At 45.7% G+C, this 71,029-nt stretch overlaps 2 protein-coding genes and 1 long non-coding RNA gene across 6 annotated transcripts; all 3 read right to left on the reverse strand.

The window, feature by feature from the left end:
- Positions 1 to 18,997: 18,997 nt before the first annotated feature.
- On the reverse strand, positions 18,998 to 20,025 carry LOC140521723 (uncharacterized). Its single transcript, XR_011973036.1, has 2 exons — positions 19,936 to 20,025; positions 18,998 to 19,104 (listed from the first exon to the last, which is right to left on the reverse strand). It is a non-coding gene; the product is annotated as an uncharacterized lncRNA (long non-coding RNA).
- A 2,312-nt stretch (positions 20,026 to 22,337) lies between these two features.
- MAVS (mitochondrial antiviral signaling protein) lies at positions 22,338 to 35,044 on the reverse strand. 2 transcript variants are annotated; one of them, XM_072637033.1, is made up of 9 exons: positions 34,844 to 35,044; positions 34,299 to 34,347; positions 32,778 to 32,907; positions 32,308 to 32,482; positions 30,988 to 31,256; positions 30,836 to 30,877; positions 30,011 to 30,161; positions 26,578 to 26,810; positions 22,338 to 25,564 (listed from the first exon to the last, which is right to left on the reverse strand). In XM_072637033.1, the coding sequence occupies exons 3-9, from the start codon at positions 32,892 to 32,894 to the stop codon at positions 25,025 to 25,027; spliced, it is 1,527 nt and encodes a 508-aa protein (XP_072493134.1). In that variant the 5' UTR covers positions 32,895 to 32,907; positions 34,299 to 34,347; positions 34,844 to 35,044; the 3' UTR covers positions 22,338 to 25,024. The 2 variants fall into 2 exon arrangements, with proteins under 2 accessions (XP_072493134.1, XP_072493133.1); XM_072637032.1 differs by having other exon boundaries at positions 30,988 to 31,259; positions 34,844 to 34,974.
- Positions 35,045 to 37,275: 2,231 nt separating this feature from the next.
- On the reverse strand, positions 37,276 to 45,252 carry AP5S1 (adaptor related protein complex 5 subunit sigma 1). Of its 3 annotated transcripts, none has more exons than XM_072637036.1 (3): positions 45,140 to 45,252; positions 42,407 to 42,624; positions 37,276 to 41,228 (listed from the first exon to the last, which is right to left on the reverse strand). In XM_072637036.1, exons 2-3 carry the CDS (start codon positions 42,580 to 42,582, stop codon positions 40,802 to 40,804), a joined length of 603 nt encoding a protein of 200 aa, XP_072493137.1. In that variant the 5' UTR covers positions 42,583 to 42,624; positions 45,140 to 45,252; the 3' UTR covers positions 37,276 to 40,801. The 3 variants fall into 3 exon arrangements, with proteins under 3 accessions (XP_072493137.1, XP_072493135.1, XP_072493136.1); XM_072637034.1 differs by having other exon boundaries at positions 40,239 to 41,228; positions 42,407 to 42,656; positions 45,140 to 45,222; XM_072637035.1 differs by lacking the exon at positions 45,140 to 45,252 and adding an exon at positions 44,239 to 44,311 and having other exon boundaries at positions 40,239 to 41,228.
- Positions 45,253 to 71,029: the final 25,777 nt, after the last annotated feature.

The following is a 71,029-nucleotide window of genomic DNA, read 5'->3' on the forward strand; positions in this document are numbered from 1 at the left end:
TAACTAGAAGTCAACACTTTTGGGAAGGGACAAGGTCAAACAAGGGAATAGAAGAAAGGGGGGACAGGGTAGGATGGAGGGAAATATAGTTAGTCTTACACAACATGATTATTATGGATGTCTTTTGCAAAACGACACATATTTAGTCTGTATTGAATTGCTTACCTTCTCAGTGGGGATGGGTGAGGAGGGAGTAAGGGAGGGAGAGAAGTTGGAATTCAAAGTAGTAGAAAGGAATGTTGAGAATTATTATTGCATATAACCTGGAAATAAGAAACACAGGTATTGAAGTATAGAAATCTATCTTGCCCTACAAGAAAAGAGAGAACATGGGGATAAGGGAAGGGTGGGGTGTGATAGAAGGGAGGGCATATTGAGGGAAGGGGTAATCAGAATGCAAGGTGTTATGGAGTGGGGGGAGGTGAGAGATAGGGAGAAAATTGGAACTCAAAATTTGGTGGAAATGAATGTTGTAATCTAAAAATAAATAAATCCCCAAAAAACAAACAAAAAAAGATGGGTATGAAGAATTCAGAGAAAGTTGAGAAGATTTGCAGGAACTGAAGTGGAGCCCAGAGAACAATACACAGAGACCACTATAATAGACAGGACAATAACTCCGAACATCAGAAAGAAGATCAGTGCAAGGATGAGTCAATTCTGGAGGACTGATGATGAAACACATTGAACAATGGAGCACGTGCACAGGATGAGGGATGCACGTGCTGTCAGACATGAAAACTAGATCAGTTTGTTTTGCTGAGCTGGTCTTGTTTGTTACAGGGAGAGTTTGGCTGAGCATGGTTGGACAAGTCACTTCACTTCACTAGAACTCAGTTTCCCCATATGTAAAAAGAGATATATTAGACAATCCTGAGGAGCCCTGCCTTCAACTTCAGATGTCTCTATACCTGACTTTTGACAGTAGAGGAGTAGTGCTATCTACTCATTGATGAATGTTCTCACACTTGGTCATACTCTTCACGTCTTAGGGATGTTACATCTTGACGCTAGCCAGACCTTGCACTATTCATCTCCCATTCCCTCCTTCTACTAGCTCTTACTGAAACCAGACTGTCCTGATGACTCACCCTCCCTTCTGTCCTTTACAATACTGGTTGCACCTTCACTCCTTTTGGACTACCCCTTACTCCCCATTGCCACTTCCAGGTTCTCTCCCTTCATCACTCAGTAAACTCTCTTCCTTTGAGGTTCGTGTTATCCATATCTACCAGGAAACAAAATACTGGTAGCCATTGCTATAGACCCTCCAAGTCACTCCTCTTCCTTCCTTAATGTGTTTGATATCTGGCTTAAGATCTTTCTTTCTTCCCCAATTTCTGTCCTCACACTAGGGGACTTCAGCATGCAATTAATTCTCCCTCAAATACCCTAATTACACAGTTACTCAACCTACTCATCTCCCATGAGCTACTCCTCTAGCCCACCTTGGTCACACCTTTGATTTTGCCATAAATGTACTGCCTCCATGTTCAGTAATTCTAAAACTCTCTTATCCAACCATAATCTATTAGCATTTCACCTGGCCCTCCCTCCCTCCCTCCCTTCTCTCTCTCTCTCTCTCTCTCTCTCTCTCTCTCTCTCTCTCTCTCTCTCTCTCTCTCTCTCTCTCTCTCTCTCCTCTCTCTTCCTGTCTCTGTCTCTCTGTCTCTCTCTGTCTCTCTGTCTCTGTCTGTCTGTTTCTCTCTCTCTTTCTCTCCATCCCTCTCTGCCTTCCTTTATATAATACTATACTTTATCCCTTGACCCCTCAATTCTCTCCCAAACATTTTCTCCTACACTAACCCCTCCTCTTCATCTTGACTCCTTAATGGGTCAATTAAACTTTACACTACCTTCCTTTTTTGAATCCTTATCCACTTTATCATATCATTAATTATACCCAGCCAGGCCTCAACCTTGAATCACTCCCACCATTCACCTTCATACCTATGCATGTGCTGCTGAATAAAGGTGGAGAAAACCATGCAACAGTTCTGACTGGAGCCACTACAAATTTATGTTAAATAACCTCAGATTGGCCCTCGATGCTACTAGGCAATCCTACCATAATTCTCTTATCAACTCACTCTCCACAGTGGTTCTTCTAAACCTTTTCATCCCTCCTCAAACCTCCCATGGCTCGTCTTCCCCCACTCTCTCAGCAGAGACCCTGCCTTTTATTTTATAGAATAATGTTGAAACCATTCACCATGAGCTTCCTCATCTTTTATCACTCAGATGCTTTTGGCCACCTTCTCCTCATTCACTCCAGTCTCACATGAAGAGGTGACCTCGCTCCTGATCAAGGCTAATCCTTCTATTTGTCCAAGCTATCCCATTCCATCCTACCTCCTCCAACAGATAGCCCCCTCTGTCATCCCCATTCACTTATTTACAATCTCTCCCTGTCTACTGGATGGTTTTCTACTGCCTACAAACATGCCCAGGTCTTCCCTATCCTGAGAAAACCTTCCCTTGATCTCTCCATCCCTGCTATCCTTCTATGTCTCTTTTGCCCTTTGTAGCTCTCCAATAGGGAGATACCTTCCTCTCACTCTCTTCTTAACCCCCTATAACCTGGCTCCCAACCTTATTATTCCACCAAAGCTCCCCTCAAAATTACCAGTCATCTTTTAATTTCCAGATTCAATGAACTTTTCTCTATTCTCATTGTCCTCGACCCCACTGATCACTCTCTTCTCGACCTGCTTTTCTCTCATGCTCCCTTCTGGTTCTCCTCCAACTATCTGACCCTTCCTTCTGTCTCATTCATTGGATCCTCCTCCAACCTATGGTTATAGGTGGCCCTCAAGGATCTGGTCCTGCCCCCTCTTCCCTTCTCGTTATACATGGATTTAATTACTGTATCTATACTAATGTTTATCAACTCTACCTTTCCTCCCCCAATTCTCATGTTTCCCTGTAGAGTTTCATGTATTTCTATGTCAAACTTATGTGACTAACCTTTCTTTGGTCATTTTACATGAGAGCAAGATGCGTCTGATCCCTGCTCTCCCTACCCCTTTTTCCATGACTGAATACTCTTCTTACACAATTTAATTATGAAAAACAAGTTTCATCTCCTTCTTCCTCTTTTCTACGTGTATGTATTCTTTTTATCCTCCCTTTTCTTTTTTTCTTAAAACCCTCAGAATAACATCAACTAACCCCCAATACCTCTGTTTATCTTGTTTAACTCTCTCAGGGAGGTTCTGAAAGGATATTTGTTTCTCCTTCGCCTATTATCCTACCCTTTCCCCCACCAAGTATGCAGTCTACATATGTCTCTGGTCTATTTCTGGTCCCACTAAGAAACTGGGCTTAATCGCCTGAACCAGGGCTAGCTTGCTGGGGACTCCCTTTCTTTTACCTGTGGAGTTTGTTTTGCAGTTCTGGGATGGAGTAAGTTACTTACTGTAGTTTCTCATTGGATTTCCTTATCATTATTTAGTCTAGCACAAAATTCAGTATTTTTCTAGAGTACGTATGTGAAAACTGGGTAATCTGACCATCTATCAGCTTTTACAAAAGGTACCTGAGAAGGTACAGCAAACACGGTATTTACAAAACAGTCCCAACAATTCAGGGACATACTCTCCCCTTACTCTCAAGGACCTTGGGAAAAGTGAGCTCAAAATATAAAGTACAAAGGTAGTGAGACACACATGTAGTAAACATGTGGGTCCAATGGTTACTTTGTGACTCCTGGACTTGGGAATCCATTCCTCTCTTCACAGAGTCCCTACCAAGTTTGGTTTAGAGTGAAACTGTGGGGATGGGAGTCATTTCATTACTCTGCTAGGATGGCCTCTTGCTTGATATATCAACTCATGAGTTAAACTATTACTGAACTGGCCCCTCCCCAAACTTCTCTCCTTTTGCTACTAGATCCAGTATTCTGGTTGTCAGTGGGACCTGGAATGGCTTTGAAGCATCTCTCAGTCTCCCTAGTATCACCAATCCTTCTGGCTCTTCAGTCAACTACAAGACTCTTCATCACTCTACTGCACCCTTGCCTAAGGCTTAAATAAAGATTCCACATGTTGGACAGAAGCCAAGCAGAGGTTATTGCATATGCTCACTATACCCTATCAGGAAAGACAAATCAGAGCATGATCTAAGGACTGGACACTCACTAGCTCTTCCTTTCATTAAACCCCTTTTTAGTGTCTTTCACTGGTTCATCATCTTACTCCATCTGGGTCTAGGCAGAGGTCCCCTCTGGGTCTAGACAGTCTTGGCTACATGGTTTGACCCTATACGCCGTGGTCCCATTTGGCAGACTGGTGAAGCGTAGGGACCCCTTTTCAGAATAATCTCAGTTGCCTACTTTCGTAGTTGAAGGAAATACTCATTTCAGGTAGAGGTGAGTGAAAATTTTTTTAAAAATGTTATTTTCTTCTCATCCAAGTTCGTGGACTCCAGGTTAATAGCTAATAACTAGCATCAATATACTCAAAGGTTTGCAAAGAACGTTACAAATACTATCTCATTGCATCTTCACAACAACCCTTATCTTCTTCATGTGATTCCCTTCCTTCAAAGTCACTATCTAGCCCTGACAATGATTACTAGGATCTTTCAGAGCCATCTGGCTAACTTTCCACCCCTCTTTTCTTCCTAACCTTGGGTTCTGACCTTGGGTCACTTGGCTCCACTTGGTGAGTTTTTCTTTCATCTTTCTGATCACCAGGTCTTCCCAGGCTTCTCTACACCGTGTCATGCTGCCAACTGCAGATTCAACATGATCTTCAGGTCTCCTTTATGTTTTGTCATCCCTGATTAAAATATTGAGGGTAGGTACTATTTTGTTTGTTTGTATTTGTTGTTTTTTAATTCATATTTATTTTAGTTTTAGTTCCAGACTCTCTCTCTTTACCTAACAAGAAAGCAGGAAAAATAAAACCCATTATAAATATGTGTAGTCAAACAAAACAAATTGCTGCTTTTAGACACATCCACATGTATATGTATGTACCCATATGTGTGTATTTATGAATATGTATGTACCTACATATATGTTTACATAATACATACACATATATAATTCAATCTACTTCTGTGTCTATCAGTTCTCTATCATGAGGTGGACAGCATGTTTCATCATGGATCTTTTGGAACTGTGGTTGGTTCCATTATCTTAATCAGAGCTCCTAAATGTTCCGAAGTTGCTTGTCTTTTCAGTATTGTTGTTACTGCATAAATCATCCCCCTGGTTCTGTTTATTTCATGCTGTATCAGTTCATATAAGTCTTCCCGGGTTTTTCTGAAACTGTCCCTCTCATCGTTTCTTACAATACAATTCATCTACCATAACTTCTTCAGTCATTTTCCAACTGATGGGCATTCTGCTTGTCTTTATTTGTATTCCTAGCTTAACACAGTACCTGGCACATGATAAATGTTGGCCCAATTAATCTAGCTTATCTATCTGTCTCTCCATCCATCCGTCTATCTCTCTCAACAAGGAGTCCACCTAACTCCACACCAGGCAATGGGAGGTTCCACTATATTGACCAAACAAATTTTTGATCTTTCTCCAAGCCTATCTTATAGAATGGACAATATTTCCCCTACTTGGTATAGGATAGTTATCCATTATTCTATCCATGTGTTCCCTACTCACCAAGTTTTTTTAATTTTAAAATTTTATTTTAAATTTATTTTAATATTTTAAATATTTTACATTTATTTAAATTTATTTTAGAATTAAAATTTTATTCTGAATTTCAGAAATAAAACAAGCATTTCCATAACATAGTAAGATAGAAAAAAAGATGATTGCACATGAGCCTGCAAATCTGTTATGTATGACTTGCTATTCTTTTAAAATATATAAAAGAGTTATCAGGTAACTTTCTTTTTTCCCCTTTTTTTCTCCTTTCCCTAGAGATGGCTACCATTAGACACAAATGTGTACATTCTACACATACTTCTACTTATCAGTCCTTTTTCTGGATGCAGATAGCTTCTTCCTTCCTTGGCCAAAGTTCTTGGCAGTGAACTTGAGCATCATAAGTTTGTTCCTTCCTTTCTATTACAACCCCGATTGCCTTTTGGGAAGTTAGCTGGACTCCCTTGTGAACAGTAAGACAAGAAGGATGGAGAACTAGTCAATGGAGCTTAGAGATCTCATTGAGCATTTGTAGGGCTTATAACAACTCTGAAGAAGAGGATTCAGATTAAGAAACTAATTGTATCTTAGGGTAATGGGTCAAAGAACTCAGCCACAGCTGTCCCAACCCACTGTCTTGAGACAAAGTTAACCCTCAGATTGGGGAGGGGCAATTTTCTCTCAAGACAGTGATAGCCAACTTTGGCCATCCACAAGACAAGAATTTACATGAGCAGCACCAGGACTTTTTGGCCAACGATGATTGAGTTAATAACTTATGGTGCTTTGAGAACAGTGGAGGAAGTGGTGATGCATGGAGTCAGATGAAATCCATTACTAGAGGACATGAAATGGGCTTTATGTGTAACTGCAACATATGGTACACATTATAAAGTGTATCTGTGCTCTACATATACTCTTCTAGTTGAATTATTCTTTGTCATCATACATGCTAATATGTTATTGCTACACATGTGTGTTGTGTTTCTTCACATGTTCTATGGGTCTGATTCATATTGCTACCCTATAATGTCATTCTAAGTGTCATGTACTGTGTGAGATGTATATTTCTGGTCTACCATACACAACATTATCACACATACTATGTAATCCCAAAGCACAGGGTGAGACAGCTTTGGCTGGGTTTGTTGGCCCTGAACGCTAAGATGTGTGTACATGTTACACGCTTTTCTCTGTAGTTTGGATAATTTCCTATGACTGTTATATACTCATTTATGATGCTTATGTTGTACACTTAGGAAATTGATATCATGTTTTTTAGATGTATGTTTGTAGAAGCAATATGGTATAGTAGGTAGAAAGCCTGCCTCAGTCAGGAAAACCTAGGTTTGAGTCCAGCCTTTGACACCGACTGGCTGACTTTGGACAAGTTCCTAAACCTGTCTGGATGTGTTTCATAGTGTCGTAGATTTAGAACTGGAAAGGACCTTGGATGTTGTCAATTCCAACCCCCTTACTTTCCAAAGAAATCAGTCTAATCTAGAAATAAATAATATATGCTACAGAGGCACCAGTATTGTTCATTCAGTCGTATCCAACTCTTCATGGCTCTATGGACTGTCCATGGGGTTATCTTGCCAAAGATACTAGAATGGTTTGCCATTTCTGTCTCCAGTAGATTAAGATAAACAGAGGTTAAGTGTCTTGCCCAGGGTCACACAGCAAGTAAGTGTCTGAGGCCAAATTGAATTCAGGTCTTCTTGACTCCAGACCTAATGCTCTATCTGCTGGGCCACCTGGCTGCTTCCTGGTACTAGTGTACCCCAATATAATTTTCAGGGACTACAAATATTCACAAGGGGGAAGATATAAGAGGAGCCTTCTATCCCCTTTGTTAAGGGTCGGCCATAGCATCTTCTGCCTTTTTAGACTCTTGGGTTGATAATGGTTAGTGAAAAGAGGATGCTGACTGCAGACACATTGGCATCACTTGACAAGAGGACTTTGGCAACTAAACAGAAGGACTGAAAGACACAGTGGCATCTGAGTTCCTTCTGTCCTCCTGCCACTGTCCACAGCAGATTTGTAACAGACAGATGGACATGGTCATTAATTCCTGGCACATTGAATATGCCCGATTGTTGCAGACTGGGTATTGTGCAAACAGATGGGAACATGAGCAGACTTGGGTGAATGAAATGGCAGAGGAAAGAGCCTTGAACACTGTAGAAGACATTCTCTGTTCCCATTTGCCCAGTTGGCTGCAGCCATGTGAATCCCCAAAGTTTCTCCGGACCTCTCTGATCTAGTCATGGTCTTTGGAACAGAGAGGAGCAGATAGAAGGGTCTTAGAGATCACCTAGTCCAACTCACTTATTTGACAGAACTCAGAAAGATAAAGTGATTGAAGACTCTGATAATGCATGGGCCAACACATTCCAGAGGGCAGATGATGACCCATGCCACCCACATTCTGACAGAGGGGCGATGAACATAGGGTACAGAATAAGACATATGTTCAAATATAGCCAAAGTAGGAAATTTTGTTTGAATGTAAATTTGAGTTATAAAGGCTTTGTTTTCCTTTTTCTTTTCCAATGGAGATTAAGGGAAGATGAAATGAGCATCATCATAGAGGGGACCTTCTTAAACTTTTTCCACTGGAGACCCCTTTTCCCATTTCAGCAATGTTTGTTGGCATTGTGTGCCCTAAGGGCATACACAGTTTGTGGTTTGTGTTCAAAACCAATGCTGCAGTGAAGCTGCCCCATGCAACATGAGCAAGGCTGCCAGAAACACCTTGGAATATTTATGTGTTTGAGTTTTAATTAATTTCTGTTTGTTGCATGTTCAGACACCTTTTCCTATTGCCAGATTTCAGTTTAATGTGAAAATGTGTGTAATAAAAATGTATATGTTTTAGAACCCATATGAGATGGCATGCTGTCTTGAGGAAGGAGGAGGAAAAATTTTAAAATTTGTGGAAGTGATTGTTGAAAACTAAAAGCAAATAAATTAATTTTTAAAAAAAAGAAATTTCAGTTTAAGAAGCGCTGTATAGGATAGCAACACTCACACAAGAAAAGAGATTCACTCATCTCTCCCTGGTCAAACCTTGCACTTTCCTCTCTTTGAGGCTTTGCTTTTTCTTTACCCTCTGCCTGAAATTTTTTCTGTCTCTACCGAGAGAAATCTTAGTCAACCTTCAAGGTCCGTTTCAGTCGGCACTCCTTCTATAAAGCCTTCCATATCTATCCCTAGGCAGAAATTATTCCTCCCTCATCCAAGCTCCTAACTTGTTTATGCCAATTCAAGGCAAGACAGCATTGAGCCACATTCTGCCTCATGTCCCTTATTTCTGTAGCTTTCTCCAACCAGACTATTAGCTCCTTGAGGGCAGGTACTCTTTTCTATTAAAATCTTTGCATAGCACATGCTCTGGAGTGACTACTCCAATTCCCACTTGCACTAACAAGTTGGGTAACTTGTATCTACTACATTTCCCCTTATGGTTCTAGGAATAACCCCAAAGGGATTGGAGGTGTCTTTTCTAGTTTTATAGCTCAGCCCCCAGCACTATGGTGTTCCACCCATGATTATCAGTTGATATGAATTAGCCAGAATTAATTAGTTTTCAGAAAGGGCTATTTGCATAGGCAGTATAGTAAGAAAAATTATTAAGAACTTCCCCCACAAAAAAATCAAATCAAATCTGTGACACTCTCTTCCATGAGTACATATAGATTCCAAAGAGATAAGGTTTCAAATTAAAAATCATATGTGGCAAAGGAAAGAAAGGAAACAAGTGCTTATTAAGTACTTTACTATGTGCCAGGTTTTGAGGTAGATGTGAAATCATGATCCCCTCTCATAAAAAGAGGTGCCTTGGAAACAGAGAGAAATGGATATAGCCGAGGACATTCCTAAAGTCCCCATATTATATCTGAGTGTAGCTGCAAAGAATGTGCAATGGCCTTTTAAAGCCTTAGGTGTGGTCTTTTGACTGAATCCATTAAGACCACACTTAAGGATGTAGAAGGCTGTTGGTCATGCTTTGTTCTGTAAGATATGAATTCAGTTCAAAGGCCACACTTAAGGATTTAGCAGGCTACATGTGACCTTAAGGCCACAGGTTTCCTACCCCCCTCTAGACTTTCAAAGTTCACACAGTCTTCCAGTGGTTGTTCAATCTTTGCTCTTGAAAAGGCACAATGACATAATGATGTCTTGAGTTGCAAGTGACTTGGATTTAAGTGCGGCAGAGTTGCACAAAGTCATCATCAGCCTCACTCTTTACTCCAGAGTCATCTGAGTCCAGTGGCAAGACGTAAGCCAGGATGCCTGGTGATGGCCCCAGAACAGTCACCTGTGGTTTGAGAGTAAAGGGAACTGGGACAGAGGAGGGTGAGATGCTCCTTACTCCTCCCCCTCCCCCAAGTGGCTTCTTTAGAGGTTGGCTGGCCCAGTCTCCCTGACTTGGTCACTTTCTCTAATCCCCAGGAGCCTGCTGGTCTTATGCAGGCCCCAGCAGTAGTGACCAAGTCACCTAGTGAGGAAAAAAGACGTGTTCTCATCTGATAAATGGATGGGGCTAAGTGGATAGTTGGCCCCACTTACGTTCATATCATCTTCAGTGTTTTACGCAGGTCATCAATGTTAGCTGAATGAATCATTGATAACAATGATTGTCAAATTTGTTATGCTGGAAGAATTTGTATATATTCTTAGACAAAGTGGCTCTATCCGGTGTTTTTGTTTAACTTCTTTTCTTTGTTACACGGTAGAGTTCAGATCCAAGGTGGAAGCAAGGAAAGGAGAGGGTATTTCCAGAAATGAATGTTGTGCAAAAACAAAAGACATTTATCAGTTGATAAATGTTTATGAAATTCCTACTATGTGCCTTCTACCATGCCAAAGGCATAGAGAATCACTTCTGTGGATCAGCATGTGGCAATAGAGTATAATAGGACATGCATGGCACATGCCCAGATTGCCTACCACATCTATGGGAGTGGCCTCCTTCAATTGGCTATGGAGCTGTTTTTAAAAGTGGCTCCCTGGGACAGTCTTACCTTGTTTTCTGCTACATCCACAGCATAAAGATAGACTATAGTTCACCCACAGTGTAGGTTCCATGAATTGAATCGGGGAATACCTTCCTCTTCTTCTCTTCTTTTATCCTTTGGTTCTGAGAAATGGGTCTGTGGTATTTTTGTTTCTTTTCTGTTTCATTTTTCCTGTTTCATATGTAGGCAATAATCCCCACTACATCAGGAGCTCATGTTATAGCAACCTTGGAGCCAGGATTCTAGGCAGAATGTGACAGTCAGCCAGCCCAGCACTGAAGCCTTGAGAAGCCAGGGTGTCTGGGACTCAAACCCAAGGGGACTTTGGATGTAGAATCTGGGATTGTGTTATGTAAGAACTGAGTTAAGCTGGTTATTATAATATATCTTTGAAGTAAATATTTCTTCGTAAAAGCTAACCTATTAAAGGATTAAATGAATTGGAGCTCAGGGCTTGCTTATACCTGAGGGCACATCTTTGGATGTGGATGCTGGAACCAGACCTTAGATACCCCAGGGTCTTGGAGAACTCTGGGGAGGGATGAAATGTGACATACCTGTCCTTGGGACAGCGGGAGCCAGGGTAGGTAGTGTTATAATACTAACATTAGAAAATGCTAGAAAACAATAAAAAGCCCAAGTCGTTGTCTAGTGTTACCACTTCAAATGTTCTAAGGTGGGTTTTTGTCTTCTAAGGGAGGAGAGTGATTGGGATGGGAGCTGTGTCTTAGTTCAAATTGTGACATTCTAGTCAGAGACTCTTCTTTCTTTCGGCCTTGCCTGGAAATGAATGCACTGTTGCTGGCTGTCAATTCTCAAATTCTCCTTTAGAAAAGGATATTGGTCTGGACCCAGAATTCCCAATGAAATAGAATGCCACATGCATCTGAAGACTCACTTTAAAGAATCAGGGAGAACCACTGAGGCACATGAGAAGTGAAGTTACAAAATTTTAGAAAAGACTTGAATTTTTAAAAATCATTTTCAAGTATGTAGTCTTCAAATGAGTTGCTTCCAAAGGTTCACCAAATAGAGGCTGTTAGAGGACCTGCTTCAATGAATAGAGCTTTCGCCCACTTTTTGATGGTTCTAGGCTGATAGATGTTCAAGACCTTGGAAGAATCTCATCCTCATAGTTAATTGGTTTAAGAGAATTTTTACCTTGCTAGTGTGAAGGAAAAATAAGCTTAGTGCCCACATGAGTTATTTTTAATTTTCAGATATTCCAAAGTGGTTCATTTCAACAAATATTTATAAAATACCTACTATGTGCAAGGCACACCAACCCTGCTCTCAGGGCATTTATTGTTAGGGGAAAATAAGTCCATTCAGGACTATTATGTGATATTTGCTAGACATGGTCAACACGCAAATTTTGTTTGCCTGACAGTGCATATTTGTTCCAAGAATTTTCTTTTTCTTTTTCAATTAGAAGGTAGCAGGAGAAGAAATTTACAAGGAAATCAATAAGCATTTATTAAGCATATACTGTATGCCAGGCCCTGTGCCAAGTGCTGAGCATACAAAGAAAATAAAAAATAAAAACTAGGAACTTACAATCAAATGGGAGAGGCAACATGTAAACAGTTATGTACAATTAAGATATGGTCAGAATAAGTTGGAGATTATCAGTAGAGGGAAGGCACTAAAGATTTCTAGCAGAATGTGGGACTTTAGTTGAGATGTGAAAGGAACATGCTAGGAGACAAAGAAGAGGAGGGGGCGGTTCTAGGCATGGGGGACAATCAGTGAAAATGCCCCAAACTGAGAGACAGAGTTTCTTGTTTGAGGAACGTCAAGGGCACCCATTTCACTGGAGTACAGAGGATTTAGAAGGGAGAACGGTGTAAGAAGACCTGAAAAGTAAGAAGGGGTGAAGAAACTGATGGAGAGCATATGAAAAGAAGGCATGTTAATGCCCTGTTGGCTAGGAATTTGTCCACTTATTCTAGAAAGTTATTTAGAACTATACCCAAAAAGTTATTAAGTTATGTGTGTGTGTGTGTGTGTGTGTGTGTGTGTGTGTGTGTGTGTGTGTGTGTTGAGGAAAGTGCGAGTCAAGAATTCTTGCATTACTTCTGCAAGATGAAAGGGTTGGACGCTGACATTCTATAAGGGATGGACCTGCCTCCCCAAGCCAGGCAGTCAAGGAATCCCAACCCACCCCCCACATTCCCACGTCTCACAAGCTTGGAACCAAATGACCTTGAAGCAAGAATAGTCTCCTTAAAGAGGGGCCTATCACTGCATCCGACAGAAACGAGTAACCATTGGCCCCCAGGCTGATGACGTCTCAGACCAAAAGCCAGTAAAACTGGAGATTTTTAAAAGCCATGACTTCAGCAATTTACTGTAGTTTCTTTCTTCCTGGGTTTCTTCTTGTTAGGTCTCTGGGAAGATGCTTGATGGGAGGGAGGAATGTTTTTCCCCTTTTCCTTTTTTCTTTCTTTTTCTTATACTCAGTACAAGCAAATTGATTAAATAAAAGCCAGAGTGTGATTGCCAGGAAATTGACAATTCAGACTGCTGGGAGGTGACAGCTGGGGAGTGAATGCTGTTTGTCTGAGGTACCCCCTTCTCCAAAACACAGACTGAGAGCAGGATGCTGGGGGCTGGGGAGGGAAGAGGAGGAGGGAAGATCTCTCTATCCTCAAATAACTCACCCCCACCCCTGAGCTGAGCGCATCCCAAATCTAGAACAGTCCCAGTGTCCAAAGACCTTGGAGATGATTGTTTTCCCTCTGTGTTTTCCTTCACTCTCATCATCCTGAAATGGTGCCACCATTGTACCGATTTCATAAATGAAGAAACTGAGAAGTTAAGTAACTTTCTCAGGGTAACACAGCTCATAAAAGACAGCAGTGAGGTTTGAACTCAGGACCTCTAACTCCAAATTGGGCATTATCCCCTCTATGTTATGAGTCCAGCCCCCTCACTTTGCCCGTGAGGAGGCAGCTAGGTGGTGGATGGAGTGCTGCAGCTGTAATGGCGAAAACTCCAAATCCAGCCTCAGACATTTACTAGCTGTGTGACCCTGGAAAATTCGCTTGCCCTCTGTTTGCATTCCTTTCCTCAACTGTAAAATGGGAGTGATAACGACACCTACCTTCCAGCATTGTTGTGAAGATAATATTCTTAAAGCACTTTGCAAACCATAAAACATTTTAAATGCCATTTTGCTTTTCTGTACCTAGCATTTAGCACAATGTCCGGTGTGTTACTATTGAATTAAATTGAATTGAATCAAATCACATTCAGGGGTATTTTGATTGTAGTATTACACAGTCTTTTTTCCCCTCCATTTTGTAATGTGTATGAGTTTGTGTCACAAACAAGATTATAAACTCTTCAAGGATGAGGATTTTGTGTTCTTTCCTTTCCTGTTTTGGAAGCTCCAGGACAAGAACTATTTTATTTAATCTGTGTGTCTCCCCTCAGTCTGTCCTCAGCATATAACAAGGACTTAAGCACTTTGACTTCAGTTTGCAGATATGGAAACTGAGGCTCCAAAAGTTAAAACAATTTGTTCAAAGTCCCCCAGTGACTTAATGTTAAAGTCAGGATAAGAACCAGGACTCGCCCAATGCAAAGTTTCTCTCATCCCTTTCTGGTTGACCAATGTCCATCAGTGTTATTTAGGGAAAAGAGGACAGAACTCAGAGTGAGAACATGGGCTTGAGTCTGACACTTAGTAGGTGTGAGATCCACTGACCCCGAGGTTCCTTATTTGTAAGATGAAGATAGTAACGTTTGCATTTCTACATCCCTGGGCTACTGGAAGGAAAGGGCACTGAAAATCTTGAAGCAATTTATAACTTGTGAAGTGCTTTACATACAGCAATTCTACAGCATGATTATCTACAGGAATTATTATTTTACAGGAAGGAAACTGAGTCTCAGGGAGGTTAAGTGGCTCCCCCAGAGTTACATGGCTAGTGTTAGAGATGGGATTTAGATCTGTATCTTCCTGACTCTGGATCCAGTGGTCTATCCACTAAATCTTGTTTCTTATTGGTAGAAATCTGCTACATTATGGGATATGGAAGGAAGCTGAGAATGGGAAGGGAAGGTGGGGACAGGGGTGTGCTGGAGCCAGCTTGAACCAGGGATAGCGAATTATTACATTTTCAGTGTGAGTATATACATTTTGGATATCCAAACTGCAAATTAGGGTTTAATTTAATTTGTTGATTGTTGGGGGAAGAAAGCAATGGAAAAAACAGTGTGGATTAAACTTTAAAAATATGCTGCGCTTACACTAGTCTCCAAAACATTTGTCAGCACACCACTGTTTGGAACTCAGTCTTGCCATAAGAAGGTGAGGCAGAGGAGATCGTGACCTCCTCAAATTTTGTCGATTGTCTAGAGCAGTAAGGAGCAGGGCTGAGATGGTTCCTTGTAGGAGGGAATTAGCTGGGGGGTGCTGTGTAGATCTGTTCCCACTCAGTGCTAGGAAGATCACATGATTCAGATAACAGAAGGTTATTTTTCAAACCTCGTCCCAGGGGAAGTCACTCAGTCTGTCAGACTATCTGCCAGTGGACAACCTTTATGGAGAATGCTTTCCATGTAGGGCACTCTGAGGAAGGTAGGGAAAGAGAGGGCGGAGTCAAGGTTCCTCACTATTCTAATGAGAATCTTTGTCCTTAGGAAGTCCATTTTCTGAAGGGGAAGGAATCATTGAGGTAGAGGGTTTAGAGTTAGAAAGAAACTGAGAAACTCTAGCCTAGTCCTTCTCATTTTGCAGATAGGGAAACTGAGTCTCAGCTGGAGTATCATGTGAAAAAGGATGGATAGAAAGTCAGTGTTTTAATCCAGTCTGACATGAATTACCTGTTCAACCTTGGATAAGTTATTTCATGTCAAGAGATGTCCCAATGGATAGAGCACTGGACTTGGAGTCAGGAAGACTCATCTTTGTGAGCTCAAATCTGACCTCAGACACTTACAAGCTGTGTGATCCTGGGCAAGTCACTTAACCTCTGTCTGCCTTGGTTTCCTCAGCTGCAAAACAGGGAGTATAATAACACCTATGGGGAGGGAAGCTGTTGTGAGAATCATAGATAATATCTGTAAAGTGCAGCACTGCCTGACACATAGTAGGTGCTTATTAAACGTTTGCTCCCTTTCCCCTTCCCTTCACTGGGCCTGGGGTTACCTATCTGTAGAATGAGTAGACTGGAAGAAATCACTTGTAAAGTCACTTTGGGTTCTAAGCACGTTCACATCTTTGGGTCTTCTTCAAGGTCTGGATGGATTATGTTCTGCACCATAAGGACTCAGAGGATGCCCCAGAGCCATAGAAGTGCCAAAATACAAAATTATGTGATTGGACAAGGCAGGGAGCCAGGAGTGTAGCAAGAGAGAGGCGTGGACAGCCCTTGGGGCTTACAAAATGGGAGAAAACTTAAAGTCCTGCAGCACGTGGGGCACCCATCTATAGTAGAGCAATGATCAGAAGCTCCCTGGGTGAGAGGGCACGAATGGATTGCAATCTGCACCAGTGGAGGGAATGGTGGAAGAGGAGGGGAGGATTCCACAAGCTCTGAGCAGGTCTGGATAATCCGTTTCACCAGCATATGCCAATGAATATGGATTCAGATGGCTCTGGAGGAGAAGTGAGGCTGGTGACCTGCACAGCCCTCCCTCACTCAAAACAAAGTCAAGTGCAAGTCATGTCATTATTTCTCTGATGGCATGGTCTTCTTCGACAATGAAGGACGAACACACACACACACACACATGTCATGAGGCATAAAGGGATAGGACAGGAGAGGGTGGCTGGCTCAGTGTAGGCCATCTCCACTGCTGGAGAAATAAGTCTGACCCCACAGTCCAGGAATGGAGGGAGGAGGGCTTGGGAGAGGGAGGGTCAGAGGGGTCCAGAAAGATGACAGTAAGCAAGCTTATGTTAGGGATCCTTTGACTCTCACCCTGACCCATGTGACTGCCTCTATCCCTGGATTTCCACAGCCTTGTGGTTTGGAACTGTTATTTCTGTGCCAAATAAAATGAATCCTTCATCTTATAGAAGATGGGAGACCTGACATCAATCCCAACTCTGATACTTATTAGCTGTATACGTCTCACCCTTCAGAGCCTTGGTTTCCCGATCTCTAAACTGGGGTTTATGATATATCAACGGCCGTTTCTAGGATCAAACAAGTTGATAGAAGTAAACGTCACCTACTATCACCTCCACCATACAGTTTTGTAAAGAGCTGGTTGTACTGGATGATCCTTAAAGGGCCCTCTCAGTTTTGGTCTTCTATATTGCTCATCAATGATAAGGGTTGTAGATTCCCACATTAAGGAATATATAGGGTTGAGAGGTTTTTCAGAAAATTCAAGAGGTCATCTTATCCACCCATCTATCTCCCAAGTCAGGTTGAATCTAAACTATTCTTCTCCAACTCAACTCTCAGGGACAACTTGTTCCCCCAATCTTTCTCTGGCCTCTCCATTTCCTTTCCTTCTCCCCATCTCCAACTAACTCTGAGTTAGTAAGAGTAACAGATGACCTTGACGGAGTGTGTGTTCATCCTTTGCTGTCGAAGAAGACCATGCCATCAGAGAAATAATGACATGACTTGCACTTGACTTTGTTTTGAATGAGGGAGGGCTGTGCAGGTCACCAGTCTCACTTCTTCTCCAGGGCCATCTGAATCCAGTGACCAGATATTCTTCAGGATGATTGGAGATGACCCAGGATGAGACAATTGGGGTCAAGTGACTTGCCCAAGGTCACGCAGTTAGTGAGTGTCAAGTGTCTGAGGTGAGATTTGAACTCAGGTCTTCCTGACTCCTGCACTGGTGCTCTATCCACTGCACCACTTAGCTGCCCTCCTTGATGGAGTATGTTAAAGTTCATGAACTATCATCTCATTTGATTATCACACCAAACCTGTGAAGTAGGCACATAGATAAGTATTATTGGCCCATATCGCAGATAAAGAAACTGAGGTCAGAGAATGGGAAACCCAAGGCACCACAGTGTGGTAAACAGCAGAACCTGGACTGGTCCTTGACTCTAAACTCTGCATTCTTTCCTGGGGTTCACACTGACTTTGGGCGGGCTGGTTCTAGTCTAGACTTCCTCTCCCTGGCCTTCCTGGTTTCAAAGTCTTTTTATCATGAAGCTTTTGGATAATTATTATAAGCTTGCCATTATTATATTGTATAATTACTATATCTCATTACCTCTCATGTAGTCATACTGCGTTACACACAATTTACATTAGATCTTATATACTACATGGTAAAAAGGTACAGAACAGGTGGCCTCTCCTCATTCCCCCACCCCACTGCTAGTGCCTTCTGTCCATTTGTATGTAAATACATGTATACATAGGACCTAAAATGTACGTATCTGGCTTTTTTGCATGCCACGAACACATGGACCTCATATTTGCCTTTCTTTGAATCCCTAGTACTTGGCACAATTTCTGGCAAATAGTAAGGGCTTAATAGTTGCCTTTTGACTGACATGCATGTTAAATCACATGTCCAGTTAGTGACTGGGACAGAATTGTAACTACTATGTGCTTCACTAGCTGGTAGCACAGGAATGGGAACCACAGTCTGACTGGGTAAATGCATACGTACTAAGTATACTTTGGACCAACAAGATATGAAGGGGCAGGAGCAAACAGAGGTGAAGAGCCAGACAGGTTACTACTTATGCTCAAGCATGGGTTGGTGCTGAGCAGTACCCACACAAAGTGGGGATGGACAGTACTTGAGCCTTCTCAGCTGGGTCAGGCCCTGCCCATCCTACTCTCTAGCTGCTACAACTTTACTAATTCAACAAACACTTATTAAATGTCTCTCATATGCCAACTGGAGATAAGACAAAAAAAACAAAAATGAGTTATCTCTGTCCTTGAATTTACATTAGCCCAATAAAACATGCTCCCAGGAAAGTAGATATGAAGTAATGTGTGGAGAGGGGAAACACTGGTGCTTCAGTAGTTATCAGGGAGATGGCACCAGGGCTGGGCTTTGAAAGGAGATTTCTCTCAATTGGCAATAAGGGCAGTTTCTGACTACAAGGGGATCAGGAGCCACAGAATTCCAATGGCTGTTGGATGGTGGCGGCAGAGCACGATTGGGCCAGACTTCTTTCCTCTCCTGGCCCTCCTAGCTGAAACAAAGATGGGAAGCATGTATTATACAGGAGCTCTTTGCTAGGGTCAGTCCATGATGTGCTTCATGGTTTTGGAACATGGTGACCAAAGGGAGGGGGGGTTCTTTTAAAAAGGGAATTCCTGCCTCAAGTACCAATGGTTCTAGAAAAGTAAGGCGAAGAGGTGATATGTATGCTATTGTGGTGGGAGAAATAAGGCACAAGAAGTGACGTGTGTATAATATTTTATTGGGAGAAATAAGGCATTGAGTGGTTTACCTCAGGAACAATCTTTTTGGCCTAGACCGCTGAGAACAAGATGTTGTCAGGCCCTCCTGAAAAGATAACGACAGTGATAATATAATTATGTAAACTTTCCAAAGCACTTTGTATATGCATATTCTTACTTTAAAATCAGGCTTAGCAAGGCCAAACAACTTGCTCAGATCCACTCGGCTAGTAAAAAACAAAATTTAAAAATATTAAACATAAGAGGGTCTTAAGTTTTCCCAGCTCCAAAGCCAGCATGCTATCCACTACAGAGCCACTCCCCAAACCATTCCCTCCCCACCTAGCGTGAGGGGCAACACATCCAAGCTCCCCACCTGCATCTGGTCCCTGGGAATGAACACAGAATAAGAGAAGGGTCTTCGGGGACTGGCCAGGACATTCTAGGCAAGAGACTGGCCCCTCAGCTAGAGTTCCTCCAGCTCATCTGTGCACCAGTCAGGCAGCTGGGACCATCACCAGCTCACTCCTACCTGTCACATCACCTAAAGATTTCTTTCTCAACCAGGCTTCAGAGCAGGGGTTTTTAACATGGAGTCCATGGTTAGATTTCGGGGGTGGGGGCTATGAATTTTTTTCAACATTTTGGTAATTTCCTTTGTCCTCCTACAGATTTTACTTTAGCAGTTTCCAATATGATTATGAGAAGGGGTTCACAGGCTTCACCACAGTATGTCATACAGGTTAGGAACCCTTCTATCAGGGTCTCAAACCGAAACTGCAGGGAAGAGGTGGGGCGTATTCCTAACCCCCCTCCCCCCATCCAAAGGCTCGGTGGTGCCCGGAGGGAGGAGACCTGGCCTCAAACCCCACATCCCAGGATCTCAGAACTGGGCGGGCCACGAGGAGGCCACTTACTTGAGGTTTCCCCGGCTCACCTGCTTCAGGTTTCTCTCGCCCTGTCCGGAATTGGTGCGGCAGTCTGGCTTGAAGGCAGAGGGTTGGACCAAATGACCTCTGATCCCTTTCAAACCAGTCACAGAAACTCAGAGTTGGAAGGAACCTCAGAGGCCACCCCGTCCAGCCGGCACAGCGCCCTGGGCAGCGGCCGCCTGCCACTCGTGGGAGACCTGCTGGATGGCAGCTGCCAGCCCGGGCGCCTCTGGGAGCGGCTCTGGTCCTCTCGTGGCGCCCTCGCGCGTGGGAAGGGGGCCAAGGCGCCCCCACGCTTTCTGCGGACCAGGCTGAACCCTCCTGGCTCCTCCCGGATGAATGAACGCAGGCCCGCAGGCAGGCACCCAGGCCCTCTGTCCCCACGCCGCCTCACCCCCCAGGGGAACCCGCCCAACCACCCCCGGGGTACATCCAGCGCCTAGCGGGGGCCATCGGGCCGCCTCCCTCCCCCTACAGACGAAAAGCTGGGGGGGACGGAGAGCCCTGGGTTCGGATCCGGCTAGAGGGCACCCCTCCGGGGAACCCCTGCGAGTGGAGACGGGCCTGACGGGGAAACTGAGGCCCGGAGGCCATCCCGGTGCGGAGGGCCCTCCTCCCCGCCCCCAGCTCGGGTTACGTAAGGAAGCCCCCCCCTCCCCCGCGGGCCCACAAGGAGTTAACCGCGTGCGTCAGCGGTGGCGTCACTAGTTACCAAGGAGGCTTGGCAGCCCCCGGGACCCCGGGACCCCCACCCCGGGGAGCCCCAGAGGCCAAGGCCGAGGTCAGGAGGGCCCCTCCCCCCGGGAAGCTTCCAGAAGAGGGTGGGGGGCCCCGCGATTCCCGAGGCCTCCCCCCGGTCGGGGGCACTTACCGCCTGCAGGAGCCCCCCAGGAGGAAGCGGGGAGGGCAGCGGGGGCGGCGGGCGCGGGCCGCCCAGGCCGGCGGCCCCCGAGGCAGAGCCCGCGGCGGAGCGGAGGCAGCGAGATGCCGATGGAGAGGAAGCCGCGAGAGAAAGGGGAGGCGAAGGCAGGAGACTGGACCGAGGGGGCGGAGGCGGCGGGCCGGGGGCGGGCCGGGGGCGGGCCGCGCCCGTCACTCAGGCGGCCGGCCCCGCTCATTGGCCCCGGCCGGGCCCCGCCCCCAGCCCCGTCCCGGCCGGGCCCCGCCCCCAGGGAGCGCGCAGCCTCCCGCAGTGCGGGCCGGCCTCGCTTTCCGCAGAGCCCCCTGCAGCTCGTCCGAGCCTGCCTGGGGTGGGGGGAGCTCCTCTGTAATGCGAACCGCACCCAGTCCCCCCTCCCGCCTCCCAGCCTGGCCACCCACCAGCCCCAGGAATCCAGCCCCACCCCCCCACCTTCGGGCGACCTCCCTCGGCATGCCACAGGGGTGGGCTGGGCACTGCCCGCTCCTCGGGTCCTGGCTCGATCGCTACCAGAGCTCGGAAGCCACGGGCACGAAGGACTAGGCGGGAGGATGCGGCGGGGACCACGCAGCACCCCCCCATTCCTTGACGCAGGCCCGGGTCCGACTTGAGCCACAGCAGGGAGGCTGCGGCCGCCCTTCCCCCGTCCATGGGACATCGGGGCGTCCCTGGAGGCTTGAGTGGGGGGCTGGCAGTCTGGGGCCCGGCCCCGACCCCATCTTCTTCGGAAACATTCCCAGGGCGAAAAGTAGGGGCTTTTTCCTGAACTGGGTGGGCCGTGCATGGACATGGACATGGACACGGACACGAGGGGATGGCCAGGGATGAGGATGAGTGTGGAGGTGGAGAGACACAAGCATTCATAGAATGCTTGCAATGCCCTTTACAAATGGGGGGCGGGGCGGTTGAGCTGGGAGGCAGCTCCGGAGCCTTGGATCTGTCCAGACCCTGCGGCTAGAACGAGGGAACTGAGGCACAGACAACGTGCACAAGGTCGTACCAGGGCTAAGTAACAAGGGACTGGAGCCCAGACGGCCCCACTTCATCTCCCCTTGTGGTCCCCTAGTGGGAAGGGTTCTTTTTGTGACCTTAAGTCACTGCACTGCTGTACCTCAGTTTCTTTATTTGTAAAATGGGAAGGCTGAACCAGTTCATCTCTGACAACTCCAAATCTTGAGGATGATCAGTGCTACAGCCTGGGCCTTGACTCCTACCTGGGTCCAGAACCTGATTTCAGTGATCAGGGTCCACCCTTGCTGGTTTAAATGAAGGGCTGATGCAGTGAAGGCGTAGTCCCTGGGAGGGATTGAGGATGCTTGGAATAATGGGGTCTAATGTCTTCCTTCTAGAAAATGCTGCTCACCTTCTCCTCCTGTCCATGTCCTGACTCAGTAAGAGCTGTGCCTTCCCCCCCACCTCCCAGGCAACGTGGGGTCTCTCCAGGCGCTCCTGAAGTCCTGGCAGCCAGTGACACTGTTCCCCTTGCTGTTGATTTCTCCAAACAGCTTTATTGTAGATGCTGACAAGCAGTCATGGGGTTCCAGGGGGGTGATTGGGGGCACAAGACAACCCACTCTTTCCTGCCAACCTCTTCACTAAGTATAGGAAAATGGACCCTCAGCAGGGTCCTGGCATAAGGTGCTAGGTGTCTGCAGCACAAGACTAGGCTTCCAACGCTCTCACCTAAAGGTATTGGGTTGAAATGGGTTGTAAGGAAAGGAGCAGCGGACCTGTGGGGTTCTCCGTGCTTTGGGCAACCAACAGAGAACTTCTTGGGGATAAATGGCCTGAAAGAAGGCAGACTCAGGCCCTCAATGCTGGCCCCGGGGAGTCCCCTGTGGTGTATTAGAGCAACAGTACTAAATTCCAGGTTTGATCAACACTGCATAAAGTGGTGGGGAAAGATCTGTAGGTGTGGAGCCCAGGCTGGAAAGGATTTACAGACAACAGGAAGCCCTCCTCCCAAGGACAGGCTCTCCTCTCCCCCATGGAGACATATTCTTCTCAAGTCTCAAGATTGCAGTTTTTCACCCCCTTCACCTAGGATCATTGCTTCAATTCCCTACATACCAAGCATCTTCTCTACGTCCATTCAACACTGGACAGCGATACGGCCCCTCCTCTCACACTGGTACCATGAACACTATGAGGAGACATATGCAGGGGCTTCCTGGCTCAAGAGCTAGGGAGGGGAGGCCCAGGGCAGCTCAGCTCCAAACAGAATGTGTGCTAACAGAGGGCAGGACTAGCTTAGTCTGGAATCCCGCCTAACAGCAGACACAGTATGCAGCTTATTCTAGATCTGAATCTCAGCTCTATTCCTCACTACCAATATGGCCTTGGGTGTCATGGAACCTCACTGACTCTGGTCCCTCACCTGCGCTACATGGAGTTTGGACCAGGCCCTGGTCCAGGTGTGGGGGGCCTGCAGCCTCGAGGCTATCTGTGGCCTTCCAGGTTCTCGGGTGCGGCCTTGTGACTGAATCCAAATTTTACAGAACAAATCCTTTTATGAAGGGGATTTGTTCTGTGAAGTTTGGATTCAGTCAGAGGGCAGCACTTGAGGACCTGGAAGGCCACAGATGGCCTCGAGGCTACAGGTTCCCCACCCCTGGACCAGGGGATCCCTAAGATGTGAATGATGCAGTGACACCATGATGGGTCAAGAAGCAGGGCAGGTGAAGGGGGAGGCAGTTCAGTGGACTGAGCAGAAACCTCTTAGGAAGGGGTGCTGGCTCAGAATGCCAGATTAGCTAGGCTGGATCCCACAGGAGATGGGCTACAGCGATGTGAGGGAGGCAAATGCTGGAAGTGGGCAGAAATCACGTAGGGGGCAACAGCTGCCTTGCTGTGAGCTGAATCCAGAGTATTTAGAGCTGGAAGAGACCTTAGAGATCATCCAATCCCCTCATTTTACAGTTGAAGAAACTGAGGCTGAGAAAATGGCCTGTCCAAAGACACAGAAAAGTAGCTGAGCTAGGATTGGAACCCAACACTCCTCATTCCCTATCCAGCAGCCTTTCTACTATGTGCCAGTGGCAACGGGACTGGAAAAGGGATGGGAACGAACTAGTTACGAATGAATGGGATGGTGAGGGCTGGTAAGGACATGGAAGCACCTGGGAGGAGCCTGGCATCCTTCCTAGACCCAAGGGCAGCTGCAGAGAAGACTTCCTTTGCCTGTCTTGTGCCCATCACCCGATGACAGCTCCTGAGGCCTCCTTGGGAAAGCAGAGAGAGAGGGACTATACCCTCTCAGCTCTGCTAGCATGTGGGCATGGCGATGAGGCTTCATTTTCAGCTGGGTCCTTGGGCACAGGCTTGACAACTTGGTCAAGGCCTGACATGTTTCCCATGGGTCTCTTTTCTCTCCCCAACCTGTCTTAGCTCCCCAGGATCAGGGTCCAACCCCTCGTTTCCTTGGCAGGCCTGATGCAGGGGGTCTCAATGAAAGACTAGTATGAAAGTACTAGTGGGAAGTGGGGGGGGGAGCTAGGGTGGTCAGTCAGCATTAACAAAGGGCTTCACAGATCTGCCTGGTGGAGGGGCTCTCTCTCACTTTCCTAAAAGACAGTCATTCAGACCATGCCGGGACACCCTCAGTGCCAGAAAAGCTATTACTTCCCAACACAGCCCACAACTTGGAGGGTTGTAAAGTTCAGAAGAGCCCCAGTCCTGAGATGAATCTTGTCTGCCTCCTTCACCAGCCAGGGATCAAGCTGTATAAATGAATGTCAGGCCTCGACCATGACAGGCTTTCTAAAATCCCTACCCTGGGACCAAGTGCCTCACAAACACAGAAGAGAGCAGATGGCCACCAGCAGCCCATCCCCACCGCAGAAAGCAACAACACAAAGCATGTGAATGGGGACAAAGTATACAAAGACTACGTTCAGGGCTCTCTAAGCCTCGGGCTCTTAAATGGCATCGCATCTGACTCCCTCCTTTGTACAGAGGAGGAAGCAGCTTCATGGGCATGACCATCCCTGGCCCTAGGGGCCAACTCCACTGGCTATGGTCAGATAGCCCCATGAGCGCAGGGGGCATTCGGACTGCTCCCAGGGCCTCTCCCTCCAACCCAACTTGCAACAACTTCTCTTCCCAGCCCCCAGATGGGGGGCTAGCTACAGGCTCTGAGGCTTGAGAGGAAGGGAAGGAGGGGGCCATTAGACCCCTTATTTTTGGATGCGCTTGTAAACGACGGCCAAGGCCACAGAAAAGAGCACCATGGCCACTGCAGAACCCAGCCATACTCCCCAGGAGCCATCCCCACTGGGACCAACTCCAGGCTGGGCTGCAGTGCCAGGTGTCTGGCCCAAGCCAGGACTGCTCCCAAGGAGGGCTTCACTGGGCTTCTCATCAACACAAAGCTCAAAGGTTCCCAGGGAAGGGCTCTTTGAGCCCCCAAGTTGTTTGGGAGGACCACTGGCTTCTGGTTTCCCAGAGGAAGGCACACTGGTGACTGATAAGTAGTCATTCTCCTCAGGGAGATTCCTAGAACTGGTGCTGATGTGGAGGGACTCCATGCTCCCAGAGCCACTGCTGATCATCAGGCGCTCAGAGCCACCGGAGTAAGGCTGTTCATCACATGAGTGAAGCACCCCAGGCTTGCTCATCTCTGGCTCTCGCAGGGGAGGGGATGCCCGCCCTGAGGGGGCTGGCCCAGGGGACACAGGGTAGGGAGGGCTGGGGAACTTCGGGGCCAATGGCAGCACCTGCAGGGAAACAGAATCTGGGCTGTCACTGGGACGCCAGGGCTGGACATCACCAAATTAGGGGGAATGGGGGGGACCCTGGGGTTGTCAGGGCCAGAGGGAAAGGCAGAGACTGCAACAGCAGACCCCAAACCAGCCCAGCCCTTGGCCTTGATCATTGGATCCTCTTAGTGATTGTGAAAAAGCCACAGGGTGTTTGGGGAGGGCACAAGGACATGTGGATAGAACTAGGAAGAGGATCCAGAACAGGGTCCAATAGGGATCTCTTTAGTGTGCCCCCTGCAACCTTCCCTTTCCCCCCACTTCTGGCACTCTCCAGACATGGAAGTTACTGAAGATAAAGAATTTTGCTCACACTCTAAGATAAATTCTATCCTGAAAGTCAGGAACCTATAAGACCCACAGGAAAAAAGGACCTCCTGGTCCCTTCCTGTATGAGACTTACAGAGCTGGTGGGGCTAGACCCCCAAACTGTTCCTGGTATGGAGGCCAGCAAAGGAGCCTTTGACCCCAAAGCTCTGCACGCTCAAGGCAAGGATCAGTCCAGAGATCCAGAGGCTGTATGAGGTCAGAACAAAATAAGAAGTCCTCCAGGGTAGACAGCTGAAGTCCACAGAGGCCTTTAGAGGGAGCTGTTCTGGAGGTACCAGCCACCCTTGTTCCCCAAACCCCAGATCCAGAGGGACACTGTAGAGGACCAAGCCTCAGTCACCCCACTATCTCTGGCAGGGAATGACCACAAGGGATTCATTCCATGAGGACCTAGGCTAAGGGAATAAACAGGGTCAGGAAGGGCTCAGAGAAATGCCCAGAGAACAGAAGCTTCCCTCATGGGTCACTGAAGGGAGGCAAGGAAGCTTGGGGACCATCTCTGCTCTCCAAGGCCAGTGTCAAAGAAAGCAATCACAGGTGTCTCCAAGTGTGCACTAGGCCATTTGAGAGGGCTGAAGCCAGAACCACTAATCCTCAAAAGAACTTGGGACCTTCTTCCTGCTGGGGGAGAGAGAGCTTACCTTCTGTGACCCTTGGATCCTGGGATCAGGCTCTCTGGGGGCAGGCAGGCCTGTGCCTTGGAGGGCAGGGGGAGCTGGCAGCTGCTTCTCATTATCCTGTGAGGAAGCTGCAGCTTCAAGTGTTGAAGGCTGTGAATGGGGTCCAGGAGTTGGGCCTGCCTTCTTAGAATGGGGCACAAAGGCCACAGAGGGAGAAACAGGGCCTCTAGAAGATGGTGGCCGAGAGGCAGAAGCTGGGGGGGAACAAAGGTAAGGCACCTGTAATTGCTGACACTTCTCCCAGAAGACCAGGCTAGCCCAACCTGGGCCTCTAGGCCGTCCCCTCTAGATTTCACCACCATTCCCCAGCTGCCTTCTCACCCTGGAAGATCCCACTGGCCCTGGAACCCTGCTCACTGACTGGCTGACTAGGAAGAGAATAGGGGGCAACTCTCCACTGGAATGAGAAGCAGAGGCCTAACAACGAGCCCAGTCCAGATCTCTCTACAGGACTGAGCTACTTTGAGGCAGGGCCACAGGGAAAGCAGATGGTCACCACAAATGCCACCCATCCCACTGATACTTACCAAAGTCCACTGAATTTTAAAGTTGTAACAGAACTTTGTGACCTGCCTGTCCAACTCCCTGTGACATTCCCAAAGCATAGTCAGCTGGCCTCCCACTTACTTGGGGGGCCTCCCACTTACTTGGGGGCCTTCTCCCTGCTCCTGGCTCTGTCCTCTGGGGCCAGACTTCAGAATCAGCCTCATCTCTCTTCTATCTGCCCACCAGCCTGTCATCCACTCCAAGATGGTGGCCAACACCTCTAATCCCTCCTACTCTTGAGCTTGGGGGTTCTGAGCTACAGCGGGCCAAGCTGATGATGACTGGGAATCCAATATGGTGAGCCTATGGGGAGGCTGATCAGAATGGGATGGGGCCTCAAACAGGCTACTGTGCTCCCAGCTTAGGTGAGATAAGGGAGACCCAGTCTTGAAAAAACAAACAAAGCCAGCTAAGATATTCCCAAGTCTTTTCTTCTCCTAGTTCTTCACTGTCCTGGCCACCCTGCTAAACATCATGCACGCCCCATGGTCTGTGCAAAGCAGAGGGAAAAGCTCTGCCTCTTCATGAAGTCCAAGATGGCATGTACTTTCTTGCTGGCTTTCCCACTTTCCCACTGACTCCGGGTGAGTTTATAAGCCACTAAGACTTCCTAATTGTTTCTACTGTCTAACCATACCTCCCCCATCTTCTGTTTGTAGAGCTAGTTTTTGGAACCCATGTTCAAGTTGTTACCTTCATCTTATTAGTCAGATCGATTGACCCGCAACTATCTTTGGGGATCTCATCATCTGTTGTGTTAGCTTCGTGTCATCTTCAGACTGACAACTATGCTGTCTGTCCTGCCAACGACTGACCCGTCACTAATAAAAACCCTAGGGAACACTGGGCCCAACACAGATTCCCTGAGAACTTCATCAGAGAACTCTGACCACTAGTCTCACCATCCAACCATCTGTTCAACTCTCAATGCAGCTTCTAACTGTATTACCGTCTAGTCCACAGGGCAGCTGGGGGCTTCCTTACTATCTCCTTATTTGTCTTGAGTGGTCATAGCGGTGTGACTATGGGCGAATCACTTAATGTCTGCCTCAGTTTCCACATCTGTAAAATGAGGATGATGATAGCATCCACTTCCCGGGGCTGTTATGAGGATCAAATATTTGTAAAGCTCTTTGTCCAGTGCCTGGAACACAGTTGGCACTTAATAAATGCTTCTTCCTATTCTCATATACACATGTGCATCCTGACATACCAAAGCAGGTGCATAAATAAGTCATTGTTAGTCTCCTCCCGGGTGCCTTTGTAAGCATTGATGAAGTTTATCCATCCCTTCTCCTCTTCAGCGACCGGGTGAACCTGTCCATAAACTGCCCTCCCACCCCCTTCTCCAGGCTCAACTGGCTGAGTGCAGCTGCGGCCCCCATTGTTCCAGTGAGGTATTTCTGCTTCCTTTCCTGGTACATCTGAGCCTGTCACACACAAGTGTGAGGCTCCGGGTGGGGAGGGAAAATTTGCTAGAAATTCTTTTGCAGCTGTTTGGTCCTTCCATTTTTATCTGTAAAGGCCCATGGGATGACTTCGCTCAGCTGGACCTCTCCCAGGCCTTCTGTTGCTTTAGGGAGAGATACAGTTGCTATTCATCATCTTTTTAAAGATTTTTACAAGTTTTATGTTCTAAACCTGTTATGGGAATAAATAATTTAATAAGTTTACATTCTAAACCACTACTGCCTGTCTACTCTCTCTGCTCTGTAAGGAAATTGAGGGTCTGCTAATTAAGGCACTCACTTGGTCTCCTTGTTAAAACAACTGATTTACACTGGTTAAATTTCCACATGACATTATTATAACTGTTGTACATATCCTTTCTTTCATGTATCACCCATTCTTCAGTTTCAATAATTTTTTGAAGAAATCAGGATTGAATTGTTTCCATTACATATGCTTACATTTTTCTCATTTTTATTTTTTCACCTAGTTTTTTACTGTTTTGGATCTTTTCTCTAGCATGTCAGTGGTCTGGAATGACTCTCAAATCGTCAATAAACCATTAGCAAGTGCCAAGTACTGTGCTAAGCACTGTCTTACTAATCAGCATATCATCCTACCTAGAAGACCTAACTAGGTGGTTCTAATTATATATCTCTTTAATGGAGAGATAAAAATCCCCACATTGCAAGAAAAGGTCTCAAACTATGCCGGAGCTCTTGACCAATAAACTCTACTGGAACTGACCCATTATCACAGCCTGAATTGTTGCCCACAATCTCCTGGTCATCATTTAGCCAAAAAACCCTAGGAGCAGGTGGATAGAAGACCTGAACCCAAGACCCAAGACCCCCGACTTCTGTAGGATGTTCTCCAAGGGCCCAAAATCCAATAGAGAGCTACAGGCAAGACTGTGGCTTTCCTCAGTCCCGCCATGACAGTCACAACAAATGCTGCTCTCAACACGGAACAGACAACAACAGTGCAAAGTATGCTGGGGTTGCTGCCAGAGGACCTGGGTCCTGTGTCTCCACTGCCTCCTATCATGTGATGACCCTAAGCATATTCCTGCACTTGTCCTTTGGGGTGAGGGGGCTCCCTGCCTTACAGCCTCAAGTCTAGGATCCTAGGATACTGCACAGAGTAACACAGACAGCATTCCCACTAAGGTAATGGAGAAGATCATCACATCCTCAGGCCATTTCTAGCCTCTCTCTGAGCTAGGATCCCAGGCTAAGGAGATAGGGAAATCGTGGTGGGAATACTGACCATGAGATGATACATCCAAGTTTTCCAGGAAAGTCCCAGAGTTACTCCCTGCCTCCATCACTCAGTTTGGGGGAAGGAATGTGGTTGGCTCAATGTTGTCCCCACCTCCAGGACTAAAGAGCTGTCATACCTGGGAGGCTGTCACCTGGTCCTCCGCTCGCCTTGCGGTGTTTTCCAGTGACTGTAGGAGTAGGAGCTGACAAAGAAGAGTGTCCAGGGGAGCTTTGGGGGTTCTTGGATGTGTTCCCAGAATGGGCAGGATTCAGGGCCACCCCTGGGACCTAAGAAAGGAAACATATTAGTAATGAATCCAATCCTTTCAGAAGCCAACAATCTGAAACTGAAAAAATATACTGGATTTCAGAGGCAGAACCTGGGAGCCTCATCTCTGAAACTGGCAAGAAAGCCCTGGGCAAATAACTTTATCACAGTCAGTTTCCTCATCTGTAAAGTGGGGAAAGTAGTTGTAATCTTGACCTAGCAGTGTGGTGTGAACACTGAGAGGCCCCAGGCAGTGTGGTCATGAACACAGGTCTCCCTCAGCCCTGCATCCAAAGCAACCCTGACAGTAGCACAGAGCTGCTCCTCTAGTTCCCAGTTCTGTGTTCTCCACTCCAGGAAGTAACATTTATTTAATTATTCTACATCTCTTTAAATAAATATAAACTCAGAGTCTGGTCTAACAATTTTTATTCTAGGGGAACTGGCTTTCCACCTTTCCCAACCTTTCTGACCTTCAAGATGGGTTCAAATCGACCCCTGTGCTGATGCCTTTTCTGACCATTCCAAGGCATATCCATCTCTCCCTTCCTGGAATGCCCACAGTTCTCAGCTGAGTCTGGACCCCAAGTCTAGCATCTAAGTTGTTCTCTGTTTCAATCCTCAGCTCCTGATGATATAAGATTCTATTGTATCCTTAACCTTGCACAACACACATACTTCTAAAGACACTTACTGGCAGATTCCCAAGTGCTCCTCCAAAGTCTTCTGAGCCAGTCTGGAAAAGATGAAAGCACAGTAAAGACCTGTTGATCTCACTTCAGTGGTCTGGGATCCCACCCTGAAAACGAGAAACCATCATCCCAACTGGGGAAGGAAAAGGTGTACCTCATTCTTAGAGTCTGGTGGCTGTGTGTCCTGGATGGGGGCAGTATGGCTGCCCCGCTCTTCCTCTCTCTCCAGCTCTTCTGGATAACCATTGTAGGTGGTATCAGGCAAAGAAGCTGGCTGGGTAGCTTGACTCCCGCTGGCAGACGGAGGGGGCCCTTGGACCCCAGCAGAAGGTCGTGGTGGGGTGTTCAGGAACAATTGCTGTTCTCTGGCTGGGACACCGGGTGGAACAGGGGCAACAATGGCTCCGGGATGGATTTGGAACCCTGCTGGAGGGTGGGGGATGGGAGGAGAAGAACAAGGAGGCAGGTTGGGTTACAGGAAGGTCAGGCCTAGGTCCCAAAGGTCACATAGGCCATGCAGTAAAAAGCAGGCCATCTGAGTGGTCCCAACCTGCTCTACAAAATGTCCTTGATTCACCCTGAAAAAAGAAAGAAAACTGGGGGGTTGGATTAGCTCTCTGGGCTCTCCTGTGGCTTGCTGCTACCCCTCAGCTCACACACCCACTTTCCTACCTTCTGGCCAAGGGACTCCTGATGAGTTCTTTCCTATGATCTGTCATCTCTGGTCTCAGTACCTTTGCACAGCCTCTCCTTTCTGCCTGAAATGCCCTCCCTCCTCACCTCTGCCTTTGGAATCCCAAGCTTCCTACAGACAAGGTTCCTGATCTACCCAAGTCACTTTGTATCAATTTCTGTTTACTTATCTTTGCACTTTGTATCCCCAGTAGAATGAAAGCTCATTGCAGGCAGGGATTTTTAAAAAATGTTTCCAGATACTCGGAGCCTACTGCAATGTCTTGTACATCTTGTTCAGTCATTTTAGGCATGTTCAACTCTTCGTTACCCCATCTGGGGTTTTCTTGGCAAAGATCCTAGAGTGGTTTGCCATTTCTTTCTTCAACTCATTTTACAGATGAGGAAACTAAGGCAAGCAGGGTGAAGTGACTTGCCCAGGGTCACACAGTTTAGCAAGTGTCTGAGGCCAGATTTGAACTCAGGAAGATGATCCTGCCTGATTCCAGGCCCTGTGTTCTATCCACTGCACCACCCAGCTGCCAGGCCAGGCAGCTTAACAGACACTTGTGGAATGAATAGAAAGACAGACAGAAGGATGTAATAGACAAGATGTTCAATAGAAATGATAGAGAGGATAAACAGATAGAATAAACACATACACACACACACATGTGGAGGTGGAGAGAGAGCAGATGAGAGGGTGAGAAGGGAGGAAAGGTGCTGAGGCATAGACACACCAAGGCTGGGGGAGGTGCTCAGTGACCTCCCAGTGCAAGAAGACAAAAGGAAGGGCACTCACGGGCCTGGTTAGATGCATAGACATTAGCAATGACATCAGCGAGGTCCGTCAGCTCGCATTCCTTCAGGGCTGTGATGAGACAGGTCACCCAGCCATTGCGCTTACGAAGGTGATCAAAGAGCTTCCACACACTGTCACGGTTTCCATGACGGTCAATGTAGGCACGGAGCTGGTCCTGGAAGAGAAAGTTGTGACCATGGCTTCAGAGAGCTCACCTCCCAAGCTAGGACTGTGGCAGCCTCTGAGCCCCCAGAGAGGAGAAAGAAGGGATTGACACACTATGAAGAGCTTCTGTAGCTAGGGTACAAGTCTGGGATAGGCTAGGGCAGGGGCCTTGAGAGCAAGGGTAAGGGAGCAGGGGAGAGGATGCAGGTGTCCCAGAGGGTGTGAGTATCCTCTGCATCTAGCTGATAAGGGGAGAGGAGGAGAGGAAGCTTCAGGGTGAAAACTGCCTCTGCTATATCACCTACTTGGTCAGCAACGGTGAGGCAGGGCAGGTGGGACAGGATCTCCAAGACATCAATGCGGAAGAAGTCACTGAGGTGGAAGCGAATGTACTGCTCAGTTCGGTCCTCAGCCAGAGGCATGGTCACTCAGGGCCTGAAGGGGAAAGGAATGAGTCTGTGGTGTGAAGAATGTGGAGGCAGAAGGACTGGGGCTGACTCCTGGCCCTGCCACTCATTATCTGTGTGACCTTGGGGAAGTTCATTCTCTTTTCCCTCTCAGGGAGATGTGGTAGGGGTGGGAACCTGAATAACATGAGCTAAGTTCCTTTCAGTTTCTAAAGTGAGTGAGGACAGCGTACTGGCCCAGCAATGGCCATCAAGTAGAGCGCCAGCAGAGATGGAGAATTCTTCAGAAGATGGAGGAAAAATCAGTGGGGCCATAGAACCACGGAGGCTTCTTGCATTTGGAAAGATGGAGGGAGAAAGGAAGGCTTGCGACTGTCATCTGACAGACACCGGTGGGGCAGCCAAACCCAGGCTCCCCCTTTTCAATGAGCAAGGGTGATCAGGGAGACTGGTTTTCTCTTCTCCTGAGGACTTTCCATAATCCAATGCAGTCCAAGTTGGTTGGGAAGTCTGGTTTGGAGGCAGAGGGATGGACCAAATGACCTCTGATCCCTTTCAAACCAATTACAGAATGTCGGAGTTGGAAGGAACCTCAGAGGCCATCTAGTCCAACCAACACCTGAATAAGAATCTGGACAAGGTGTCACCCGGCCTTCCCTTGGAGACTCTCTGTAGAGGAGAACCCATGACAGCCTGAGGAGGCAGCTCTGTTAGCATGGTTTTCCTGACATCAGATCTAAAAACGCTTCTTGGTAACGTCTGCCCATCCTTCTGAGTTCTTCCTTCTGGGGTCCATAGACAGTGTCTGCCAAGTCTCCTCTTTACAGCACAGACCCTGTTCCTGTGCCATGATCTTGAGGCTATCACATCTTGGTCACCCTCCCTGTTCCACCCTCCTTCCTAAAGTACAGCCTGCAGCCCACACAATACTGCCCCAGTGCTCTCTTGGAGAACACAGCTTTCCTAGCTGATGTACCCCATATAGTTATCAATGAAACTTTTGCCCAGCCATTCCTCTTCTTGTCTCGGTGCTTTTTGAGCCCAGGTGTAAAACATCATTTATCCTTAGGAGGTCTAACGTTCCAGTCCATGCCCATCCCTTCCAGCATTGTGTCACCTGCAAGTCTGATGCAAAATCTATCCCTTCATCACAGCACAGGATCGAGCGAAGATCCGGTGGCCTGGAGCACTGGTGACCTCCCTCCCCTCTCCCACCGGGCCATTAATGACTATCCTTTGTGCCGGACCACTTCACTAGTTCTGAATTCACTTCACCCGACCATCATTTAATCCATGGCTCCCTTTCCAAGAATGGCATGAGAGAATTGGGCAAATGTTGTGATTCAGCGGCAGTACAATGCACCATTAGAGCTTCACTCCTTTGGGAGTAAAGTCTTATCTCCAGAAGGTCCTAGTTACCTCAGCACAGAAGGGCACTTCTGATGGCTCCAGCAGCGAGCACTGCCACCTAAGGACGGAGAGAAGGGGATATTGGGGAGGGGGCCCGGGGTGTCAGGGTTGGGAGAGCCCTTCTGGGGCCCCTCTGCTCCCGGCCTGACCCTGCCCCGGGGCGGAGGGGGGTGCCCTTCCCCCACGAGGTCTCGGCATCTGTGGGCACCTGGTCAGAGTCACCAGGCTACGGCCCCAAACAAACACTCCTGTCCTCGGCCCCTGCCCAGGTCACGGCTCGGACCGCGGGCAGGTGCCCGGTCTGGGCCACGTGGACCAGCCGCCCCCCTCCCCCCCCCCCCCCCCCCCGCCCTCCCTCCAGCCTCAGTCCCCTCCTCTCCCACCTGCTGCACTCCGAGGCTGCCCCTCCCCTCCCCCGCCCAAGGACCACGGTCAAGGGCAGACGAGCCGCGCACCGGCCCTACCCCCAAGGCCCGCTCCTCCCCCTCCTTTCTCCCCTGCCCTTGACCTCCAGGGCGGCCCGGAGGGGGTCCCCGAGACGCCGCCCCGCCTACCTGCGGGCAGAGCCCCGCTCAGCTCCGCTCCGGTCCGGTCCAGCCGAGGCTGGCGACGGCTCTGGCGCAGCGGCCCAGGCTCTGAGGCTGCCCCGGGAAAAGGCGGAGGCGCCCGCAGCGCCCGAGCGGAGCCGAGCACGGGGGCGGCAGGCGGGGGCAGGACCAGGCCCAGGCTCGCGCCCGCCCTCGCGGCGCCCGCCTATTGGCCGGCGGGGCGAGGGGGCGGGGCCTGGAGCGAGAGGGGGGAGGGGAGGGAGGGGAGGGGAAAGAGGGAGGAAAGGGTGGGAGGAGAGAGGGGAAGGAAGGAAGGAGGCCGGGGAAAGGAGGGAGAGGGTCGGGGGAAGGGGGGGTCGGGGGAAGGAGGGAGGGGGTCGGGGAAGGAGGGAGGGGGTCGGGGGAGAGGACTGCAATGATTTGACCAAATTTGACAGGAAAAGGAGTCAACAGGCCCTGCCAGGCGCCATCCGGCGCGTCTCGGGGCAACAAGTTACCCCAAAAACGGACAGAGGAGGAAGGCCAAGTACTGCGGGGGGAGCGGGGAGCCGTCGCCCAGGGAGGGGGGTCCTTGGCCACAGCACAGGCCATGGGGGGAGGGGAGTCGCTCTTCAGGGGCTGTCCCCGTGCTCCCGTCCTCCGACTGCTCTCTAACTGTCCCGGGGAGGAAGGCAGGCCAGGTCGCCTCTGCTCCTTCGGTGCGGAGGGCGTGTCCAGCCCTGGCTGGTGGGAGGAGGAGGAGAAGAGCCCGGGCCCCGCCAGCCGGGTCTGCACCCCGCTGTCCCCCTCCGAAGGCGGGCCGAGGCACAGGCAGGCGCCTTATTCCGCGTCCGTGGAATGAAGGAGTGAATCCCGCCCCAGCGCACGTTCTAAACCGACGAGCACTGGAGAACGCAGAGCCAGGGTCCGAGGTCGCCCGCGAAGGTGCCCCGGTGCTCCTAGGTGGCGCTAGAGGGCCTTGCGCTGGAGACGCGAGAGCACCTGGATCCTCAGACCCGGGGCAAGGCACCGGCCCTCGGCCTCGGTCCCCCTAAGCACCCCGGCCCCCACTTCCCAGGCTGATGTGAGGATCAAAGGAGACAGTATTCCTGAAAGCGCTTAGCAGTGCCGGGCACACGGAGGAGAAACGGGAAACGCTTGTTTCTTTTCCCTTCTTCCCTTACAAGTGGCCTAGGATCGAGCTCAGTTCTCAAATTTCTCGGTCTCAGGATATATTTACTTTTAAAAATTGCCGAGGACCCAAAAGTTTTGTTAAGGTGGGTTGTATCTATTGATATTGACCATACTGGAAAGCGAATACATTTTTGAAAGTCACTTAAAAGTAACATAGTAACTATTTTCCAAAACAGGACCTGTCTGGTGAGTATTGTTTTACCGATTGTTGTGAGGCTCTTGAACGTCTGGCTGAATAGTTGGGGTCTTGTTTCTGCATCATCTGATCTGCTGTGACATGTTGTAAGAAGAGAATCTAGCCTCACGCAGAGGCGTTGGGCAAGAAGTACAGTAGGCAAAGGAGGTTTAGGATAAAAATCCAAGGGCCACATGGACAACCAAATTCATTTTACAGATGAGGAAACTGAGGCAAACAAGGTGAGGTGACTTGCCCAGAGCCACACAGCTAGGGACTGGGTTTGAACTCAGGGGCATGAGTCTTCCTGACACCAGGTCGCTGACCAGTTACTCAAACCCAGATCCTCCATGTAAGTTATGGCTTTTTCACACTACATTATGCATTAGGAAAAGACTACTTGGAGTGATGAAGAATCCAGCTGGAGAAGGGAGGAAGAAGGCCTGCCTCTGGGCTCCATGCTGTGGAGCGTGGGGGAGGCCAATCTGGGGCCTCCCTCAGGTTATTTTGTACAATCTCTTTACTTTCTAGAAGAAACTGGAAACCAGGGTGGGAAAGTGCTGGGTAACCGCATAGCTTATTCCTTGGCCCACTGTCAGTGTCCTCCCTGGGCTTCCCTAGATGACAAGCCCAGGTACAAGCATGCTGCTCCCCTGCTCCAACACCAAGGGCTCTCCGTAATTGTGTGGCCCAAACACTGGCTCCCCTGTTTGGCACTACAGGCCCTTCACAATCTGGCTCTGGTCATTCACTGACCAAGAATGGACTTAGCAGTTAGTAATAATAGTAGATGACATTTCATCCACCACTAAGTTTGCACTGAGTTCTGTGCCAGTCACTGAGGATTCAGACAGACAGGCCTCAAGGGCAGTCTTCCTGCAATATTCTGGGGAAGGACCCAGGGACTTTCTGTAGAAGGTGTTGCATGAACTGTGCAAGGCTGAGGAGAGGGCAGAGGACATGCTGGGCCTGAAGGATGGAAAGCTAGTCCAAAGACAAGCAGATGTCATGCCATCAACCAAAAGAACCAGCAAGACAGTCTGGTTGAAAAGTAGAATCACGTTCAATAAATCTGGACAGCTAAAACACAAACAAGAAAAGCATTTTTTTATTCTCTATTAAGAGGAGACACTTGACTTTATTCAGCAGGACAACAACAGAGCCGGACCTTCGCCTTAGGAACACTGCTCCCCAAAGAGTATGGAGGCTAGGCTAGAGGGGAGGGAGGCTGGAAGACCAATTAGGAGGCTAGTGCAATAGTTCAGAGAAGAGTAATGAGGAACTAAATTGGGGAGTGGAATAGAAAGAAACATGCAAAAGATTTGGGACCAGATTTGATGTGGAGGTGGAGATGAGGAAACAGGTCACACAGCTAAGCACGTGTTTCAAATTCAGGTCTTTCTGAATCCCCATCCAGTGCTCCATCCACTCCCCACAAGATTTAGCTAAGTTAGGAAGAGGTGGGCCTTGAGATCTAATAAATGACTTTGTTTTGGACATTTTGTGCTGGAGCTATCTCAAGGCCACCTATGCACTTGGAGAAGTTCACAAAAGAGGTGATGTGGGGCTTGTGCAGCTGGGGCTGTACACAGAGGTGAGAGTTCAGTCTGGAGAGCCAAGGACATCAAGTAAAGAGAGGGCCTTGGGGTGGACACTGAGGAGTGACCGGGCTGAAAGCAGCCTTCCTTAGCTGGCACACACAATTCATCTACCCCCTCTGGACCTTTGTACAAACCACCCCTCATGCCTGGAATGCAATCTCTTCCTCCCCTCCACCTCTTGGGATCCCCAGCCCCCTTCAGAGCCCAGAATGGCATTTCAGGAAAAGCCCCAGCCTGGCTACACCTCACTTCCTCCTCTCACCATGAATATGTTCCTCCTTTGCTGAACCTCTGAAGTTCTGGAGCCATGAATTACCATCAAATCAATTCGGCCACCCTTCCAGACACTGCTTTGTTTCTGCATTTATAGCTCAGCTACTCACACAGTAAGTGCTTGCTTTGGGGCAGCTAGGTGGCACAGTGAATACAGTACCAGTCTCACCTCAGACACTTGACACTCACTAGCTGTGTGACCTTGGGTAAGTCACTTAACCCCAACTGCCTCATCCTGGGTCATCTCCAGTCATCCTGATGAATGGATTCACTGGATTCAGGTGGCTCTGGAGAAGAAGTGAGGCTGGTGACCTGCACAGCCCTCCCTCACTCAAAACAAAGTCAAGTGCAAGTCATGTCATTATTTCTCTGATAGCAAGGTCTTCTTCAGCAATGAAGGACAAACACACACAAGTGCTTGCTAAATAAATTCATTCCCACCTGCCAGAGGCTTTTCTGGGCTTCGTGCTAGTAAAGGCTCTCTTGCTTTACAGACTTATCGATGCATAGGTCATTCCTCCTCAGAGGAACCTGACATGGAACCTGACACAACCAAAAAGCACTTGTTAATCAATCTCCTAAAGATCCAAAGATCCAGGTGGCGAGCTGCATCGGAGCACTTTGGGACAAAATGCTGAGCAAACCCTGTGGTTCACTTCAATTACAAGGGCTTCTTGGGCCCCTGGCCCACTCTCCACAATCTCTTCTTGGGCCTGTTGGCAATGTGGAGTGGAGTGGACCCTGCATCCTAGGCCAGGCTGGCCAGTTGAGGCCAAATGCTGGCAGATCCTGACAGGCAGGAAAGCTTCCATCCAGAAGCTCAGCTCTGGACTGTCCCTGCCAGCTGAGGACCTGCTAGAGCTAAATCTGGAGATACTCCTCATCAGACTGGCTACACAGGCACATGCTTTGGCCACTGCCCCCAAACCCTTATACTAAATGTATAGAGAGCTATGACCTGGGAGGGTAGAGGATGCATCCCCACCAATGAAATCACAGGCCTTTATGTTTGAATAGATCCCACTACTAGGAAAGCTCCCAGTGCCCAAGGCTGTCCTTGTGGTCTAAGAACTATGAAGTCTACACCTGTCACAGGCTGGCAAGTGTGAGGCAATCAACCCAGGTCTTTGGCAGCGACCCCTTCCTGTTCGATTGCAGGGAGGGACTTTGTTCTTGCTGTCTCTCCAGGGGCTCTTTACTTCTCCTGTCTTTAGCCCTTCTCCCCCCTGGTCTTAAGGAATGCTCTCTGGGGAAGGCAGCCTGGCATACACTTAAAATCACATTTCTGCCAACTCAGCAGAGTTATGGAAGCTAAAACTGCTCCCTCCTTCCCTTCAGGAGTGCAGTAAGGCTTGTGATCACTACCAGAAAGTCCAGGTCACTGGCTTGGAAGAGGAGGTCATACAAGGGTCAGAAGGACCGTGGCACGGGGGGCTACAGCAGCTCATCTTGCATTCCATCTCTGCCAGTTACCAACTCTGAATTTGGGCAAGTCAATCCACCTGTGGAAGCATCATGTGTGAAACAAAGACATAAACTGTTGAGATTTTTTTCCTCTTTTCTATGTTCTAGATCCCCAGGCCAGTCAGTCTGGGGTAGCGTTCGACTCTTTCTCAGAATGATGTTTTTAAATATATAAAACCCCCAGGGGTCACAAAGGAAATCGATTATACTAAAGCCCAGTTATAAATGTTCACAGAGCCCAGGCTAAGAACACTTGGATTTGATGATAACTCAGGTCCTAGGATCCTACACAGGCAAGAGCTTCCAGGCCCTCGATGAAGACACCCAATCAATCCAGAACCTTATAAAGCGCCACTAAGGGTCAGGCACTAAGCTAGGCACTGGGACCAAATCAAGCATGAAATCATTCCCCTCCCTCAGGGAACTTAACGTTCTATCAGTGAATACAACATGTACACAAGTAAGGATAAACAAAATAGAATCGGTAAAAACTCCGGCCTTGCTTCTCTCACTGATCAGATCTTACAATCAGTCCGTGCTATGGCCTGAATGTGATAGGAGAAGGGCATGGGAAGTCACCTGTGCACACCCTTCCTGATGCACCTCTTCCACAGGTGCAATTTGGAAAATTAATAGGTGAACCCTCCCTAAAAGGAGTTCTGAGTGGCACAATACAGTTACCTCCTTCACACCAGTATTCTCCTGGCGATATGTACAGCTTCACATCAAACCCTAGAACCTGTATTGTCATAAAAACCACAATTAATGGTGACTCAAAGCAATGGAAAGATGTGCAGTGGACAGAAGACTGAAACATGTTACCATGAAGACCTGCTAAAAGGCATTGCTGATGCTGGGTCAGAAAAGGAGATGGCCTGGTCAATTTGCAACAGTATCTGCTTCTGTATCCACAAGACAGCAAAGGAACCATTTAGAGGCTCCGGTCTCTCCAATCGATTCCAAGCCCAAAGTGGAATGGCCTGAGTGAGAACACGCCAGCCAAGACCTGCATGGGGCTAGAAGCCATGGAGGGCCAGCGAGGAGAGCTTTTGTCAGGAGGCAGAGTGAGAGTGAGAACAAACTATGGGTCCTCAGTTACAGCGCTTCTTCTGACAAAGCAGACATGGCAGTCAATCCTTGGAGAGGCCCTTAGTGCAATGTCACCTTCTACACCCCAGATACCTTGCCTGTGGAGGGAGGGGCCAAACCCAGCAGAGTGGCCTGCCTTGGTGGGGGACCCCCCCACCTCGACCCAGCCTGGTTGGCCCTAGGAGGACCTCACCTGGACAAGCTGGCACTCAGCTCTTTCTCCAATCCCTGAACAAACTGGTCATTGAGGAAGAGCAGCTGGCCCTGTGGAAGGAAGTGGTTGAGGATGATCTCGATGCGGTCCCCTCTGAGGAGGATGTCACTGCCCGAGGAGAGCAGCTTCAGGTGATCCAAGAGGAGGCGGGTGAGCAGGCGCAGGGTGCTCTCAGCCAGCAGCAGATTCTCATGGGGTTCACAAACCAAGACACAACCTAGGGACAGGACCCCAAGCCACACGGCAACCTTGGCTTCCTGGAATGGGTCCCCAGGTTGAAGGCGGAATACTCCAGAGGGGGCATCGTGCAGGGGGATGGGCTCATCAGAGGACTGGGGGAGGAGATCCATGGGAGGCCGGCCCAATGCCTGCTGCAGCAGCTTACATGCTGACTCTGCCTGTCTGAGGAAGGAACAGAATTCAGGCCCACAGGAGGGGGACTGGAGAGAGTAAAAACCTGGTGATGGCTTCTGAATGGAGAAGGGCAAACATCCTGCTGCTTTCTTTCACAGCTACCCCCTTTGGAGAAGGCTCCTCTGACCAAGCAGTAAAACCACACCCCCTCTCACCCTTGTCTGAATGAGCACCTGAGTGTGGTGCCAAGAGCTCCCACCTGGGAGTCAGGAGGTTTGGGCTGGAGCCCAGCTCTGTGACTGGCCCAGTCCCTTGGATGACCTACATCTCAGTTTCATATCTGTAGCCCTATGTACTCGGAGGGCTCTCCTAAAGCTAAAATGGCCATCTTCATGGCCAAAGACAGGAGATGTTCTCCCACCACTTCTGCATCATACGTTTAGTGACTGTCCTGGTGTCCTGGGAGAGGCCACCTTTCCAAAACCTATGTGCCTGACTCTGAGAGGCCAGCAGGGGGCGACATCAGCCTAGCCCTGAGGAAGCTCAGCCGCCAGGCTCCAGGGGCTTTCAGGAGCTGCTCTCCCAAGAGAGCAGAAAGCTTCACCCCAAGTTCTGGGGCTGTGGCCGGGTGGCCATGTTCTGGTGACAGGGTGGAGGGGGCAAGGCAGGGCAGGGCAGGATGAGGCATACCTGCCTCCACGAAAGGTCCATTCATCCCACAAGGGGTGCTTTCCACACCTGGGTCTCCCTAAGATTTAGCTAGATTTAAGAACAGTTTGGCCCTGTTAAATTGGTTCAGACTAAAAAGAAATAAACATCAAACTGCCACTGGATAATCCCAAAGAATCTGTCTGACTCTGGAAAGCATCTTATTTTTCTTGAGGCAGGACTACTTTCCTAGTTGTCCTAAACAACAGAATTGTTGAGTGGGAAAAACTCAGAACTTGCAAGAGGCAGAACTGGCTTTGGATGCCTGCAAGTTACCTCACCACTCTGAGCCTCTGTTTCTGGATCTACAAAATGGGCATAATGATTCTTGTATTCCTACTTGCCAGGGTTATTGGGAGGAAAGTGGTGGACAAGCAAACCTGAGAGGGCTATGTCAGCATGAGGTGCTCCTCTCACAATGCCAAGAAGGCTTTTTGATGAAAATGGGGGAGGAGGGCCCAGAAATATGCCCTGGAACCCAAGGAGCCCACCCAGGCCGAGCTGGGCTTTCTATTTACCTTGCTACAGCCAACAGCTGTTCTTTCCTGAGCAGCCTGTCCCTCTCTGGACCGTGAGGCCTGGGGTCATCTGGCAATCTCTCTGACCCAAATACTCGAGAGTACAGCACTCGGCAGAAGACAGCATCACCAGTGGCCTGGCCACTCAGCGTGTGGATCAGGAATGCATGGACCATGGTGTCTGGAAGCCTTGTCCTAAAGGGGGAACCCAGAGCAAACTGGGGGAGAGAAGAGGAGGGTAGCAGCGAGACTGTGGAAGAAGCATGGGGTCAAAGAATATGGGATAAAAGAGATGGAATTAAAGCTGGTGCTAACTTTATATTTACTGCCACTTAGACGAACTAACAGAGCTTTTGGCTGCACAGGCTGATGGAAAAATCCTCATCTAAACTGATTGTGGTGTGGAGTGTCTATAAGCACAATTAAAGGACCTGGGCTGGTAAGCTAAGTGGTTAAGAGTCCAGTTCTTACGGGACCCAAACTACACACAAGAAGCCCTCCAAAACAGGACAAGATTCAGGGTGAAATCCTAATTTGGGACCATTCATTCATGCCATCCAATATTCAACAAGCCTCCATGAAGTATAACATAGCTCTGTGGAAGTCAGAGGCCCTGGGTTTGTATGCCACCCTGGATGCTAACTACTGGGCCTCCAAAATATATGACCCCCAAAGCCCCTTCCACTCTGCATCTATGATCTTACAAACTGTCTGTAGAGCCCTGGGGACATCCAAAGTTGGGACAAACTCTGCCCTCTGACCATGGAACTCACAGGTGAGCAGGCAGAGGAGACACAAGCTAGAATCTGGGGCCAGAATAGGCCATCTTTCCTGTTAAGGTCTTGCTGGGCTACAAAAGAAGTGAGGAGAAGCCCAGTTCCCTGGCTGCCAGCTGACTCCTCAAACCTCTAGCCAGGACACAGAGGACAAAATGCTCTGGAGGGGGTCCCTGGAGACTGTGGATGGGATGGGGCTCGCTTAGGCTCGATTCCCTTATCAGAGAAACAAGAGAGCTGGGAGGTCAATTTAAAAGGGAACCACAAGTTAGCCTGGTTATACTGAAAAACCAGTTCTGGATGACAGAGAGGGAACAACACTCATCCCTCTTTTTTCAGGCATTATGAGGATGGATGGGGCGTGTATCCTGACACAAAGTCACCCACTTATTTTGGCTAAATTGTTTCTTGGTTACAATGAGGGTTTGTTTCTGGGACACAGTCACTATATTGGCTATTTTTGTTGAACTGTTTTGTTTGTTACAAAGAAGAGTTCAATTTAGGGGCAAGTGAGGGAGAACAGAAAGGGGTGAGCAGCCTATCAAGAATGCTGTGATGTTTAAAAAGAAAGAGGGGTCAATGAGATGAAGGGTTTAACCTTTTTTCTGAATTATGAAACCCTTTGCTGTTGAGTGTAACCCACGGACTCATCAGAATTATTTTTTTAAATGGATAAAATATGGCATTACAAAGGAAACCAAATAAAGATGTAGCTTTTCTCCCTATACAAGTTCGCTGAACCCTCAGGTCTGTGAACCCCAGGGAAAGAATCCTTGAACTACACAAGAAGTAAAATGGACGATTTTCATTATATAAAATTAAAAAGGTTTTGCACAAATCAAATCAATTTAGCCAAAATTAGAAGCAAGCCAGGTACATGGGGGAAAACATCTTTACGGTGAATTCCTCTGCTAAATGTCTCCTATATAGGAATCTGATTCAAATTTACACAAATGAGGGAGAAGGAAAGGAGGAATCAAGAAAGGCTCCCCTTAAGCAGAGCTAAGCCTAAAGGGAAAGGGGCAGGAGGCGACGGACACAGCTAACATAAGCCACCTAAGCCACGAGCCAGCAGGTCCCTCCCTGCTTCGGACAAAGGAGAAAGGGGCAATGTGTTCATCTCCCGCCCAGGTCAAGGGCTTCATGCGATTCTGGAGAAGAAGATGGAGATGCGGGCTGGTGTGTTGGGAACCAGTCCGACGACTAAATCCAGAAAGCAGTCACTCAGGGTTCCCTGTCCTCTGGGGGATGGGGTCCGGGAGACCTGGCCTCATGCCCTAGCTGTGTGACCCTGGGCCAGTCACCGAACCTCCGCCTGCCACGCTAAGAGCGGGTGGTGGCAGCATCGCAGGCCAAATACGGCCACCTCTGCTACTTTTGTAATGATCGATTATGAGGCCTGAGCCCTCCCCAAAGTGGGGTGGGCTGCCCGCTCCCCGCTAGCGCTCCGGGCTCGGACTCGGGAACCTGAGGCCCTGGGTTCGAATCCCATCCGTCAGTTTCTGCCCACGTGCGCGCCTCGCCCTCGCTGGGCCTGTTTCTTCATCTGTACACTGCCAGGTGGAGGCCACATGGCCTCTGAGGGCCCTTCCAGCTCTGAAAACAGAATCCTGCGGCCTTGGCGATCAAAGACGCACGGCCGCAGGGGAACGGCCAGCAAGACTCGGGGTGGGGCTTCCCGGGTCAGCTGATCCTCATGGCCACCAGGCCCCGCCCTCCCCTGGCCTGCACTGGCTGGAGCCGCGGGCGCCTTCGGCGTCACTTCCGCGCATGCGCCGCTCGGCAACAAGTGCATGCTGGTCGCTGTGGTCCCTGTGGTCCCTGTCCTACAACGGGCCAGGCGCGGGGTGATCTTTCTCAGGACAGCCTCCTCCACCCGTTCCCCTCCTCATCAAACCGCTCCCCAAGGGTCCCCTATGCCATCTGGGAGAGGCTCTACCGCCCTCACCCCTCTTACCGGGCTGGGCAGGTTCGGGGGGGCCAAGCCCCTGACGCGGCAGAGCCGGGGCTCGACGGAGACGCTTACGTCAGCGCGTATGCACGGCTCGTCGTTGGCCTCGAGCACGAGCACGCACGACGATGCGGGGGCGGAGCCAGCGAGAACTTTAAAGGGACTGCGCGAGTGTGGGGGCGGGGCTGCAAAGGTAGGAGGGGAGGAGCTTAGAGCTAAGGCTTGGGCCACAGAGTGTCGTCCTAGTCCTGAATCTGACCACTTCCCTTCCAGTTCCCAGTCCTGCGTTGGCTCCCTAGTACCCTAGAATCAAAGCACACTCCGCAGGGCTCCACGTGGCTCCCCAAACCCCGAGCTCCTGTGCTCTCTGATCCCTCCCCAACCCCCATCTCTGGGCAGAGAGAGCCTCTGTTTATGTCCTGCCCCTGCCTCCCACTGTGGCGGGACCTTTCTTCTCCAGGTCTCAGTCCACGTGCAGCGTGGCAGCCTTGGCCTTCCAGACAGAAGTGCAGGGGTCTGGCGCCCTCCCGGACCCTGCTCCTCTTCCAAATGTCAGTGTTTCTGCCCCTGCCTTGTTCCATCTAAGCCCCCGGAGGGCAAGGACTCTGCCCACTTTGGGCACGGAAAATGTGGTCACACTTGGGTGAATTATCAGCCCTATCGTATTGCTTCTCAGTCATCCTGGACTTGGGTCTTTTTCTTGAATATCATTTGATTTTTTCCAGTGACAGGTAAAACCAGTAATTAGGAATTTTACAATTTTGAGCCCTGAATTCTCTCCCTTCTTCCTTCTCCCCCCCTTTCTGAGACGGTAAACAACGTGATCTGGGTCATACCTGTGCAGTCGTGCAAAACATTCCCATATTAGTCATGTTGTGAAAGAAAACAGAACCCCCACCAAAAAAAAAAAAAAAACCCGGAAAAAATACAATGAAAAACAGAATGCTTAGATCTGCATTCGGACCCCACCCGCTGTTTGTCTGGAGGTGGACTGCACTTTTCATACTGAGTCCTTTGGAATTGTCCCAGCTGATCTTGCTACAATGTTGCTGTTACTGCCTTCTGTGCTCTTCTGGTGGTTCTCCCTTCACTCTGCGATAATTCATGTAAATCTTTCCAGGTTTTGGGGGGGATCACCCTGCTAGTTAATGTGATTGACTGTTCCATCCCAGGGTACCTAGTTGGTGCAGTGGATAGAGCACCAGGCCTGGAACCAGCTTCCTGAGTTCTGTTCTAGCCCAGACACTTACTAGCTATGTGACCCTCAGCAAGTCACTTAACCCTGTTTGCTTCAGTTACCTCCTCTGTCAAATGAGCTGGAGAAGGAAATGACAAACCTCTCCCATATCTTTGCCAAGAAAATCCAAAAAAGGGTCATGAAGAGCACAGTTTGATTGCCAGAATGTTTGGATCAGTTCACAACTCTACCAGCAATGCATTAGTGTCTCAATTTTCCCACATCTTCACCAACATTTGTCATTTTCTTTTTGCCATATCAGCCAATCTGGTACCTCAGGGTTATTTTAATTTGCATTTCTCTAATCAGTAGTGATTTAAAGCATTTTTATATGACTATAGATAGTTTCTGTATTTGATTTTTTTAAAAATGTACAGAACTTCAGAAATTTAAGAATCTTACTAAATTTCTTCTTGTTAGATTTAGCCCACTGTTGCAGCCTGCTGGGATTCTGTTACCTAATGCATTAACTACCCTCTTTTGGATCAAATGAGATCCTTAGAGTACTACATAGAGATTAGCTATTATTATTATGACCTGAAAATCTGATAATCATGCTGTCTGTGCTTTTACCTAAGTCATTAATCAAAAATATTGAACAGGCCTGGAGCAGTTATGACACAGTGGATAGGGTACTGGACTAGAGACTCATCTTCCTGAGTTCAAATCTATCCTCAGACACTTATTAGCTGGGTGACCCTGGAGAAGTCACTTAGCCCTGTTTACTTCAGTTTCCTCCTCTGTCAAATGAGCTAGAGAAGGAAAAGGCAAACCACTCGAATATCATTGCCAAGAAAGCCCCAAATGGGGCCACTAAGAGTCAGACACAACTGAAATGACTGAACAAGGGTGAAGACTGAGTCACTCTCTTCTTCACTTCCTGCTTTCCCTGACTTTCTTCACATCTCAGCTGAAGACCCATCTCCTATAAGATGCCTTTCTCAGTACCCCCTGAGTGTTTTTTGATTGACTCTTTGTGACTTCATTTGGGATTTTCTTGGCAGAAATGCTGGAGTAGTTTGCCATTTCCTTCTCTAGCTCATTTGACAGATGAGGAAACTGAAACTAACAGGATTAAATGACTTGCCCAGGGTGATATAGCTAGTAAGTGTCTGAGACTTGATTTAAACTCAGATCCTTCTGACTCCAGGGCCAGAACTCTGCTTTGCACCACCTAGCTGAAACTCTCTGGAAGGAGTCTGTGAATCCATTTGGATTTTCTGCGCTCTTACATGAAAATATCAAAACCAAACAGCACTTCTAAGGTGGAAACTTCCTTTAGTTTAGCCAGACTTGAGACATTAGAAGCTGTAAAACAGGCCCAACCATCTCAGCCTGTTAGTCAAATAAACAAACACACCTTCTAGTTGCTAAATAAATACTCTGTCACCTACGCAGATGTTGGACTTTTTTTCAAAAGTATGTTAGCCAACAACATATCAGTTCATTTAAAAGTTTTACTGAATTCGTAGTAGTTGATGATGTGGCATGTTCTATATATTCTCAAGCAGCAGATACCACTCAATTCAGTTCAAGAGGAGACAGCTTCCTTCAAGGGACAGAGCTCTGGCTTAGGAGACAGATGACTTGTTATAAAGATGGGGTTAAAACTAACCCTTTTAGCCCTGGTGCACCTTTTGACTGATTTAGATGAGAGCAACTGAGTATAAACAGGGCCTGTATACCAACAGAATCAATCAAAGCCACTTTGTGAGAGACTGGATCATACCCTAAGCAATTTGCATAGGAGGGAGAAGTTATCTCAGAAGAAAGAGAATCGGGATGGAGAGGAGATTGTACGTATCTGGACTCCTGAGAGTGGACTGCACAGGGAGCAAGGGAATGTCTGGATTGTGCCAAACAGAACAGGATCACAACAAACAAACAAACAAACTTTGAGGAGAATCTTTAGTTCTACAAACATTTCAGAGGGAGGGAAATCTCAAGGAAAGATCAGCTTTCTCCAGCTTCCCCCCCAAAGCCTGTTTATTCCCAGACACCATAATAAAATTTGTTGTTTTGTTACCTAAACTTTTGCCTCAACCACAAAGAGATGAGGGTTTAACTAACGATAGATATAAATGAAAGGTTAGGCTGAGAACCCAAAGAAGTTTGCAAATAATGAGCTCACCTGGGGGACAATAAAATGTTCCCCTCATTCTCAAGAGGTTATCTCCTCTTCAACCTTAGGAATTTTAAATTTTATTTTAGATGAAAAATTCTGAAAAAATCATCTCAAGCCCTCAATGAGGAAAATTCCTAGCATGCTGGTAGAAATTGGATTCTCTGACTGACCTTACATTTATAACTATTTAAGCCCAGACTGAGGTAAAATTTAGTTTACTGGAAAACATTTGGGTAACAAAATTGCAGATCATATTGTAATGTTTGTGAATACACAGGTATTGGGGAAATGGGGAAAGAGCTGACCTTTCCCTGTATCCTCTCTGAGAGCATTACGGAATCAACGCCCGCTTCATACCTATCAGATTGGCTAAAATGACAGAAGGGGAAAATGACAAATGTCGGAGTGGATGTGGAAAAATTGGGACTTTTATTCATTGTTAGTGGAACTGTGAACTAACCCAACCATTCTGAAGAATAATCTGGAATTATGTCCAAGGAGTTATAAAACTGTGTACACCATTTGACCCAGCAATACTACTATTAGGTTTGTTTCTCCAGGTGATCAGGAAAAGGAAAAGATCTATATATTCTAAAATATTTCTAGCAGCTCTCCTTGTGATGGCAAAAACTGGAAATTGAGGGGAGACCCATCAACTGGGGAATGATAGAACAAATTGTGGTAGATGATTGTGATATAATACTACTGTGCTGTAAGAAATGATGAGCTGGTTGATTTTAGAAAAACCTGGAAAGACAGGCATGAAATAATGTAGATTGAAATGATCAGAATCAAGAGAATGTTGCATACAGACACAGCAATATTGTCCAAAGAATAACTGTGAGCAACTAAGTTACTCTGAGTATTATAAATACTCAAATGAGTTACAAAGGATTTATGAAGGAATATGCTATCCATCTCCAGAGAAAGAATTGATAAATAGAAGTATGTACAATATGGTATTACATGTACATACACACTTACATATGTGTGTGAGTGAAATGACCTCTGTGTGTGTGAGGTGTGAGGTGGGGAGGGAGGGAGACAGTTTGGAACTTAAAATGTAACAAAAATTAAATTAAATTAAAATAAAAAATAATTGACCTTCCTTAATATCTCCCACTTCCCTACTAACAGCATCTCTAATGCCTATTGGACATCTTGAACTATATGGTAGACACCTCAAACTCAACTTGTCCAGGACTGAATTTGTTCTCTCTCCCCCCAAATCCTTTCCTCTTCCCAATTCTTTTATTACTGTTGGGACTCCACTATCTTCCCAGGAACCCAGTCTCACAAAACCATGTGTCATTACCCGATCCAATCTGCTGCCAAGTTCTGTTGTTTCCACCTTTATAACTTCTGTAGTAAACTGCCTTTTCTCTCCTCTGACTGTCACCACCTTGGTCCATGCCTTTGTCACTTCAGATCTGGATTATTACTATAGCTTTCTGGTTGGTCTCTCTGCCTCAAGTCTTTCCCTGCTTCAATCTGCCTTCTCTCAACTGTCAAACTGATCTTTGTTAACACACAAATCTGACCATGTTACCTTTCTATTTAATAAACTCCCATAGCTCCTTATAACCCCTGGAATCAAATAGAAAATCCTACTTGGCTTTTAAAGACTTCATAAATCCACATCCTTCCTAATCTTACACCTTACTCCTCTCCATATACTCTGCAATCCAATAACACTGGCTTCCTGGCTTTCCTTCTCAAACAGGACACTCTTTTCCTCCAGCTCTGAGGATTTTCATTGACTATCTGCCATGCCGAGAACTCTCTCCCTCCTCTTTTCTGTCTCCTGCCTTCTCTAGGTTACTTCAAATCTTGGGTAAAACCCTACCTTCTTCAAGAAGTCTTTCTCAGATTCCCTAAATGCTGCTCAGTCAATAAATCATGTATTGAGCACTTACAGTGTGCCAGGCACTGATGCTACAAAGAAAGGCAAAAGGCAGTTTCTGTCCTCAAGGAGTTCCCTATCTAATAGGGAAGACAACATCTGGAAAGCAGCTGAAAACAGGGAGAGGGTAGGAAGGGAAGGTACCCCACCAAGGGCGTTATAAAGTTCTACTGCAGCCAGGGGAGAAATGATGAGGTGTCTGCCCTGGACCCTTTCCTCAAGCAGAGATTCAGGGAAGAGCTCCCCAATGTCCACTCTTCACCCTCTCCAACCACAGGGAGGGAGGGATGGACACTAAAGATGGGCTGCTGAGGAGGTGTGAATTTCAGAGTTGATCTTGCACAGCCCTCCCTCACTCAAAACAAAGTCAAGTGCAAGTCAAGTCATCATTTCTCTGATGGCATGGTCCTCTTCGGCACCGAAGGACGAACACAAACAATCAATCTTACAGGAAGTTGAGTTTCTGGAGAAAATGATGGAGACCAAGTGGGCAGCCACTGGGTAGTGATGAAAAGTGATGCTAATGCCTTTCCTCTGTGATAATTTCTGGTTTATCATATATGTGTGTAACATACACATATGTATATGATTTACAAAACATATATTAATATATTATAATATATAATTTATATATTAATACATATTATAATCATATAACAATATTTGCATATATTTTATATAATGTATGTTTTTATTTGTGAATAAATTTTTGCATGTTGCTTCTGTCCCTAGACTGTGAGTCCTTGAGAACAGGGAATGTTTTTGCCTTTCTTTGTATACCAGTGTTTAGCACAATGCTTGACACAGAAAGTGTTTAATAAATGCTTCTTGACTTGACTTGACTTGACTTTCTGAAGCTCAGATCTTCTTTGCTCCATGCTTTCTCCATCTTCTCCCTTTCAGACCCTCAAGTTCCCTTCCCCCTATTCGAAGAATGGTCTTCCCTTTTATACAAATTGTTTTAGTCCCTGTTCCGTCTTTCACACGGTGACTTTGATTTAAAGTAGACAGCTCCGTTGTCCCTTGGTTCTAATTATTTGACTCAATCAAAAAGAGTTTTATCCTATTAAAGCCCCAGAGACAAATGGCATGATTTCAATCCCCTTCTTACACTTGGGTTCAGATCTTGGCCCTGCCATTTATTAATCTATGTGATCTTGGGCAAGTCACTTAACCTCTAGATCTTAGTTTCCACAGCAGTAAAATGAATGTGTTGCACTATGGCCTCCCAGACCCTTTCCAGCCTTAAATATATGAGCCTATGATCTTAAGCTCCTGGAGATTCTATTTCTACATCTACAAAATGAACCCGTTGGATTAGCTCACCTCTAAGGTCCTTTCAAAAAGGGGTCACCATGACCTGAAAACCACAAGGCAACAACAAAGATCTTTTCAAACTCTGCATTGATCACATTAAATGCTTACCACTTGAAAGGCACCATGTATAGAAAAAGAAAAGTTTCTGTCATCAAAGAGCTCCCGTTGCTTTTGAGGCTCTAATGTGTGCACAGATAAGTAAAGTGATGTCACTGACAGAGGGAGAGTGTGAAGGGATCTGGGTGTGGGCACCAGGGAAAAGCTTCCCTGAGAAGGAGGCTGGAACTGGGACCAATGGGAGAATAAAGTGGAGGGGAGAGGGGAGGACACTCCAGGCATGGGGCAAAGCCCATACAAACACAGCCCTAAATGCATAGTCCAGGAAACTGTGCCGGGGAGTGCAACTATCCTCGTATGTGGGGGTTGCCAACATTTTTGCACCTTAAAAAGGGGTCTTTATAGTGGGGTAGGGAGGGGGGAACCACTGCTCCTTCCTCTAGGGAGAAGCCTCCATGCCAGTCTTTCTCCGGACACCAGGGGGAGCGCCTGCATTGGGCCAAGGGATGCTTTACCTCTGACAAAGTCCTCTCCAGCTTCTCAGCATGAACAATACCTAGTGCTACCACTAACAACTCACATCTCTTTAAGCCCAGTCAACAAGGATTATCATACTCATTGTACAGATGAGGAGAGTGAGGCCCAGGTATATTATACTAGCATATATCAAAGCAGGGATACAGACTCAGGTCTTCCGGTCTGCAGGAAGCTGCTCCCCAACAAAGCATCCCAAGTACCAGAGATTTCTATTTTGTACATGAGGCTACAACAAGGTGCTCGCTTATCGGCCTTCAAGCCTTGGTTTAAGCCTAAATTCGATTTTTGATTTATCTCCACACAACAAACATTTATTACAAACCCTTTGATGAGAAGGAAATGATTGCTCTCCTGAAAGATTATAGAAATGTAATTTTCTATAATGGCAGAAGCTGTACAGAGGCGAATATAGTCCTGATTTATGGAAAAGTTTCCTAACTAAAGTGGAATGAACCCCCTGCTGAGAGGAGGGATCCCAGAATCCTGGAACCAGAGATTCAGAGGTGGAAGGGACCATCAGGTCTTCTATTCCTATTCTCTTTTTTATGTGGATAAGGAAACTGAGACCCAGGGGATGTTGAGTGACATGTCCAAGGTCTCCGAGTAACAGAGGTGAAATCCAAACCCAGGCCATGGGAGGTTTTCCAACAAAAACTAGATGCCCATTTGTCAAGTGTAACATAAGGTAGATAGACTGCAATTTCCAGAAGGATTTCTATAACTAAGATTTTCAGAGGGCTTTACTGTGTCAAGCCCTGTGAGCAGATGCTATTATTATCCCCTTTTTACAGATGAAGAAACTGAGGCCAAGAGAGGTTATATGACATTTCCAGGGTCACAAAGTTAGTTGACAATCTGGCGTAGGATTCAAACTCAGGTCTTCCTGATTCTAATTTCTTCCCTCTATCCAACACACCCTCTAGCTGCCTCATAAAGCCTTCCACAGCTAACCATAGCCACAGCTAAATCAGCATTTGTGACCACAAACACCTACTCTGTGCAGAGAGTCCATGGTAGGTATTAGGCACGGAAGGTAAGTGTTAATTGAGGTGTTCACATATTAGGTTGCAGGAGAATTCAGCAGAGGGAGAGATCATTGTAGCCTGGAAAAGTAAGGAGAGAGTGACCACCATGATAGCTGTATGGCTCCATCACTGATGGCAATCCCCTGAGCCTGGAATACTCCTCCTCCTCATCACCTCCTGGCTTCCCTGGCTTCCTTCAAGTCTCAGCTAAAGTCTCACCTCCTGCTACAAGCCTTTCTCAGTCTCCCTTCTTAGTGCCTTCCCCCTATTGATTATGTGCGATGTTTCCTGTCTATACCTTGTTTGTACAGAGTTGTTTGCATGTGGCATAGACGAGAGTAGGTACTGGTTTTTGCTCTTTATATCCCTAAGGCTTAGCACAAGGCCTGTTTGTCCTTCATTCTCGAAGAGGACCATGACATCAGAAAGGTGATTCCATGGCTTGCAAGTGAATTGGATTTAAGTGAGATAGGACTGTGCAAAGTCATCAACCTCACTCTCCTCCGGAGCCATCTGGGTCCAGTGTCCAGATATAGATCAGGACGACTGGAGATAGCCCTCACTGGCACTAAATGCTTGCTGACTTTCCCCAGGAGACTTTGAAAGTAGGGTGATGGATAAAAGCTTCCCTAGAAAGTGATCTGAGTGCATTTGTGAGAACCAGGCCAAGGAGAATAAACAGAATTCAAAAGTTCAAACTCTCCAAGGCGCAAAGGAGTAATCCTTGCATGCTCCCGATGACAAGGCCAAGAGATTAAAATCTTAGGGGCACAACTATTCCATTTAATTATGAATTCTGATGACAGAAAGCATACCTTTGGATTAGATAAGAGCCCAGGAAAAAGCTAAAAGCTGGAAGATTCAGGGCCCATAAAGGTCCCAACCACACATGCCTAGAGGGATTGTCAAGGGTCTCAGAGTTAGAACTTGAACTCAACCACCCCCACTGACTGGACCACAGTCATGGGTGCTGTGGAGGCCAAATGTCTCAGGGGCCACAGGGAGAAATCAAGAAATCCACATTTCTTTCTTCATTTTTTTTTAAACATTTTTTAAAAAATATTTTTGATTTTAAATTTAAATTTTAAATATTTTTTTAAACATTTCCGTCTTATTCATGTTGGATAGAAGAATTAAAATGAATGGGAGAAACCATAAAACATAACAAAACAAAACATAATACAAAAGTAAATGGTCTGCTTCATTCTGTGATCCAATTCCATAGTTCTTTCTCTGGATGTGGAAGGCATTTTGCCTCAAAAGTCCATTGGGAGTTTTTTAGGTCCTGGCTTTGCTATGAAGGACTAAGTCTACCAGAAAAATTCCTCCCATACTGTGGTTGTTGCTGTGTACAAAGTTCTCCTGGTTCTGCTCCTTTCACTCAGCATCAGTTCATATCATAAGCATTTCTAAGATGTGCCATGTACTTGCTGGGTGCTAGGAGGATACAGAGGCAAAAGTGAGACTGTTCTTTCCCTCAAGGAGTTTATAGTTTCTGGAATTAGTCCCATAAACCCCAGATTTATTCAGGGAACCTAAACTTAAATCTAATCTCTGCTAGCCGAGGGACTTTGTGGCAGCTTAGTTAATGTCTATGCCCACTTCCTTATCTCTGTGAAGATAAAGGTTGGTTCTCTTCTCCTTTCCCCTGCAGCAGATCTGGGCACAGAATCAGGTCCACAAGGTAGTGTTGGTGGGATGATACATTGGACTTTGGGGTCAGGAAGACCTGGTTCCAATCCCAACTCAGATACTTAGCTACTAAATCCCTTAATTTCCCTGACCCTCAGTTTCCTCGTCTTTAAATGAAGAGTATGGCTTCAAACTCTCAGTCTCTTATTAGGAGAGTTTTGTAACCCAAATGAAGGGGCTATGCCTTCACTCAGGGACACTTAACCAGCAGACATGCACATATCTAAATACCCTCATCTACAGGGTCAGAGACGCAAAAGACTCTCAGAAGCCACTTCAGACACCTCCCTTTAGAGGAATTCCTGCTCCCACAAGCTACCATCCAGCCTCGGACTAGGGGGAAGGAGGAGATCCCTGGAAGGATAAAGGGCCCTTGGGACTGATCTAATTTCCTCAACTATAAAAGGTGTGGGTTGAATTCCAAAGTCCCTTCAGACTAAATTCCTGGCTCCTTCCAGCCCAAGCCAGCCCAGACCTGAGCAGCAGGGCCTGGGAGGGGGCCGGTGTGGGAGAGCACAGGGAAGGTTTTTTGGGAACCCTTCGTTTTAATTTTAAATGAAACTACCCCCCTCCCCATGCAAGCCTACGCAAATTTCATGCAAATGATCTCTGTACTTGGGGGGTTCCAGTTAAATAAATTTTGTTTTTTTTTTCCAGGGCCTCACCTGGTGGGAGGGGGAAGGAAGGCAGTGTTACTTAGTGGGAGCAGGGTGTCCTCCCCAGGTCTCCAAGCATCGGGGGTGTTCCCTAATATCTCTCAGAGCCAGAGCAAGTGGTGGGAGGCTGATAAAGAAGGGGAGAGAGCAGATGGGCCAAGTTTTCTCTGATGCCTCAAGGCAGATGGGGAGCCCCACCTTAGCATACCAGCTCTGAGATCAAAAGTTCAGGAGGGAAAGGGAGGGAACTGGCCTGCCCGAGGAAACTCCAGCAGGAAAGAAAATCATTAACCTGGGAGAACTTTCAGCAGATGGAGGAACCCATTGCCATGGAAGCCAGTGGTAATTAAACATGGAATTTCAGGCTGGAGGAGACCTTAGAGATCAGCTGGTACAGGCTCCCCATTTTACAGAGGAGGAATCTGTGGTTCAGTCATACAGTGTGGTGTGGTGAACTGGACCCTTGGGTTTGAATTCTGTCTCTGTTACTTAGAATCTGCATGAGCTTTGTCCTATCAGGGCCTCAGTTCCTTGTCTGAAAAAGGAAGGGCTTGGATGATCTCTAAAAACCCTTCCCATTCTTGGTCTATGATTGAAAGTTCTAGGTAATGAACAGCCAAGCTGGGATTCCAACCCAGATACTCTTATTCCACATCCTGGCTTCATCCCAACCTACCAACTGAAATAATGTCAGGCAAGGGAAACCTCTGGGTATGCTGAGTTGGAGAGCTGGGGGTAATGGAAGATGTACATCACAGGTTTAGAATTAAATACTCATCATCAAAGAGAATAACAGCCATGATGCAGCCAAAGCAATTCTTAGGGGGAAAATTTATATCTCTAAACACATCAATAAAATAGAGGAAGAGCAGATCAATGAATTAGGAATGCAATGGAAAAACTAGAAAAAGACATTAAAAATACCCAATTAAACACCAAATTGAAAATCCTGAAAATCAAAGGAGAAATTATTAAAATTGAAAGTACAAAAACTATTCAACTAATAAATAAAACTAGGAACTGGTTTCAGAAAAAAAAATCCACAGTAAAATAGATAAACCATTGGCTAATTTGATTTTAAAAAAAAGAAAGAAGAAAACCAAATTACCAGTATCAGAAATGAAAAGGGTGAATTTACCACCAGTGAAGATGAAATTAAAGCAATTATCAGGAGCAATTTCAATTGTTCAATTGTTTGCCGACAAATCTGAGAATCTAAGTGAAATGGATGAATATTTACAAAAATATAAATTGTTCAGATTAACAGAAGAGGAAATAGGATACTTAAATAACTCTATTTTAGAAAAAGAAATTGAACAAGCCATCAATGAAGTCCCTAAGAAAAAATCTCCAGTGCCAAATGGGTTCACAAACAAATTTTAGCAAACATTTAAAGAACAATTAGTCCCAATACTATATAAACTATTTCAAAATATAGGCCAAAAAGGAATCCTAGCATATCCCTTTTATACTACAACTATGATGCTGATACCTAAATCATGAAGAGCAAAAATAGAGAAAGAAAAATATAGACCAAAATTTTTTAAAAAATAAATAAAAATTTAAATAAAATTAAAAATAGGAAAACCATCAGCATAATTGACCACATCAATAATAAAACCAATAGAAATCATGATTATCTCAACAGATGGGGAAAAAGCCTTTAGCAAGATACAACACCCATTCCTACTGAAAATAGTAGAGAGCATAGGAATAAATGGAGTTCATCTTAGAATGATAAATACTATTTGTCTAAAACCATCAGCAATCATTATCTGTAATGGGGATAATCTCAAAGTCTTCCTAATACAATTAGGGGTGAAGCAAGGATGCCCATTGTCACCTCTGTTATTTAATATTGTACTAGAAATGTTAGCTTTAGCTATAAGAGAAGAAAAATAAATTGAATGAATTAGAATCGGTAATGAGGAAACAAAATCATTGCTCTTTGCATATGATATGATGGTACACTTAGAGAATCCTAGAGAATCAACTAAAAAACTAGTTGAAAGAATGAATAACTTTACCAAAGTTGCAGGATACAAAATAAACCCAGACAAATCATCAGCATTTCTATATATTACCAAAAAGTCCAGTAGGACGAAATAGAAAGAGAAATTCCATTTAAAACAACTGTCAACAATATAAAATACCAAGACAAACCTAGGAACTATATGAACACAATTACAAAACACGCAAAAATAAAATCTTTTTTCACAAAAATAAAATCAGATCTAAACAATTGGGAAAATATCAATTGCTTATGGGTAGGTCAAGACAATATAATAAGAATGACAATTCTACCAAAATTAATCTTCTTATTCAATGTCATACCAATTGAACTATCAAAAAATTATTTTTAGAGCTAGAAAAAAATAGAATCCAATACTCAAACAAAGGTACACAGAAGCAACAGGGTGGTGCAGTGGATATAGAGCCAGATAGATATGGATCTGGAATCATCAGTATCTGCTATCAAGTCAAGCCTGAAACTAGTCACTTCACCTCTGCCTGTCTCAATTTCTTCAACTGTAAAATGGAAATGATGAAAATAGTACCTGTCTCGAAGATCAAATGAGATAATATTTGTAAAAGTATAAATAATAAGTGCTTATTTCCTTTTTTTAATATTCTCCTTGTATGATCTCCATATTCACTAACCATCTAAAAATTTCAAAGCATCTTTTTCACCAAACCAATCAACCCACAAGCACTTACTAAGAATTTGCAATGCCTAGTCTAGCTCTACACTGGGAACCATAGGGACAAAGAGAAATATAAGACAGGATGCTAGTTCTTAAGAATGAAGTCATTTTTAGAGGTCATCTGGTCTGGTAGGAAATATTTGGATCCAGCGGTCTTGTGTTTGACTCTGAGATCTACTACTTACCTGTATGATCTCAAAAAAATGACTTATCCTCTCCGGGCCTAGAGTTCTTTGTCTCCCCTCTAAGGTCCTTTCTAGCTCTAAATCTGGGAAGTGCAGGGCCTGGGGAAAAATCTATATGCTTTGTTTCATACATGATTTAATTCAACCAACATTTATGAAGTACCTACTCTTGTGTAATTCACTGTGTCCAGAGTTGGGGAAATAGTGCTAGGGTCTCCCGATATGGTAACTCCCTCTACCAATGCACATCTGGCACTTTATCTCTAACTTATCTGTGCCCAGGGCACTGAGAGGTTGTTACCTGGCATGGTCACACAGTCAATATGTGTTAGAAGAAGGACGGGGCATCTCTCCATCATGCCAAGATGCTTCTCAACCCTCCCTGCAACCCCCCCCCCCACCTTATTTTATAGATGAAGAAAATACAGGATGGGTGAAATTAAGTAATTTTCCCAAAGTTGCAAAGTCGTTAAGTACCAGAGGCAGAGTGTGGCATCAGTTCTTCTGGTTCCTCATTCAGGGCACATATCCTCCAGTCAAGATGGCAACCTGAATGGAGACAGATTACCCAGATCCCACATACTTGCTCCAGCAAACCTCTGAAGTTCCAGTTAGACCAAACAATGATCAAGAAATTCAATGAGAAACTACAGTAAGTTACTTTCATCCCAAAACTGCACAAGAGATCAGTCAAAAAGCCAGAGACTTAGTTCCTAGTGCCCTAGTTCCATTTAATCCCTTAACATCAATTAGCTTTTTTTTTTTTTTTTCACAAAGGAATATATCCTTCAAAGATACAGGAAGACCAAATGTATCACCTAAACTGAGTCAGGCCTTTGTGCATGCTTACAATGTCCCTCAAAGGGAGCCCTCTGCGCCAAAGTTGTCCAACTGGTACTTGCCACAGAAGGTCCATGCATGCTCCAGTTTCTCCAACGCACGTCCTTTACAATTGCCAGGATTCTCCCGGAAGGATCTCCCTCCTCGTGGAGCAAGCATGATCTTTGTGTGATTACATACAACACTACCCTTCTCACAGGATTGCTGTTATCCCTATGGTGGGGACAATAGAAGAAAAAGGAAGAATTAGCCTGCGAGATGATAGAATGGACAATACTCAGAATGTTTGGATGTAGGAGTTGAGAGAGATGTGTGGAGGGGTCAGAGGTACTTCGAAGAGAAACAGCCTGGTCTAGTGGACAGAGTCCAGGACTTGGGGTCAAGAAGACATAGGTTTGAATCCTGCTGCAGTCCATCCCAGTTGGGTGGCTCTAGGAAGGAACCTCATTTCTCAACCTCAATTTCCTCACCTGTAAAATGGGATAGTAATAGAACCTAGCTCATAGGACTGTTATGGGGTTTGAAAGAGGTGTACATAAAGAGCTTCACAAATCATAAAGCTCTAATTAAATGTCAGCTATTAAGATTATTCTTATGATCTTGGTTTTTTCCATCTTTTCCAGTGGTGTTAAGTAGAAACTGTTCTGGGATAAATTGATATTTTGCTAGTATTCTTTAATATTTAATGTCCTACCTATTGTCCAGACCATTTTCACCTCATGTTTTTGAAATTTTTTTTTGTCCTATTTCTTCTTTTACAACATGACTCATATAGAAATATGTTTTGCATGATTGCACGTCTAGCCTATATCAAATTGCTTACTGTCTTAGGAAGGAAGGGAAGGAGAAAATTTGGAACTCAAAATTTTATGAAGAAAGAAAGAATGTTAAAAATTATCTTTACATGTAATTGGAAAAAAATGTCATTTGAAAGGGGGAAAAACAATTTAAAAAGTGATAGATTTGGACTAAGAGAGCCTGTTTTCAAATTCTGACTCTGTTAGGAAGGAAGGAAGAAAGAAAGAAAGGAAGGTGGGAGGGAGAGAGGAAGGAAGGAAACATTTATTAAGTGCCTACTATGTACCTTCAGGCACTTTGTGAATATGATCTCCTTTGATCCTCACAGGAACCTTAGGAAGTAGGTACTATTATTATCCCCATTTTACTGTTGAGGACTGTTGACTTATCCAGGGTCACACAGTGTCTGAGGCTGTATTTGAACTTAGATTTTTTTGATCCTAGACCCTTGCTCTATCCACTGCACTATCCAGGTGCCAGGGTTGCTACTTGCTACCTGGGTAACTTTGGGCAGGTCGTTTCATCTGTTTCCCTGGGATCTCGGTTTCTTCACTTGTAAAATAAGGCAGTTGAACTAGATGAGCACTAATGTCCCTTCCAGGGCAGCTGGATGGCTCAGTGGATAGAGCCCTGGGCTTGAAATCAGGAAGGTTCATCTTCCTGAATTCACATCTGGCCTCAGACTCTCACTAGACCCTTGGCAAGTCACTTCATCCTGTTTGCCTCAGTTTCCTATCTGTAAAATGAACTGGAGAAGGAAATGACAAACTATATCAGTGTGATGGACACTACTTAACAACAGTATTGTCAACAATGCACCTTCCAACTATAAATCTGCGGTCCTATGATTTCCTTCCTTTTAAATCTACTACAAAATCATCTTCAACCAATCTTCCTTGATGAACCACACTTACTTTCATTTCTCCTTGACATCTCTACTTTGCTGATGAATATTATCAATACTAAAATCATTTACAGCCATTGCAGCCATTGTGTTAGCACACAGCTGTAATCCCTGCTAGGTAGAGCCTTGAGTTTCCCTGATGGATCGCTTAAGCTCAGTTGTGAGCCGCAGTAGAATTGATGCCAATTGGAGGACCACACTAACTCTGGTGACAATGAGGTGAGCCCCTGGAAGGGGAAAGGAGAAGACACAAGGCAACCTAGATCAGACCAGGTCAAAGATCCTGTGCCCATCAGAAGTGGGGCTGGGGCTATAAGGGGTCATTGCATTTCCAAGGTGGACAAGATAGGGGGACTCAGTCTTCAAAAAATAAAACCATAAATTGTTGATGTTTTTCACATTTGATCAATGTTTGTAGGTCTACATATATCATATATACACATATGTGTATAAATGTATGTGCATATGTGTATATTATAAATGTGTGTGAGTATATTTGCATTATATGTGTATGTATACATATATAATGCATATGTACATATATGTGTATTATAAATGTATGTGTATATATGTATTGTGCATGTGTGTTTATACACCCATATATAAACTCACACACACATATATATATATATATATACAATGCACTACCTCCTTAGCTATTTCCACAATCAGTACTGTTTTGTACCAAATAGCAATAATTATTCGACCCATCACCTAAGCTCACATCTAATGTTATTCTTTTGCTGAAAACACATAAATCCAGGATCCTATAACCAATCAAAACAGCTCCCATCCTTTGGGGGAAAAAGCGGTCCTCGTCACTATGGCAACTCTGCAGTGTCTGCTGTATTAAATAAAACCCATCCTGTTCCATGGCCTCGAAGGTCCCTTCCACTTCTAAATCAGTAATCTTATCATCAGTTCTATGACGCCGTGACCCCAGCCTTTTAAAGCTTTTTAGTAAAGAACACTCCAGAGAGATCACCTCTGCTAAAGCTTGCGTTGCAGACCTTAAAATACTGTTATTAGCATTTTCACAAAATCTTGTATGCCGTTATTAAAGTTTTAGATAAAACTGTTGAAAAATAGTAATTACTTTCCCTTAAAGAATAAAATAAAATAAAACAAATCCTACCTTTTAGCATCTTGTTAGCCTGAATGCTTCTATGGGAACTGTGCACTTTTTCCTTTTTTTGTGGACTTGATTTCAGATGTTCCCAAAGAAGGACCAGGTGTGGAGGCATGCACCAAAAAGATTTGTGTGAGAAAGTCCCAAGATGGAGCCCTGCTATGGGAGACCACACCTAAAGACATACCTGGAGTCTAGAAGGGATGATTGGACCCAGGCAGATGCCCTCTTAATTCTAGTGCCATCCCTCTATTGATACTTTCCACTTTCTCTTGTAATAGATCTTGTTTATACATCGTTGTTTGCATGTCCTCCCATGAGATGATGAACAGCTTGAGAACAGGGACTGTCTTCTGCCTTATTTGTATTCTCAGGGTTAGCATAGTACCCAGCACATAGTAGGTACCTAATATATATTTACTGAGTCTGAGAGAATGGGTATAAGAGAGATACAAAATGCTTTCTCAGCGTAGAGCTGGGAACGATCAGAGACCCTTCATGAAGAAGATGGGGTTTGACCCAGACCTTGAAGGATGGGTAGAATTTTGAAAGGGGAAGATGGGGAAAGAAGGGTAGGTAGGGGGACTTGTGGGACCAAAGGCATGGAAGGAGGAAACCTATCTAATTCAGCTGGAGAGTCAAATATGAGAAGACTAATTAGAGGCATGGTTGGAAAAGTAGAATCATGAATAAAATGAGAATTGTAACTCCTGGGAGGTCAGTTAGTTCAAGCCCCTCCTCCTACAAAGAAGAAACCTTGGCAAAATAAATAGTCACTGAACTGGGAGAGAGTGAGACCTGGGTTTAAATCCTGCCTCAGATACTTCCTTCATGTGTCAATCATCCCCTCTCATAGTTTTCCCTGCTCCAAAATGAGTAGTCTCAAAGAACAGTCCCCACTCAAAACCTGTGATCTATGATTCCAAGTGATTTCTCAGAGATAGTAGTAAAGGAAGTGGGATTTGAACTCAGATCCTCTGTGCTTACATTTAATTACACTGATTGCTGGTATTTGAAAAGAAAACCAAACAGCATCTGAATGGAAATGAGAACCGGAGTGGATGGAATTAGGATTACCATGAAGTTCAAATCTTCCCTAGGTGGGAAGGCCACCCATGACAGGAGCCTGAATCTCCAGTCTGGTAGGTAGCTCCTGATCTGGAGGCTGGGGGATGGACAAGAGCCAAAGACCAGGGTTCGGATCTTGGATGTGCTATGTACACAAGTCACTCCCTTGGCCTGAGGTCCTTGTTTGTAAATGGGGGGAAGGGATTGGTCAAGATCATAGGAACATAGGCTCATAACTTTAGAGGTGGAAGGGACCTTAGAGGAGGTCAAGTCTAACCTCTTCATTTTACAGGTGGGGAAACCGAGGCACAGAGATGTGAACAATGTGCCCAGAATCACACAGCTAGTGAGTATATGTGGATCTGTAACTTCCCCTTCAGTCCTAAGTATATACTCCTTCGATTCCAAGATGACTTCCCAAATTCCCTTCTGAGTCCTAAATCCTGAAGGAAAAAAAAAACCTCTGGATAAATTGGGGTAAAAAAGAAAAATAATAACATTATTTGGTTGTGCAAGTGTGATAGTGAAAAAAGGAGGGAAACAGAGACCAAAAATAAATAAATAAAAATAAGAAGTTCTATCAGTGCAAAGCAGTTCAGTGAGTTTGCAGACAGTCCCTGCTATCTCCCTGGGCTTGGTTCGTCCCTCCACTCCCCTCCGCTCTCTGGCTGGGTGGCTGCCAGCCTGTGTGTGTGGCCAAAGCCCCTGCTGAGCTAAGCCAGCCAGTTGGTTTTCTAAACCTTCTCCTTTCTTCTTCCCTTCAGGGAGCTGGTCCTGGGAAAATCCAGAGACCAAGGGGGCTGGTGGGTGGAGGCTGGTCAAAATGACATTCTTTCCCAAATAAACAAGGGAAGACCCTCCCCTTTTCCTAGCATGGGAGCGTATAGAGGAGAACTGGATTGCAGGGTCAAGAGATTAGACTCAAATCCCACCTTGGATGCCTCACAGTGGAGTGACCCTAGACAAGTCACTTCCCCTTTCTGGGTCTCAGTTTTCTCCTCTGTAAAAATGAAGGAGTTGGACACAATGATGTCTAAGGTCTCTTCAGACAGCAGTAACAACAGTAATGATAGCATTTATAGAGAACTATAAGGTTTGTGATGCATTTTACAAGTGCCATCTCACAGCCCTGTGAGGGAGGTGCTGCTCTCATTCCCATTTTACAGCTGAGGAAACTGAGGTAAAGAGAGGATACATGACTTGCACAGGGATACACAGCTAAGCAAGGGTCTAGGGTGGGATTCGAACTCAGGTGTTCTAGATTCCACATCCATCACAGTCAGATGATGTTGCAGGGGACAGCACATGATGAGGATCCAATGAGATAATATTTGTAAAGTGCTTAGCATAGTGCCTGGCACATAGTAGGGACTTGATAAACACTTATTTCCTTTCTTCCTTCTATCCACTGCCCCACCTAACTGCCACTAGATGCCTGTTCTTAGGATGCTCCAAAAAAAAACCCCTCCAAAAAGCATCTGCTGAGCTGTTCCACCCTCACCAAATCCCTGTAATGTTTTAGAATTCCCCCTGCTCCAGCCCTGAATGATACATACACTGCCTTCTGCTGTTCTCCCATTGTCCCATGGGTGAGGGCTGTGACTCCCCCCATCTTGACTCTGAACTCCCCAAGGGGAACTAAAGCATCCAGGCTTGAACAGATTCCACTGCATCCAGAGCCACCTCCGGTTGTCCTGATGTGTGTCCAGACCCAGATGGCTCCAGAGGAGAAAATGAGGCTGGTGACCTTGTGCAGCCCTGCCTCGCTGTAATCCAAGTCACCTGTATGTCATGGCATCACCTCCATGGTGTCATGCTCCTCTTCAAGAATGAAGGACAAACCACCGCAACAGCAGCAGATCCCACCAAGTTGCCATAGCAATGAGGATCACTTATTTCCCAGAGGGTTTTAGTTTTCTCTTAAAGTAAGGGAACTGGATTAGATCATCTTTCAGCTCCTGTATACCTCTAACTCATTATGAGATGGCATGGAATGAAAAAAACCAAAATACATTTGTAGGGATGACTCCTATTTGCAAGCACTATGCTAAGCCCTGGGAATCCTAATCACAAATCAAGACCCTCTAATTATGAACGGCAGCACCTACAGGAGGGCTCATGGTCACATTCAGTCCATGGCAGATGGAAAGACCAGATAGTGCTTGGGCTCTACCTGGGAAACTAGAAGGATAGGTGGCAAAGCTCTGAGGAATTCAGAGAACAGTGGAAGGGCGGGTAGTTGACAGCTCAGAGTCCATGGGTCCATGAGTCAGAGTGGAGTAGGGCTCTGGAATTCCTCCATCAGAGAGAAGGATATGAGGGTTAGCATCCATCTGACAGTGGGCATTCTGTGCAAGGGGAGAACTGGGCTATGGGCCATGAGTGGTAAATTGGTGAAGAGAAAGATCGCTGGTTCTCTTTGGTAACTGATTGGTCCTGATATGTGATTATTAGTTGGCGCTCTTTAACCAGGGAAAGGAAGGTCCTTCTCATCTTTTCTCTGCTAAAACAAGGGAGAATTCCTATCCTGGGACTGGATCAAACTGAATTAAATCTCAACAAAAAGGCCTATTTGTGGAATCAGTCCTAGCATTTGACAGCTTGTAGACAGAAGTTGAAAACCATGGAATTAGAGAGGATCTTAAAAATCAACTCTCTCATTTTTCCAATGAGAAAACCAGGGTTCAGCTTGCCCAAGATCACCCAGCTAACTATTTGAGACAGAGTGGTGCCTCTCCCAGACTACACTATAAACAGCTTCAAGTGCTCTGAAACTGTGAGTTATTATATTCACTATCAAATTCCTAAAGGAAGAAGTACTCAGAGACATTCCCATCCCTTCTTCCTGGCCTTTGGGGCTCCATGTATTAGAGCATATCTCAGTGCTGCCCATATAAAGCATGTGTGTCAGGTTAGAGAAAGAGAGAAGGAACTCATCTATGGAAAAATATTTACAGCAGCACTTTTCACTGAGGCAAAAAAGTGGGTGCCCATCAATTAGGGAAAAGCTTAAAATACTGCGTTGGATGAAGACTATGGAATTTTGTTGGGTTATAAGCAATAAGCAACAAGGATGGATTCAGAGAAGCATGAAAAACATGTATAAACTGAGGCAGAGTGAAATAAGCACAACCAGCAGAAGAAAGCAAAGAGGATAATAATAAAGAGGGAAAACCAGAGTGATAAACAATAATAATGAGAAATGATCCTCCAACCAAAACAATCATCAATCCTGCTTCCAAAGCCTGAGGCTGATGACCATCCTACATGGCTTGGGAGAGAGGTGGTGGGCTACTGGTGCAGAACCAGGCCTACATTATTTATGAATATATATACATATATATATATACACATACATACACATACACATATACATAAATATATTACATATATATAACACATATATGCTATAATCAGGAGACTTTCTACTTGAGGAAAGGAAGAAAAAATGGGAGTTGGTAAGCATCAATAGATGTGGAAAAAAGAGCATTAGTAAAGTATTTTATTAATTAAGGACTAAAAGAGAATGTGTCTCAGTCAAATATAAACTCCTAGAAGGCAGGGAAACCAGATGCAGGAGTGGGTAGAACATTGGATCTAGAGTCAGGAAGACCTGAACTCAAATCCAACATCAGACACTTACTAACTGTATGACACTGGGCAAGTCACTTAGCTTCTGTCTACCTCAGTTTCCTCAGCTGTAAAATGGAGATAATAACAGCCCTTACCTCCCAGGGTTATTGTGAGGATTAAATGAGAAGACATTTGTAAAGTACTTTGCAAACCTCAAGTGCTAGATAAATGTTAATTATTTTTTTTAAGTGTCTGAGGCTGGATTTTATTTTATTTTTTTCCACTTAATAGTATTTTTTTCCCAATTACATGCAAAGATAGTTTTCAACATTCACTTTTACGAGGTTTTGAGTTCCAAATTTTTCCCCTCCCTCCCCTTTAATTTCTTCATCTGAAAACTGCCTGTTCATATCCTTTGATCATTTCTCAGTTGGGGAATGACTTAACGTTAACTATTATTAGTAGTACAGTTCCTTGTGTTAATAGTAGAGTCTTAATAAATTCATGTTGAGTTGATTTGAGTGAAATTGCTATCTTACTTTTCTCTGTGTATCTAGGAGTGTGGTGGTAAATAACAATCAGCTGTCAAAGGGTATGGGTGTGTGTTGGGAGGAATACATGTAAGAAACACTTTAAAGTTTAATATGTACTAACATTTTCTCCATCATTTTCTTTTCTATGTCTAGACAATCAACAAAACACAACCTGTGAGTAGCAGCTCTCCTCCTTTTCCAGTGTTCAACCCCCAAAAGCTGCCTTTTTTCCTATGGGTTTACTAGCTACATCTCTTGTTCAAAGATCAAGCCTGAGACCCAATTCACTCTGGAGCTCATAAATTGGACAAGTCCCTACCCACCTAGCACAAAGTGGATTTAAATACTAAATAGTAATTGTTTCTCTTTTACCCAGGAGCCCTGAGGGTCTTCTCCTTCCAGTTTGATTTTTTTTTAAATTTATTAAATGGGTTATCCCTTGCACAGTTACTTAAAGAAGCCTATTCATTGAATGGGTGCATCTCACTCAAAGTGAGAATGCTATAAGACCTTAGCCTGAAAGGACCAGGGTTCACATTGCATTCTGGGCCATCTCCAGCCATCCTGGTGAATATCATACTGGTGGATCCAAATGGCACAGAAGGAGAAAGTGAGGCTGGTGACCTTGCACAGCCCTCCCTCACTCAAATCAAAGTCAACTGTAAGTTATGTCATCATCTTGATGTCTTGATCCTCTTTGAGAATGAAGGACAAACACAGATCAAGCCCTGGTTGTAGCATTTGCAATTTCTGATGTGTAAATGCTTACACCCAAAATATAATAATTGACTCGTTAGCCAGCACAGTCCTATGTATATCCATGGAGCTTATCACATACTCTAGTGCTTTCAATGGATCTGTGATTTTAGGAATGAGGAAGTCCTTTGCAGTAACATAGACGGATCACCATCCTTGCTTGCCTACTCTGCCACGTATTCCCCTAAATTCCAACACAGAGTCCCTGCCCTGGAAGCCTTTGTCCATTTCTCCTGAGGCCACACCGAGGATGCCAACACAACCCTCTGGCTGTCTGGCCCTCAGTCCCCAAGCTTGCTGCAAGTGACTAGCCCATCTTTTCCTCCTGTCGCACATTCTTTAACCATGTCCTTCATTCTTATTCTTTGGTGTTTCTCCTTGGTTCTTTGTTACAATCAGCCCATATCTACCATGGGCCTCTCCCTTGACCTCTAGGTGAGACTCATTTTTAACTCTTTGGAGTATGCTGCATTTCATATCTCATACCACTGGTCATAAGGATGCTGAGGTTCTAATACACAAGGTATCTGAAAGATGGAAAAATACTGAAGATGTGTGTATGTGTGGTGTTCCATTGAATATTTTTGTTATTGTTGAGTTGTTTTTTCAGTCATGTCTGATCCTTCATGACTGTAGTTGGGGTTTTCTTGGCAAAGACGCTAAAGTAGTTTGTCATTGCCTTCTCCAGCTCATTTGACAGGTAAGGAAACTGAGGTACACAGGGTTAAGTACCTTGCCCAGGGTCATACAGCTAGTAAAAGTCTGAGGCCAAATTTGAACTCAGAAAAATGAGTCTTCTTGACTCCAGGTCCAGCACTCTATCCACTGTACCACCAGCTGCCCTTGTAAATATTCTACCCCTACTTGAAAGTAATTAGCCTTTGTTTAATGAGAACATTTCTTAATTCAATCAATCAGCATTGCTGGTATATAGGGTCCCAACCAATCAGAATTGATTAGGGGAAAGGTTGCAAAGTCAACGTGGTAAGTGAGAGGAAGCATTGGAGTATATAGGTCATTACCCTCTACCTCTCCACATCTCCACTCCATACTTCTTTAACAAAGTCTAGAGAATGTGCAGACTGATTTCTGATAAGGAAAATCAAGAAGTCACAGTGAGTCATTTTCCCATCCTAGGGTTATGTAAGGAGACAGATAAAGAGGTCCTCAGAGAGATACTGAGTATGAGGGTAGTCCAGGAGTGCATGAGTACATGAGATGACATGGAGCAGTCTGGTATTGAGGGATGAAAAAAAAGGATAGACCAAGTGCCAGGGCAGAAAGAGAGCCCATAGGATTCCTGAATACACGCTCAGTGCAATTTACCCCCTTACAAACCTAGATAAATCTAACCAAGAACTAAATAAGAAAGAAGGTAATGACTCAAAAAGAATTTTTACAAAAGTTAGATATGATAGACCTCTGGAAAATACTGAATGGAAGTAGAAAGGAGTATATGTATTTCTCAACTATGTATGGTACCTTCACAAAAATTTTACCACGTATTAAGGCACAAACAAATGTAGAAAAGAAGAAATATTAAATGCATTTTTACCAACCACAATCCAAAAAAATTTCACAAAAATTATATTAAATAAAGGGCCTTTGAAGTACAGATTAAAAATTAATTGGAAATGAAAAACTTAATCCTAAAGAAATGGATGGGTCAAAGAACAAATTATAAATGATATGATGGTTTACCAAGAACTCTAGAGAGTAAACTAAAAAACTAATCAAAACACTCAACTTGAGCAAAGTTGTAATATATGTATATATTACATAGAATAAATATGGATGTAATGCAAATATATTTAATATATTATCAATTAAAGTATGTAGAATATAAAACAAACCCACAGAAATCATCAGTATTCTCTCTTACCTACAAACCCAGCAGAAAACAAGTTATTAAAATAACTACAATTTAAAATAAATACAAATTTAAAATAACTGCAATAACTATCAAATCTACCAAGACAAACATAAGAATACAATTTCAAAATACTTTTCACACAAATAATGGCATCTAAATAATTGAAGAAATAATAATTGCTCATGAGTAGGCCAAGTTAATCTCATAAAAATGACCATACTACCCAAATTAATTTACTTATTCAGTGCCATAGCAACCAAACAAAGGATTACGTTAGAGAGCCAGAAAAAAATAAAAGCAAAATTCATCTGAAGGAACTAAAATTCAAAGATACCAAAGGAATCAATAAGGGGAAAATGGAAAGGAAGGAAGTCTAGCAGTGCCAGATTTCAAACTGTATTGCAAAACTGTAATTATCAAAACAATTTGGTACTGGGTAAGAAATAGAGAGTTTGATCAGAGGAATAGATTGTTCTGATTCCGTTTACTTCCATTTGCATTGGTTCATACAAGTCACCCCAGTTTTGTCTAAAGTCATCCCCTTTGTTATTTTTTACAGCACGATAGCATTCCATCACATCCATATATCATAACTTATTCAGTCATTTCCCAGTTGACAGGCATCCCCTCAGTTTCCAATTCTTTGCCACTATAAAAAGAGCTGCTATAAATATTTTTATACATATGGGTCCTTTTCTTCTTTCCTTGATCCATGGGGCATAGATTTAGTAGCAGTATTGTGGGTCAAAGGGTAAGCACAGTATAATAGCTTTTTGAGCATAATTTCAAATTGTTTGTATATTGTACACAATATACAGAACCAAACAAGCAGAGTAACCTCGTTTTTGTTTTGTTTTGTTTTTGTAGACCCAGATATTGGGGCAAGAAACTTATCATTCAACTAAAACTTTTGGGAAAATTAGAAAGTAGTTTAACGGAAACTAGGTATAGATTAACATCTCACATCATATAAGACAAGCTCA

Source organism: Notamacropus eugenii, chromosome 1, assembly GCF_028372415.1.
Source record: "Notamacropus eugenii isolate mMacEug1 chromosome 1, mMacEug1.pri_v2, whole genome shotgun sequence".
In the NCBI taxonomy this organism is placed as follows: Eukaryota; Metazoa; Chordata; class Mammalia; order Diprotodontia; family Macropodidae; genus Notamacropus; species Notamacropus eugenii.

What these genes read in the sequence shown, in the direction of transcription:
- MAVS (XM_072637032.1), bottom strand. Translation starts at nt 32,894, where the DNA reads ATGCCTCTGGCTGAGGACCGAACTGAGCAGTACATTCGCTTCCACCTC. An exon ending in CTATGCATCTAACCAGGCCC is followed by an intron (nt 31,260 to 32,307) that starts GTGAGTGCCCTT and finishes CCCACCCTCCAG; the next exon opens with CAGGGTTCCAAATCCATCCC. An exon ending in GAGCACTTGGGAATCTGCCA is followed by an intron (nt 30,162 to 30,835) that starts GTAAGTGTCTTT and finishes TTCCTTTCTTAG; the next exon opens with GTCCCAGGGGTGGCCCTGAA.
- AP5S1 (XM_072637036.1), bottom strand. Translation starts at nt 42,582, where the DNA reads ATGGTCCATGCATTCCTGATCCACACGCTGAGTGGCCAGGCCACTGGT. An exon ending in CAGCTGTTGGCTGTAGCAAG is followed by an intron (nt 41,229 to 42,406) that starts GTAAATAGAAAG and finishes TTCCTTCCTCAG; the next exon opens with ACAGGCAGAGTCAGCATGTA.